General features: G+C 37.3%; 5 protein-coding genes and 2 long non-coding RNA genes across 11 annotated transcripts; 2 read left to right on the top strand and 5 right to left on the bottom strand.

The window, feature by feature from the left end:
• Positions 1–11,118: 11,118 nt before the first annotated feature.
• On the bottom strand, positions 11,119–12,154 carry LOC116181981 (farnesyl pyrophosphate synthase-like). Its single transcript, XM_031502438.1, has 3 exons — positions 12,017–12,154; positions 11,522–11,968; positions 11,119–11,473 (listed from the first exon to the last, which is right to left on the bottom strand). Exons 1-3 carry the CDS (start codon positions 12,104–12,106, stop codon positions 11,129–11,131), a joined length of 882 nt encoding a protein of 293 aa, XP_031358298.1. The 5' UTR covers positions 12,107–12,154; the 3' UTR covers positions 11,119–11,128.
• A 2,039-nt stretch (positions 12,155–14,193) lies between these two features.
• On the bottom strand, positions 14,194–15,964 carry LOC116181974 (farnesyl pyrophosphate synthase-like). Its single transcript, XM_031502432.1, has 4 exons — positions 15,502–15,964; positions 15,212–15,453; positions 14,713–15,159; positions 14,194–14,664 (listed from the first exon to the last, which is right to left on the bottom strand). Exons 1-4 carry the CDS (start codon positions 15,617–15,619, stop codon positions 14,320–14,322), a joined length of 1,152 nt encoding a protein of 383 aa, XP_031358292.1. The 5' UTR covers positions 15,620–15,964; the 3' UTR covers positions 14,194–14,319.
• Positions 15,965–23,029: 7,065 nt separating this feature from the next.
• On the top strand, positions 23,030–24,915 carry LOC116181971 (farnesyl pyrophosphate synthase-like). Its single transcript, XM_031502423.1, has 4 exons — positions 23,030–23,171; positions 23,221–23,462; positions 23,507–23,953; positions 24,002–24,915. The coding sequence occupies exons 1-4, from the start codon at positions 23,045–23,047 to the stop codon at positions 24,347–24,349; spliced, it is 1,164 nt and encodes a 387-aa protein (XP_031358283.1). The 5' UTR covers positions 23,030–23,044; the 3' UTR covers positions 24,350–24,915.
• A 6,479-nt stretch (positions 24,916–31,394) lies between these two features.
• LOC116181964 lies at positions 31,395–33,342 on the bottom strand. 2 transcript variants are annotated; one of them, XR_004147389.1, is made up of 4 exons: positions 32,486–33,342; positions 32,284–32,433; positions 31,534–32,230; positions 31,395–31,484 (listed from the first exon to the last, which is right to left on the bottom strand). It is a non-coding gene; the product is annotated as an uncharacterized LOC116181964 (long non-coding RNA). The 2 variants fall into 2 exon arrangements; XR_004147387.1 differs by having other exon boundaries at positions 31,446–32,230.
• LOC116181965 lies at positions 33,136–33,480 on the top strand. Its single transcript, XR_004147390.1, has 2 exons — positions 33,136–33,242; positions 33,292–33,480. It is a non-coding gene; the product is annotated as an uncharacterized LOC116181965 (long non-coding RNA).
• A 4,979-nt stretch (positions 33,481–38,459) lies between these two features.
• LOC116181983 (farnesyl pyrophosphate synthase-like) lies at positions 38,460–41,509 on the bottom strand. The gene is made up of 4 exons (XM_031502440.1): positions 40,165–41,509; positions 39,875–40,116; positions 39,377–39,823; positions 38,460–39,330 (listed from the first exon to the last, which is right to left on the bottom strand). The coding sequence occupies exons 1-4, from the start codon at positions 40,289–40,291 to the stop codon at positions 38,983–38,985; spliced, it is 1,164 nt and encodes a 387-aa protein (XP_031358300.1). The 5' UTR covers positions 40,292–41,509; the 3' UTR covers positions 38,460–38,982.
• Positions 41,510–49,802: 8,293 nt separating this feature from the next.
• On the bottom strand, positions 49,803–58,293 carry LOC116181984 (farnesyl pyrophosphate synthase-like). 4 transcript variants are annotated; one of them, XM_031502445.1, is made up of 5 exons: positions 57,973–58,293; positions 57,683–57,924; positions 57,190–57,631; positions 56,867–57,143; positions 49,803–50,579 (listed from the first exon to the last, which is right to left on the bottom strand). In XM_031502445.1, exons 1-3 carry the CDS (start codon positions 58,097–58,099, stop codon positions 57,200–57,202), a joined length of 801 nt encoding a protein of 266 aa, XP_031358305.1. In that variant the 5' UTR covers positions 58,100–58,293; the 3' UTR covers positions 49,803–50,579; positions 56,867–57,143; positions 57,190–57,199. The 4 variants fall into 4 exon arrangements, with proteins under 4 accessions (XP_031358305.1, XP_031358303.1, XP_031358304.1 ...); XM_031502443.1 differs by having other exon boundaries at positions 56,837–57,143; XM_031502444.1 differs by lacking the exon at positions 49,803–50,579 and adding an exon at positions 54,166–54,519.
• Positions 58,294–71,519: the final 13,226 nt, after the last annotated feature.

Genomic DNA, 71,519 nt, shown 5'->3' on the forward strand with positions numbered 1-71,519 from the left:
TGAAGAATATGTCGCAGGTGAAAATTATGTTGACCAACTAAAGGCGAAGATGAATGACATTCACGACTTGGTTAGAAGTCATATTCAGATTGCCAGCGATCGCATGAAAAATCAATACAACCTCCGCTCGGCCAATGAAACTTTTGAAGCTGGAGATCTGGTATGGCTGCACAATCCACAGAGACGAAGAGGTCTTTCTCCCAAGCTACAAAGACAATGGGAAGGTCCGTATGAGGTGATCAAGAAAATAAATGACGTGATATATCTTATCAGAATGAACCACCGGAAACCGAAAGTTGTCCACATTAATCGACTCGCACGATATGCCGGATCCAACAACAACGAAGAAGTTAGAGGTAAGTATTCGAGAAGAGGAACGCAGCTTTGGGATCGAGCCAAACTTTAACGATTTTATGTCAAATTACGCCCAGCGGAAGAAAGCTCGATTTGGCGTTACTCAGGAAATTTGTCAAAATATTTTTGAGCTTCCGGTTAACGTTTCCATCGCCCATTGTATCGCCGAAGACCTTCGCATGGGTAGAGGTATAGCTTCCGTATTCCGGAAAAGATTTGGAAGAATAGACGAGTTGATAAAGCAAAGACCACGAGGGGGTAAAGTACTGCGCTTGGAAGATAGTCAACGCTCTTTGTTCTACTTGGTTTCAAAGAAAACGTCAGAAGGCAAACCCACCTATGAAAACCTCTGGTCTGCTTTAAAAAACTTGAAGAAACTCATGGCATACTATGACATAAATAGCTTGGCGATCCCGAAGATTGGATGTGGTTTAGATGGGTTGGACTGGAAGATAGTGCGAACCATGATCGAAGTGATTTTTAGAAACACTAGCGTTCGAATTACAGTATGCTGCTTCAACCCACAGGGGACGACCCTTCGCAAAACTGTGGACTGTCACTTTTTCAAGAAAGGTGTTTGTCGAGCAGGCTCTAACTGCAGATTCCGACACGAGGCATTAAAAAGTAATACTAACGCAGTTTCTGAACGAGACGTCCAGAATTAAGAAGGGGGCAGTGTAACGGAAATGCTCCAGAATTCTCTGGAATTTTCTACGCGTATTCGAGAATGTACTGGACTTACATTGCTTGCGTGTATAAATGGTTGCGGGCCGAACATCGCGGCAGTCTACTACGGAACGAGTACGTATGAAACATCGAGCGCGAAAATATGAAATAAATTGCGAAGTGTGTGTGATATAATAATCGATATAAATTGTACGGTTTTTATAGTGTTTTAGTTTTGTTTAATAAATATTGATATAAATCGAACCCGAATTTATAAATAACGTTACAGTATAATAGTGTCTTTATACGGTATAATTCTTAAGCTTTTTTACGTTATAAGATATAACAAGTTTAGTAACGTAAAATGTACATCCGAAAACTCGCTATTAAAGAGGTACTAACGTTAACAAATTACTAGAATGTGATAGATTATGATTATGATTATGATCCCAGATAGGGCAAAATAGTTATTAACTCAAACGCAAAAGGGTTACGTAAGTTGTCTATTTGTTGAGGATCGAATCACGGTATTAAATCTCGTTCCATAAAATAATGGCTGCTTGTTATCAGCAGGTGGAAGATGTCAAAGGTGTTAGCACTGGCAGGCAACAGTGAATTTAACAGATTGGTAGGTAAAGCGTCTCCGAATCTCAAAGTGGTCCTTCCAGTTGAATTAAATTTGGGTTTGAACTACAGTAATTAAAACTAAAAAGTCGAGCCGGAAGTTCAACTCTAAAAGAAATTAAAGGTAACCCTACTCGTTTATATCGTAAAATGTACACACCTCTTAAATAAGAAAACTAATATGTGTCGATGGGAAATTGTCGTATAACAGATGACGGCTGAACCTAGAGAAAACGTCCTCTTCAAGTAAATGAAATGCAAATGACGATACATACGATAAGACAGAAAACACCAAATTATATCCTCTCCACGGCGTTAAAGGTGAATACGTTCACTAACTATTCCAGAATCCCCAATTTAATGAATCCAATTGCCAGAGATTATTAAAATATGGATGAGGGCAATTAAAATTCCATGCGTTGTCAACTGACGCCTCAGCTGATTGTAATGAAGTGCAACCTGATATGGTTCTCGACAGGAAGGAAGTAAAGAATCGACGAGCACTGCGCGGTAAGATTGTGTTGTTTAATTCGAAGAACAGATGGAGCCATCTACTCAAAAGTTACGAGGATCTTGCAATAAGTAAATACACCGTGAACAATAAGAGACATTGGAAATTTCTTCCGATGAATGTTCGGTGATGTTTCCTCTAATCGAGCCGTGTCTGCCAGAAGGTTTGTTTCGTTGGCAAGGATCGTCTCAATTTAGATGCGGGCATGGTTCGACAAAGACCACGAATGACACTGGCGGATATAGATAACCGATTGAAAGGGCTGATGCATTTTTTAATCAAGGAAGCGAAGAATGAGCAACGCAGTAGTTTGATTTAGTTCCTATAAATTTGAATGTGAGATACCTTGACATAATCACGACCGTGATGGCTAAATAAACAGAAGGGTCCTGTATATGAATCAAATCATGCACAGAGTACATGAAGAGGAGAGAGACCTACAACTGAAAAAGAAGGTAAGAACGGTCCTAAGGGATGCGGAGGTAAAGATAGAAATGGGAGAAAGAACCCAATCCTTGTGGACCTAAAGAAATGAGCAACGAAAATGGAAGCGGTAAAAAAACTAAAAAGCACAACAATATACATAGAAGGAGATGATTCAAAGGAAACCCAAGAAACTAGAAAAGAGCTGATAAAACATAAGAATAGATTCAGAATAGAGAGATCAATTAAACGAAATGGAAAGGAACTGCAAGAATGGGGTAGACAACATGAGAAAACGCTTGCAGGAAAAAATGGAGGAAGAACAATCAGTGAAAGGCCTCCAGAAGAACCATAAGCACAACTAAGCAAAATAACCATGACCACAAAAAACTTCAATATGACGTAACCTCACAAAACGAGGAACGTAAAACGCTACAAACAAATAAAAGAACACGAAAAAAAGGCAAAGATATAGGAAATGAAATGATATGGATAGGAATTTGGAACATAAACGCACTAACAGGGAAGGAGATAGAAATAACGGAAGAAATTGACAGCAAAAACATAAACCAAGAGGAAAAGCGAAGGAAGCAGTGGGAATAATAGTCACAGAGGAAATGAACAAAAAAATAACTCGATAAGTATAAAAACGGAAGAAACAATTAACATCATACAAATATACGGGCCATAACAAGGCACAGCAGAGAAAGAAATGTTTTCACACAAATCTAAAACAAATGCTAGATGAATTAAGAGAAGAAAATGAGAGGACAATAATAATGGGAGACTGGAACAGTAGAGTAGGAAAGGACTACATCAGGGGAATGCGATGCATCGGAATACATATTATGGAAGATACACAAAAATGGAATAAAAATGATAGACTCCTGCAAAGGGAACGACATAATAATGGGAAACAATGTGGGAACATCCAATAGAAGATAAATACACGTTTACGGCAGAAGAACGAAACGCTAAAAGCCTGATAGACTACATAACATACACACAAGAATTAATAGGGACAATACAAAGAATTAAAACGATAAAAAATGCGGAATTAGGAACACAACACAGATTAGTAAGAGCAAGTTACGGAGTAAGACTAAAACTAATGAAGAAAGAAAACAGTAGTTTAGCTGAAAAATAAACAAAACAATAAATACCATAAGGAGACAGATTTAGAGTTCGTGATACTGGAGAAAGGAAAAAAATAGACTGGACCTTACAAAGATGGATAACATTCAGAGACACTGCTGAAGATAAGAGGAAATCTGTGGAAGGAGAAAATACAGTAAACACGTCAAAAGGACTGGATGGTAGGATAGCGACACACATAGGCTGACAAAGGATAAGAAAAGAGCAAGGAAGCAATATATACAAACAAAAACACATGAAGACGAGAAGGAATATATTCGAAGGAGAAACACAGTGAAAAATATAATCCAAAGAATCTTGGAAGAAGTTTGGAGAAGAGGTAGCAGAAGAACACAGAGCGGACTAGAAAATTCTGGACGAAAATAAAAAGATTACAAGGAAAGAAATAAAAGCTATTAAAAATAAGCATGGACAAAAACTAACAGACACAAAAGAAATAATCTGAAAAAGAATAGAATGGATGTGAAAGATTTGTAAAAAAGCGTGAACAAAACAGAAAATCCCGTGTGACCGGGAAAGTAACAATTTAATTCCGATATACAAGAAACCCAAACCAGCTACAAGCTATATATAAAAATATCAGAAAACAGATTAAGAGAGAAAGATAGAAGAAGGAGAGGTAGTATATTAATAGATCTAAAATCACCGTTCGAAACGGTAGATAGGAGACAAGTATGGAAAACTCTGGGAGAACTGAAAATACCCAAGATGTTGATAAACGCAGAAGGACAAAACATGAAAATGGAAATAAATACAAACAAAACCAAAATAATGATCATAAATGAAATCAAAAAATCAAATGTAAGAATAAATTATTAGAAAGGATAACAACATACGAATTTTTGGGAAGTATACTAACGGATGGTGAGGTAACGAAAAGAGCTAACAAATCAACAATAATAAATTACTCCATACACAAAATATAGTACTAGGACATAACAACATATACATAGGAGGACAAGAAAAATACATGATTAACAACAATACCATCCATTACAAACGCCTGTGAAAACTGGACACTAATGAAAAAAGACGAAATTAAAGTAAATGCTATGAAAATTAAACATCTCAAAAAAATTACTGGAAAAACCAAATGGGACAGGGTAAGAAATGACATGATCATAAAAACAGCACAACAAGATCCAATAGAGGAAAAAATAAAAAAAGAAACAACTGAACTGGTTCGCGCATATAGCAAGGATTGAACCAAGGAAGAAACAAAGAAGACCAAGAAGAAAATGTATGGACCAAGTGCTGGACATAGGGATGGAAAGAGGAAAGACTGTCCTATCGAGAGACAGGGAAGAATGAAAGAAACCCACACCCGACACCTGAAGGGGCATAAGGATCAGAGAAGAGTCTCAAGGTGCGGGAGTGGCTATTTGCGAGTGATAGTGGACCCCGAAGAGACCCGGTGTTGATTTCTTTATATTTTTAGTCTTGATACGTCTGTTATGTCTTCACTGACTATTAATATGTGAGTGACAAACGTTCCTCTGGTGGAAGGATGTTATGTAATTAAGAGGCTTTCAATTTGAATTTTTTTGGGGTGTCAAATCAGATTGTTTTTTGGGATTATGTGTCAATAGTGCAATAATAAGAGTTGTTGAAGTTCAAGCTTGATCTCGCGACAGGGTTCAAGACGGGTAGTCTTTTACGTGGTCACAATGCTATCCACATAACTTCGGTGCAAGGCTCAGACGCCGTATCTTTTACTGAAACAGAACATGTGCTCAATCAAATCGTTATTAATAACGTAAAAGGCGAAGTTGAATGGAAAACGCCCCCGGCTTTGAGTTGCAGACCTTATTTCGCATAAACCGGAACTCGTACTCGCAATTAGATTTTCCGGGGGCTATTCCCCGACTTACGAATTAATTAAAATCATAAGGCGACTTGTAACATATTAATTTTATATATTCAATTATATCTCCGTAATTACCTGGACTCTGGATCGATACTGACGGGCGCTTTAATCATTTACTAATCGCAACGAAGAATGACTCGTAAAGCGTCGCCTTATAAAACTTATCACGATCGAGCGAAGTCGGAAACGAACCGGAAATAAATTGAAGTGAACAAGAAAATTTTATAAAATATGAGGAATTAGGTATGTGCCATAAATACAAATTATTCTGGAAATTAATATTGTAAACACGTCTCTGCCTGATTTACGAAAATTCGCTTTGGCGTGAATGGATTTTTCAGTCGAATATAGCGCAAAAAAAAGTAGGAACTGTACTCCATTAGAAACACGTACGCCACTGAATCCCACATTACAACGAACCGACAGAAACGTAATTAAATTGATAAATGTCGGGGTGCGAATTAGTTTTTGGCGACCCTTTACACTTTTAACGTTCCAAATTTGCGTATAATTTCCAGTTGGTCATATCATATTAATTTGATTTTAGTTGAAAATTAGCGAAACGCACGAATTTCCCGTAATTTAATTCCGAAATTTGCATAATTTTTAATTGCGTTATATTGTTCGTGCTACAAAAGTACTTGTCCTGTTCATTGAATTATAGCGAGACACCCAGCTAGAACTAAAAACGTTTGATACTGAAATCACGGATAAAACCAGATTGATCCTTCTAAAACGACTTGAAATAGTCCGACAGCATTCGTATGGTCAAACAATTTTTGAATTGCATTAACCTCCAATAAGTAGCTCAAAGTTTATGAAATCCCATGGGTTTTCTGAATTTATCGCATTCACGGACGGAAGTTTCCGCTTCATGGACCGATCTTGCAATCTTTGTGATCATGTGACCTGGAAATTGATCATTTCTAAGACCTTCTGATCTTGAGAACTACATCAACTTCACTACACACAAAATTAAATATCTTTTTGTTTTATAAATAAACAATCGGCTTGCCTAGAATGTAAAAAACTCAAAATTTACTGGTTTCATAATTTTTTTTCAAACAATTACAAACGACTTCAGTCTAAAGTGAAACCCTAACTTTCTCCAACGCTACTTGCATTAAATCTACACAATACAAGTGTAATGCTCAGCAGTTACTCTCTTATCAAAACCCATTAACCTTTACACAAAAATAATGCCCAATAAATAATTTCTATAGTTACGCAAACAAGTTCTTCACAAAATCTCTTACAAGGTAAATCTAATAATGACATGGCCTACATTCAATCTAATTACACAGAGGACCCATCGGTAAGCATACCTCATAGAAATAAAATGAAGTAAGGAAGGCTTAAGTTTGCGAAAAAAACCTCAGAAGTATTTTAAGTTCATAAAAGGTTTATATCCCAAGTCCAGTCAAGCAGCGACTACGCAACTCGTAACCAAAAATGAAATCTCCCACCAAAACTAACAAAGCCCATGGGGCATGATCGTCAAGTAACAAACCGCAAAACCTACGTTGTGTAAAAAACGAGTTGTGTGAGATTGTGTGTATGTGTAACCCCAAGGATCGATTAAATAGACAAATAAAAAAAAGAATCGTAATATGAAATTTAATTAAAACTTCACATTCAAAACAAAATTCAACGAAAAGTTGAGAGTAGCTCTAGGGTCTTCATTTGTTACAAAGGAGGAAACAGAGCTACTAGAAATCTTCCGTGCTCACCTACTTCCTACTGCTTTTCCAATTTGCATTTGATAGTTTTCAGTCTGTACGACAACACCTGGGACTTAAAATATTATGGTAATCATCTGTCAACACTTTTCGCGGACATAGATGTATTTGTTATGGACGTTATGTAACGGAGCTGGACGTTGACACCAGGGTCTCAGTGGTAATTAAGGATACACACAACATATGTATTGGTGTGTGTCGTCTAAGCTCAGGCGCCTGCCTTTGGCGAGGACGTCACCAAACCAATAATAATATAGAGACACCATGTACATGAGAATAATTTATTAAGTGTAAATATGAGGGATTATTTACGTATACGCACAAGGTTGGTTAATTTGACTTGAATTTGTTATCGCAGTGTCTATATTTTCTTTTAACTGTTTGTAATTGGGTATTATTGTCTTGCATAATGCTATAGCCCTTGTTCAATTCAGATAAGACGCCGTAAATTAGACACACCTGGTCCAGTTTGTTTACTTTAGAAAAGATTTTATCGGGTTGTTTTCAGATAAGTAGTTTGTATCAGGTGAAAATTAATTAACGCACGTGTTTTATCGCCGTTATGAGAAAGTGTGTTTTTTATTGCTATTACGAAATAATGTCTCGAAAGAATTGCGCGTTCCGTTTTGGAGAAGTGGGGACGCGGAAAACGCCCTGTTGAAACTGGCGTTATTGAAATCTATTTTGAGTTGTCTGAGACGGAAGTACAGCGACACATTTTGTTAAGGTTCTATTCTGATTAAAAGCTAAAAGTGTCTACCGTCCGAACAAGTGTCGTTCAGAAGCCTTCAGCGTTCGTATGCTAGTTAAGTGTCCCTGAATAGCGCAAACCGACCAGATATTTGTCGACCGCCTGCGTGCGGGATTATACGTCCAAACAAGTTTTGCGGTGATAATAAATCCAAGTCAAAAAAGAGTAATATTAATCAAGCTAAACGAAAATTTCGGAAACAAACTCATACCTCACAAAGGCACCTTATTTCTGCCGCAGTAGACTAAAAGACCCCCGCATCCTACTCCCTCTTGCTCCACTGAAAACCCATCAGAGGCCTATACTGGCGAGACTTTGTCCTCAAGTAATTTGAATTATTAAGCTAAGACATTCCCAGTGGCGTAACTTGCATCTTTCACCCTCAATGGAGCGCACAAAATTTCTAGTGGGGGCTGTTCAATTCAGAACTGCCTGATAAGTAACACTTTTCTAAATGTTTGTGCAAATCTAGCATAAGCTTTTTAAAATTCCACTCATTGAACTTAACCTCAGTATCTGAAACCCTGTTACTTGAAATAAATAAATAAATAAATAAATAAATAATAAATAAATAAATAAATAAATAAATAAATAAATAAATAAATAAATAAATAAATAAATAAATAAATAAATAAATAAATAAATAAATAAATAAATAAATAGTTTTCGTTCTCTGTTTACAGTCTTGATTAAGTTGCACATTCGTCCCATTCAAAAGTGTAAAGTTTCTATTTCTGTACAGAAGTCGGTCGATTCCGATATGGGCTCACGCAAACAGCCTTTTAGATATCACCCTACGCTTAACGTCAAACGTGTGTTTTAATGCCAGAAGGGTAATAAAAGCAACACACCCTAACGACAGTAAGTCACACAAGGTAATGTTATCATTACGCAATCGGCAAATTCGTAAAACCCCCGAAGTGACATTTTACGTCGTAATTAGTCCACGAAATTATTAGGGGTTGGTGTTGTTACAATCATTAGCCCTTACTCACAATCGATTCACCAGTGCCGGTTGCCTCCAGAATGGAAAATCATGGTCAATCAACCTTGCGAGTAGGGAGGAGAGGAAGGGTGTAACGAGTGCTGAACTTCTGAGTACACAGATTTACAGCGACCAGTCATAAGTAAAAACGTGTTCATTATATTATCAGTAAATTGGATCGTAATGCTCTCTTCTGTTACGGTTTGCTGCCATGAGAAGCATAAATCCCTAAACCTGACCTAAAAAAGTGTCAGAGCACCTTGGTGTGACCCGACTTTTTACATGAAGTAGTTTGAACCGAATCGGTCTAAGTAGTTATCGTGTTCACGGACAGACAGACCGACAGACGGACACTATCGACCCTCCTATAAAGCTTGCATCGCTTTGCTCATCCGCAGCATGCGAAGGTGACCCTTTCTTATGGTCTTCCTCTTATTGCTGTTGTTTCCCACACTGCCAGTTTACTCCTACAACTTCTCCTCCTAATATTAATTCTTAGCCATTCACTGTTTTACTCCTTCTTCACTTTTTTCTATCATTTTTCTTCTACTTCCCTTTACGTGTTAATCCTATTTTTTATCATTCCTTTCTCAGTCCTTGTCCATTCACTTCTTTTACATTGTCCCTTCCTATCCTTTTATTCTTACCACTTTCCATGCCGCTTATCCCTTCCCATTCGTTCCCACACAGCTTTAAAGTGGTCGTATAAAATGCACCTACACTAGGAAGTCCTCCTTTATGGCGTACCCCCTTCTACTATATGTTTGCATGATCATGCATTTGTAATCCTTTCCCTCATTTTTTTTCACTCACTAACCTTCGTCTGTAATTCTGTACACTATCTTCTGTTAGTATTTCTTCTTCCGTATATTTATAATTAATTCTCTGATGTACACCGTTGTTACCTTAATTCTTCCCCATCCATCATCAGTCCCTCTGTCTTAGATGCTCTCGTTCTCGTCTATTTCTTACCCTATCCTTTAGCTTTACTCTGTTATTTTGATTTTTTTATTTTGTTCTTCCATTTTATATCCCTGCTCGCGAATTGTCTCTTCCATATGAACCCATAACGTTTTACAAATTTTCTTTTTCTCGCACTTCCACTGATCTCACTACTTTCCTCACAAAATTCCAAAAACGTTCATACTTAATTGGTATCGCTGCAACGCCCCAGAACATAATAATCTTTATGTAGTGTACTTAACCCCCAGGTTGTACATACGCTAACTTCACACAACAAGAACAGGGGAATAAATCAACCCGGAAACGTTTAAAAATGTCACCCGAATGACTATTCCCAAAAACTAAACAAGATACTGCTTAAATTTGAAAAGTGGCACGTGATCAAACAGGAAGAATGGTCTCGCCCCTTTCTTTCCTTTCCTCCTCATTCACCGCATTCGTACTCCTTTTCTTAAGCAGACCTTCCACGTGCATTCATTTCATCTAACTTTGAATTAACGCCATGTCTTCGAATTTGGAACAGAATGTTGAAACACCACTTCCACGTACGCACATGGTTCGTACAAACTTGGCGAACAAATACAGGTACGATTGTGCACGCAAAAACAACGAACATGCGTTTTCGGTTCCTCATATACTACAATGCGTAACTCTATCTCACTTAATGTCTGAACTCTAGGAGCGACAACCACATCCACGCGCGCGGCCAGCATCGCTCCGCGCCAAGAATTTAGGATTGGCAAAACTCTTCGCTCCGCAGCAAGATCGATGCAAACTTTGCGCGATGAACCCTTCCACGTTCGAACTTGGTCTGTTTGCAGGGGTGTACACTCCAAGTTCTATGAAATGAATGCACGTGGAAGGCCTGCTTTAGAATAAGATTGTAGTTTAAAACCCTATTTGTACAAATTTTTATTTTAATTTAATTGACCACCCTTTATCAAACTAGCACGCCTCTCCTAAGTGGTGAGGGATAAACGACAATTAAAGAAACTCTTAACTTAATAGATTCCTTTCGGGAAAGATACCCTTTCAATAGGTCCTTGTTCCCCAAAAGGAAAGCATGAATGTAGTTCATATAAAAATGCACCTACAAAAGGAAGTCTTCCTGTACGACATAGTGCTCCAGTAGAGTGTTAATCATCCTGGCGAATCCGGGATGTGAGACCTCACTGATACGTTCAGCACAGGACCTAACTAAATCTTCTTTCAACTCCACGTATTTACCCAAAACGTCCAGTTCCTCAAAAATTCGGTAGCAAACGTTTCGGCAACTAATCTCCGCTCTTCCGTAGTTTTCCTGGAGAAGCTCCTTTTGCTTCTCGCTACCGTGGATCAAAACCATTGACGTAATCCAGGTACACTGGCCATTTGCAATATCGGAGCTAACCTTTCCATAATTGGCGTAGTGACCGAAGGCGTCCCACATGTCGTTCTAAGGTGAATAATGTGTGAGTGGGCGCGTTTGAATATCGATACCAACCTGAGCTTGGCGGTATATCGAAAAACTCCGAAAGAGGCGAACTGAGTCAAAATACAGATTCGGATCCAGCTCTGCAAGATAGATTGCTGATAGTATAGGTGCGGTATATATAATGAAGTCTGCCTTGTACTTAGTTATGGCATAGAATCCATCGAATGAGAGTAAACTAATGTCTCTAGTTTTTCTGAAAAGGCCCGAGGTGGCAACATCTAGTGCCTGCCCAAGGCTGGTTTGATGTATAATTTCAGCTAACAGGTTATGGAAGTGTTTGTAATTTGGATGGTTGTTCAAATATCTTCTAAGAATTGCAAAAGCGCCCATCCTGATCAGATTTACGTCCAAAGCGACTCGCATACCAACCTGAGGAAGCGTGTGCCAAGTTGGTTTCTTCCATCGCTCAACACTTTCATCCATGACGTCATCCACAATAATAGTGGACGTTCCTGCCTAAATAGATGAAAAATTACATCACAACTGATTGTTTTGGTAAATTACATGTTCAAAGGCCCACGATAACATGGTCGCCATCTTCAGGCTGTCGCATGTCTGCTTTTCGGGTGATTCCAGAGCCGTGTAGCAGTCCATCAAAACTGGACCTGGGTAAAGATCACGCTCCGGTCCGGTGTAGTAGCACAATTCTTCGTAACGTTCGACCACCCCACGCATTTCGGGGTCTGTTCTGAGTATCGAATCTCTCACCACGAAGGGAAATTGGTGCATCATCTTCTTTACGTTGGCTATGGTGTCAAAATGAGAGCAGCTCTCACCTTAAAAAGGGGAACTTACTCAATTCATGAAAATCATCGGGTTTGTCCGTAAGGTGTGTCTGATCGCACATCTTATCAGCGTGTGCTATACTTAACGCGGATTTGTAGCAAAATCTACGGCAGATTCTTGAAACCATGTTCTAGGTCAGGCAGTCTTGTAATTATACCAAGCACTATGATCAGTAGTAATCCTCATTTTGCTTAAAAACAGCAGATAAAGGTAATTAGCAGAATTGGATTTAGTGACCTCCAAAATTATAGAATCCTATCGCTTAGATTACATAAGTATAACTTAATCGAGTCAAAGCCTTTGAATCATCAAAGTTGTAATCAGGTTTGTCGGAAAATAATTCCCACGTATATTCAAAGTACTAATGAAATCTCTCATAAAGGTAGGATTCACAGGATATTTTAAAGATAGGAAAAATTTAATGCGATTTACTACGTTTGTGGAGATATTTTAACCACTAAAAAGATCCTAGAAGATTTACAACACGTCAGAGGAAATCAAGCGCAATCGAAGGCCCAACAAAAAACGAAAAAAAATTGAGGAGGGAACATAAGGATAAATGGAGTGAGAGAGAGTAAGGATTGAGAAAAAGTAAGGGGGAATGGGGAATTAAAATATGCGAAGAAGAATGAAACTATGAGGAGCAAAGGATAGTTAAAGAACGAATAATAGGTATGTACAGATAGCCAGCACGAATTTCGGGGAAAGGTCGGTACAGAGAGGTGTAAGTGGGAGGAAGTAACAGAAAAACACACAAAAGGAAAAGAGTCGGAAATAGCGAAAAGAGGAAAAGCGAAAGAGTACATAAAGATTATTATGTTCTTAGGCGTGGCAGCGATACCAATTAAGGATGAACGATTTTGGAATGTTGTAAGGAAAGTGGTGAGATCAGTGCGATTAAAAGAGGAAAATTTGTAAAATGTTATGCCAATAAGGTTCATATGGAAGAAACAATTCGCGAGGAGGGATATAAAATGGAAGAACAAAATAAAAAAATCAAAAGGACAGAGTAAAGGGTAGGGTAATAAATAGACCAGAACGAGAGCATCTAAGTTAGAGGGGCTGATGATGGATGGGGAAGAATTAAGGTAACAACGGTGTACATCAGAGAATTAATTATAAATATACGGAAGAAGAAATACTAACAGAAGATAGTGTACAAAATTACAGAGAAAGGTTAGTGAGTGAAAAAAATGAAGGAGGTTTGCTGCATTCTTGAAACAGAAATTACGAAGCAAGTTTCGTGAGTTCACTAACATCCAAAAGTGAATTATTTCAAACGTTGGACCTTAAACAGAATCGATAGCCTTTGTGGGTATATGTATATTTTTTTTTTTTTTTCTACTTCAAACCTAGTTTCAACTCTCTTAATGCTCGATCCCTCACTAAGTCTTCTTCGATTTTTGTCTTATAGCTTGTCATCTCTTGATATCACTTTTCATTCGCTCTTCCATTTTCTTTGTTCGTCGAACCCTGCCAACGATCTTTTGTTACTTTTCAATTCTTATATCTTACGAGTATTTAAAGCGGGTTCCGGAGAGAATTTCTTTGCTTTCCTCCTCATTCACCGCATTCATTCCTCTTCTTAGTATTCTTTCTGTAATTTGATACTTTTCTATTGTTTCTTCTTTCCCTCCCTTCCATAAACACTTTTCCTCTCCTTCCTTTGCGTGTTAACCACCATTTCTTACTATTCGTTCCTAGCCAGTTGTCCGTTCACTTCGTGTACTTTGGCCCTTTCTTGTCCTTTTATACTTACAACTTTTTTGACGCTTATCCCTTCCCATTGGTCTATTGTGTTCGGATACCAATAAATTATTCCGTTTCACATTTTTTTTTGTTTTTTGTTAAATAGTAAGAGTGAGTGATAAAAACCTCTATGGCCAAATTTTCATTTTTATTTACTGCCCTTCTCTCACATAATGGATTCCTTTAAGGTTATTTATTTAAATAGGGTTGTAACAGATGTAACATTTCAATAGGTTCTCGTCCCCCACAAGGAAAGCATTAAAGTGGTGCAACTACAAAAGGAAGTCTTCCTGTACGACATAGTGCTCCAGTAGAGTGTTAATCATCCTGGCGAATCCAGGATGTGAGACCTCACTGATACGTTCAGCACAGGACCTAACCAAATCTTCTTTTAACTCCACGTATTTACCCAAAACTTCCAGTTCCTCAAAAATACGGTAGCAAACGTTTCGGCAACTAATCTCCGCTCTTCCGTAGTTTTCCTGGAGAAGCTCCTTTTGCTTCTCGCTGCCGTGGATCAAAACCATTGACGTAATCCAGGTACACTGGCCATTTGCGATATCGCAACTAACCTTTCCAACATTTACGTGGTGACCGAAGACGTCCCACATGTCGTTCTAAGGTGAATAATGTGTGAGTGGGCGCGGTTGAATAGCGATACGAACCTGAGCTTGGCGGTACACCGAAAAGCTCCTAAAGAGGCGAACTGAGTCGAAATACAGATCCGGATCCAGCTCTGCAAGATAGATTGCTGACAGTACAGGTGCGACATACATAACGAAGTGTGTCTTGTATACAGTTATAGCCTGGAATTCATCAAATGAGAGCAAACTAATGTCTCTAGTTTTTCTGAAAAGGCCCGACGTGGCAACGTCTAATGCTTGCCCAAGGTGGCTTTGCTGTATAATTTCAGCTAACAGGTTATGGAAGTGTTTGTAATTTGGATGGTGGTTCAAATATCTTCTAAGAATTGCAAAAGCACCCATCCTGATCAGATTCACGTCCAAAGCGACTCGCATACCAACCTCAGGGAGCGTGTGCCAAGTTGGTTTCTTCCATCGCTCAACACTTTCATCCATGACGTCGTCAACAATTAAAATGCACGTTGCTGCCTAAATTGATTAAAAGTGACATCTCACCTGATCCTTTTGGTAAATTACATACATGTTCAAAGGCCCAGGATAACATGGTCGCCATCTTCAGGCGGTCGCATGTCAGTTTTTCGGGTGATTCCAGAGCCGTGTAGCAGTCCATCAAAACTGGACCTGGGTAAAGATCACGCTCCGGTCCGGTGTAGTAGCACAATTCGTCGTAACGTTCGACCACCCCACGCATTTCGGGGTCGGTTCTGAGTATCGAATCTCTCACCACGAACGGAAATTGGTGCATCATCTTCTTTACGTTGGCTATGGTGTCAAAATGAGGGCTGTGTACGCTTAAAAAGGGGAACTTACTCAATTCCTGAAAATCATCGGGTTTGTCCGTAAGGTGTGTCTGATCGCACATCTTATCGGCGTGTGCTATACTTAACGCGGATTTGTAGCAAAATCTACGGCAGATTCTTGAAACCATGTTCTAGGTCAGGCAGTCTTGAAATTATACCAAGCACTATGATCTGCAGTAATCCTCATTTTGCTTAAAAACAGCAGATAAAGCTAATGATCAATTGCATTTAGTGACCTCCAAAATTATAGAATCCTATCGCTTAGATTACATAAGTATAACTTAATCGTGCCTTTGAATCATCAAAGTTGTAATCAGGTTTGTCGTAAAATAATTCCCACATATTCAAAGTACTAATGAAATCTCTCATAAAAGTAGGATTCACAGGATATTTTAAAGATAGGAAAAATTTAATGCGATTTACTATGTTTGTCGAGACATTTTAACCACTAAAAAGATCCCAGACGATTTACACGTCAGAGGAAATCAAGCGCAATAGAAGACACAACAAAAACGAGAAAAGATTGAGGACAGGGAACATAAGGATAAATAGAGTGAGAAAGAGTAAGGATTGAGAAAAAGTAAGGGGGAATGGAACAATAACTGGGGAATCAAAGTATGTGAAGAAGAAAGAAACTATGAGGAGATAAGGATAGTTTTTGTTTTTTCTTTGATTTGAAATATTATATTTATGAATTTAACAAAAGGTTACAACATTAACATATTGCAAATAAAATTGTTTAAAGAAACATTTAAAAAAAATTTACTGTATACTTAAAATATAAAAAATTTCATTAAATAAATTAAATAAAAAAAGGATAGTTGAAGAACGAAAAATATATACAGATAGCCAGTACGACTTTCGAAGGAGGTTTGGTATAGAGATATGTTAGAAGTGTGGCGCAAAACAAAAAACACATAAGAAAGAGGGCGGGTGTAAGAGGGAGGTTGTAGCAGAAAAACACACAAAAGGAAAGGAGTCGGAAATAGCGAAAAGAGGAAAGGAGAAAGAGTGCGTAAAGATTATGTTCTGGGGCGCGGCAGTGATACCAATAAGGATGAACGTTTTTGAAATTTTGTAAGGAAAGTAGCGAGATCAGTGCGATTAAACGAGGGAAATTTTTAAAATGTTATGCCAATAGAAGAGACAATTGGCGAGGAGAGATATAAAATGGAAGAACAAAATAAAAATTCAAAAGAACAGAGTAAAGGATATGGTAAGAAATAGACAAGAACGAGATGGATGGGGAAGAATTAAGGTAATAACGATGTACTACATCAGAGAATATATGATAAATCTACGGAAGAAGAAATACTAACAGAAGATAGTGTACAGAGTTACAGAGAAGGTTAGTGAATGAAAAAAATGAAGAAAAGGATGACAAATGCATGTTAATGAAAACATGTAGGGGAAGGGGACGGGTGAGTGAAATGGATAAAAATGTTGCCGTACAGTCTACACAGCTTGACCACAGGACATCATAAATTCAGTACCTGCCTAACTGGCTGCGGGTCTCTCTTGTTATCGCTTACCTATCCCAAATACGCAAATTTAATGTTCCTTATCTTTCATATATGATTCTATTCAGAAATGTCAAAAGCTGACAAGTTAGTCAAAAAGCGCGAGACCATCAAAAATAAATTCATGGCTTTTAAAAACTTTCTTGATACCATTAAAGCGAAGGATTCAAATGTATAAAAAAAAAATTCGTGTTAGTAAATTTCAAAGTTTAATAAATGAGTTTGAATGCATCCAGGACGATATCTATTTGTAGATAGAAACCAATTTCGAAAAAAAATTCAAAGGTCTGTAACTTTTGAACTAGTAGCCCAATCTTGGGACTGTTTGAAATTATGGATTCTACAGGCCACATTCTATAGGAAAAATTTTTTTCCCGGTCGATCTGAGACAATTTTTTTTCGGGGCTCAAAAAAAGGCAGTGTATAACCTTTCTTTTTTACCAAAAATCGACTACACCATTTCTCGGGAAAACACTTTTTCTTATTATTTTGGGTGCGTAGAATCCAAATCAATTCGTACTTTTTCGATCAGACTTCTCAATCAAAAGTTATAGACCAATTTCGAAAAAAAATTTAAAGGGCTGTAATTTTTGAACTAGTAGCCCAATCCTGGAACTGTTTGAAATTATGGATTCTACAGGCCACATTATATAAGAAAAATTTTTTTCCGGGGCGATCTGAGACAAATTTTTTTCGGGGCTCAAAAAAGGCAGTGTATACTTAACCTTTCTTTTTTACCAAAAATCGACTACACCAAAATTTCTCGAGAAAGCACTTTTTCTTATTAATTTGGGTGCGTAGAATCCAAATCAATTCGTACTTTTTCGATCAGAATTCTCAATCAAAAGTTATAGACTAGAAACAAATTTCGAAAAAAAATTCAACGGGCTGTAACTTTTGAATTAGTAGGCCAATCTTGGAACTGTTTGAAACTATGGATTCTACTGGCCACATTCTATAAGAAAAATTTTTTTCCGGGTCGATCTGAGACAATTTTTCTTTCGGGGCTCAAAAAAAGGTAGTGTATAACCTTCCTTTTTTACCAAAAATCGACTACACCAAAATTTCTCGGGAAAACACTTTTTCTTATTAATTTGGGTGCGTAGAATCTAAAACAATTCGTACTTTTTCGATTAGACTTCTCAATCAAAAGTTATAAACTAGAAACCAATTTCGAAAGAAAATTCAAAGGGCTGTAACTTTTGAATTAGTGGCCCAATCTTGGAACTGTTTGAAATTATGGATTCTACAGGCCACATTCTATAAAAAAAAATTTTTCCGGGTCGATCTGAGACAATTTCTTTTTCGGGGCTCAAAAAAAGGCAGTGTATAACCTTCCTTCTTTACCAAAAATCGACTACACCAAAATTTCTCGGGAAAACACTTTTTCTTATTAATTTTGGTGCGTAGAATCCAAACAATTCGTACTTTTTCGATCAGACTTCTCAATCAAAAGTTATAGACTAGAAACCAATTTCGAAAAAAAATTCAAAGGGCTGTAACTTTTGAACTAGTAGCCCAATCCTGGAACTGTTTGAAATTATGGATTCTACAGGCCACATTCTATAAGAAAAATTTTTTTCCGGGGCGATCAGAGACAATTTTTTTTCGAGGCTCAAAAAAGGCAGTGTATAACCTTTCTTTTTTACCAAAAATCGACTACACCAAAATTTCTCGAGAAAGCATTTTTTCTTATTAATTTGGGTGCGTAGAATCAAAATCAATTCGTACTTTTTCGATCAGAATTCTCAATCAAAAGTTATAGACAAGAAACGAATTTCGAAAAAAAATTCAAAGGGCTGTAACTTTTGAATTAGTAGGTCAATCTTGGAACTGTTTGAAACTATGGATTCTGCTGGCCACATTCTATAAGAAAAATTTTTTTCCGGGTCGATCTGAGACAATTTTTCTTTCGGGGCTCAAAAAAAGGTAGTGTATAACCTTTCTTTTTTACAAAAAATCGACTACATCAACATTTCTCGGGAAAACACTTTTTCTTATTAATTTTGGGGCGTAGAATCTAAAAGAATTCGTACTCTTTCGATTAGAATTCTCAATCAAAGGTTATAAACTAGAAACCAATTTCGAAAGAAAATTCAAAGGGCTGTAACTTTGGAATTAGTGGCCCAATCTTGGAACTGTTTGAAATTATTGATTCTACAGGCCCCATTCTATAAGAAAATTTTTTTCCGGGGCGATCTGAGACAATTTTTTTTTCGGGGCTCAAAAAAAGGCAGTGTATAACCTTTTTTTTTACCAAAAATCGACTACACCAAAATTTCTCGGGAAAGCACTTTATCTTATTAATTTGGGTGGGCAGAATCCAAATTAATTCGTACTTTTTCGATCAGATTTCTCAATCAAAAGTTATAGACTAGAAACCAATTTCGAAAAAAAATTCAAAGGGCTGTAACTTTTGAACTAGTAGGCCAATCTTGGAACTGTTTGAAATTATGGATTCTACAGGCCACATTCTATAAGAAAATTTTTTTCCGGGTCGATCTGAGACAATTTTTTTTTCGGGGCTCAAAAAAAGGCAGTGTATAATCTTCCTTTTTTAGCAAAAATCGACTGCACCAAAATTTCTCGGGAAAACACTTTTTCTTATTAATTTTGGTGCGTAGAATCCAAAACAATTCGTACTTTTTCGATCAGACTTCCCAATCAAAAGTTATAGACTAGAAACCAATTTCGAAAGAAAATTCAAAGGGCTGTAACTTTTGAACTAGTAGCCCAATCTTGAAACTGTTTGAAATTATGGATTCTACAGGCCACATTCTATAAGAAAATTTTTTTTCCGGGTCGATCTGAGACAATTTTTTTTTCGGGGGCCCAAAAAAAGGCAGTGTATAACCTTCCTTTTTTACCAAAAATCGACTACACCAAAATTTCTCGGGAAAACACTTTTTCTTATTAATTTGGGTGCGTAGAATCCAAATCAATTTGTACTTTTTCGATCAGACTTCTCAATCAAAAGTTATAGACTAGAAACCAATTTCGAAATTTCTCCTTGTCCTTCTGTTGCCATAGCCTTTTCAACGGTTGCTATCTTAATTTTTGTGTCACCACAACTCCTTGACTATGATCTTTAAATTTGTGCCTGTTTTTCCATCTTCCATCATTTCCCATACTATTTCCCTTTCTACTCCGAACGCTGTCCTTAGATCCATGAAAAACGCTATCATCCTTTCCAATTCTGGGAGAGGGTCTAATACCGGCGGTATGGTGGTGGAGGTGTATGTAATACCTCCCAACCACAAAGGAACGCATTCCATGAAAAAAGGACTTTCGAAAGTCCGTGTATCGGCCTCGGAAGGGAGATTCACGAAATATTCTTTCCTGGGATGCATTCACCTAGGGATTTTCCACACCACCCAAACCCCCAAATTGTTTGAGTCATTTATCGAGGAGAGTTATCCACGTTTTAGGGGACAACCAACACACCAACAGGGAGTTTTGGAATCATGGAGTTCTTTTTAGGCAGAAAAAGTTGAACAGCTCACCCTGAAAGAAAAGCTTTCGCTTTTTCTGGATATTATTTACCTGGAGGAGGGCGGGGGGTATATTCCATACCACCCAAACCTTCCAATGCTGTACTTCTTCCCAAATTGTTTAAGGAACAGCCAGGGTTGTTTGTGTGGTCTTGGGAGTATATGGATATTCCAAGGAAGAAGAGACTTTGAAAGTCTTCATAGCAATTCGGGAGGGAGATTCGCGGAATATTTCTTTACTTATGTATATTTACCTGAGGGGTATTCGCTTGCCCCCTGACCCCTCGATTCGATGTTCACCCCCCCCCCCCCCCAGGTCCATGGTGCTATACTTTCACCCGAATGGTTAAGCTCAAGGAATTATTTTTCTATACGTTCTAGGGGACAACACAAGAACAGATAATTTGGGAGACAGGGAAAACCTTTTAGGCAGAGATACTTCGACAGCCCTCGCTAAAAAATGATCACAAGTGTTCCAGGAAATAAGAGTTATCGGAACTTTTTATATCAAATCGGGAGGGAAATTCGCGGAATATTTATTTCCTGGGATGTGTTTACCTGGAGGCATTCTATACCCCCCAGACACCCCGGTGCTATACTATTGCCCAACCCTCTCTGAAAAATCTCCTGGGACAGCAAGGCTGCCCTAAAAGCACTTGGTGAAATTACCTCTGGGTGGTTTTCCGAATGTCACCAACGGAAGGTAGTGAGAAAGCCCGACTGGCTACTAAAGAAATGTTACATACTTTGTGAACGTCCCGCTCCCCGCTCCAGTCTGAGTCTGAGACCATCCATGTTGGGGGTAACCTGGCCGGACATCGGGCTACGATTAGATTCGCTTCCCCTTCCAAAATCCCTAGATTCATCTCACGTGTGGGATGCCTTGGATGACGAGGTCCGACGGCTTCAGTCAGGGATGTAGTACAAAACGCCCCAACCAAGGTCTAACTGCATGTGTACTTAGTTCACCCCCCTATAGTAGGTAATCCATAGAAGTAATGAGAGCATGGTACTATTAGCAAATTCCTTTGTCAGCAACATTGTTTTGAAACTGACCTTAATAAATTTCGTTACGAATAAGCAAAGGCACTTTGACCAACATTAGTTTGCTATACTCGTAATTTTGAAAAATATCAATAAACTCCTAAGAGAATTAAACTTATTTCCCAAAATGTCGGTGGTTTACTGAAATAAAGCCCAAAAGGATTACTTTAAAGGATTAATACATATTCTTATACCCTTTTTTTGGAACATCACCACGAAGGGCTAGCTCTAGGCACTTTGCCAGTATAGGACAACCCGGTTACACGGTGTGAAGAAAGGTCTAGGCCAGTAACTTAGGTACGGTTTCTGCAGAACTGCAAATGCTAAAATAGCATTCCCAAACAAAGAAGAATTCATTTATTTATTTATTTATTTATTTATTTCTTTGTTTAGCCAGATACCATACAGAATACAAGTATTCCAATTACATGGCACTGGGATGCTGTACTTAAAACTAAAACTACATAGTAATTACGATCTTATATGACTAATTAATTCATTCAAAGAGCCGTGAAATACATCAATGTCTCTCTCACGGCACTTCTTATTTAAAGCCAACAGGCTCCTCGATAGTGGCGATGACGGAGTGGTCACTAAAAAGATGATATCGTTTTTCCTTAATTTAACATGTGGCACTTTGAGTTTAATTTCCTGAAGCAATTCTGGAGGCATTTAGGTGATTATTCAGTATCTTGTACACAAAGGTAGCACAGATCACTCGCGTCGGATTTGTAAACTTGAGATTTTAATACCGTGCACACTATTTAAAAATTTTAGTTGGTTGGAGTAAGAGATTAAATGTGGAAAATTTTGAGTCGACCTAAAGTACACTATTCGCACTAATTTTTTTTTTAACTTTCTCTATCATGTCTGCGTGCTTATAAGTTTGGGGTGTCCAAATACATGCCGCATAATCGAGTTTGGATCTGATGAACGCATTGTATAATGTAATAATTGAGGAAATGCTTGTAAAATTGTAGGTATTCCTAATTACAAAGCCTAGTACTTTGTAGCACGCATTTATAAGGGATTCAATGTGCCGATGAAAATTTAAGTTGCCATTGAATAAAACGCCCAAATCTCTAACCGAGGTGACTCTTTGGATATCCTGCCCATTTATTTCGTACTTAAAAATCGTGGGATTGTTGGATCTTGTGTACGATACAACTTTGCACTTTTCTATGTTTAGCTTCAGTTTGTTTTTATTGCACCAATTTATCACTGCATTTATGTCTGCTTGAATATTTAAACAATCGTTTGGAGATTTCACTTTATTAAAAAGTGTCAGGTCGTCTGCAAATAGAAGTGCTTTGGAGTTTTGAATCACCCGCGGTATGCGTGACTTTGCTGTGTTTTTTCGTAAATATTTGTCGTGTTTCGATGTGGTTACAAAATAACTGTGCGAAAATGCCAATCACATACAAAATGGTTGTGTAATTTGTTAAATAAAACGGCTGTACAAGTAGCATAGAGCACAGTTTATCATTAAAGTGCGAGAATGAATAACGTCCTGAGCGTTCTGAGGCGTTGCTACAGCCTGAAGACGGCCATTACGATGGAGCACGCTGGCAGATTATCCAAAGCAGTTAATTTGGCGCAACCCATTGAAGCTTTTCCAATGGATGGTAAGGATCATAATATTGTTTTTGGGCTTATTTTAACTGCAGCGTGCAGATACCTTAATGATGATGATGGACCAGTACTCTTTTGCCGTAAGAGATTCCACGTTAAGGGGGGAAGTAGAGCTGGATCCCGCAATCAAGCGCTTTGACGAATTTTGTTATTACGCTGGACCAGAGAGGGAGCTATACACAGGGACAATAATGATAAACTGCTACCACAAGATTGAATCACCGGAAAGGTTGACACCTGAGAATCTGAAGCTGGCGAGCATTTTAGCGTGGGTTTATGAAAATGTATGTAAGTGCCCGGTGTCTCCCAAATGCAGGGTTTATTTCAGATAACCACGGGATTTGTACTGACCGACGATATCTTGGACGGTCACAAGGTGCGTTGGAAGAAACCAGCGTGGCACGCGCTGCCCCACGTGAAGCAGTCCTCTCTGTTGGATATAAAACAAATCTCAATCGGATCCATGCTCCTCCTTCAAAAATATTTTAGAAATCACCCTCGCTATCCCCAACTCCAGAACCTTCTCACGGAATTTATGCACCTCACCTTCCTCGGCCAATGTCTCGACTACATCACATCGGAGAACTACCAGCAGACCAGGGACTGTAATTTACTCGGCATGAAGCACTACAAATCCATCGTTATGTACAAAACGGGCTTCCCTCTGTACATAGCGTCACCGTTAGGTGCGCTCCACCTTGCCAACGTGGACACCGAGCCGTTCGCCCGCTCCAAGCACATCTTCGAGAAGCTCGCGGTCTACCGACAAGCGCAGGTAAGCTACTCCCCGGTCTGCTGTCGTCATCTCCGACATTTCTTGCAGAACGACATGTGGGACTCGTTCAGCGACTTCAAGAACATCGGCAAGCACTCCTCGGATATCGCCAAGGGGAAGGCGACGTGGATTACGGCAACCGTCCTGGTCGAAGCGACCGAGACACAGAGACAGCTCTTCTTGGAAAACTACGGACGAGAGGAGCCCGAATGCCAACGCGTCGTGCGCGATGTGTTCGGCGAGATGAACATCGTGGAGAGGTTCGGGAAGTTTCGGCACGAGCTGATGAGGGAGTGCGACGAGCACACCTCGATGGTGGCACACCCGACCGTTACGAAAATGATTAACGTGCTTATCGAAAAGTACGTCAATATATACGAAGACTACGAATTGTGACCTGTAAATATAATCTGTAATTTCTAATAAAGTGAGATCAGAATCTCAAGAACCCCAACTACTCCTGAAAGACTCTCGGAAAGTCTTTGTAGCTTTTGGAGGGTCTTGAAGATCGTTGCTTATAGAATTTTTAAAAGACTCATAGATTCAAAGGCGCTAAAACACCCTTTCGGAGAAGTAGATGAGCAATGTATGTTCTGGACCAGGAAGTGACGTCACACCAATCAGTATCGAGTATTTCGGTCACGTGGTCACGTGTGAGCCAATGGGAGCGCGTGAGTCGGCCTTTTTGTGACGTCACATTTTGGCTGTTTTGCATCCGGTGTTTCTGGACCAGGAAACGCGTCACACCAATCAGAATCGAGTATTTCGGTTGGCCATTTTGTCTACGTCACATTTTGGGTTGGATCAGGAAACGCGTCACACCAATCAGAATGCAGTATCGGCCATTTTGTGTACGTCATATCTAGTTTTCCCGCGTTTATTTCTGGACCAGGAAACACGTCATAGGCGGCGTCGAGGATTTCAACCATCCATCATACGCGAATTACGAATCTGCCGCTTTAGTCAATTGAGCTTATAATTAGGATGGGAAGTTGCAATCTCGCAATAGTGTTTATTTATAGCAGATATGATAACACTTTTATAGGTGTAATAACCATTTTATTTTAATGCATGTAATAAATACCTACATATACAAAATGTGTTGAAGTTACAATTATAATGGAGTACATCAATGATATATTCCTAGCGGAGTATGCTACATCGGATGCAATAGTTTGAAGAGTTTCAGGCATAAATAATAAAAAAAAATTAATATATTTATTATACAAATTGATTATATTTTTGTAACAAATTATTAAAAGCTTCATCGTCCTCTTCTATTTCACTTTTATATTTTCCAATGCGAATACAAACGTCCATCGCAGCATAATGCATGTATTGCACATAATCTCTAGTAGGGTATTCATCATCTTCTAATAGTTCCAAATATTCCGTTACTCTTCGCAGTAAAAGCAAAAGTTCTTTTAAATATCGAAATCCGCATCTCTCATTACGTTCCATACTCGCAATTATTCGCGTACGTTCCGCGTCTAAAAGGTCCTTCGCGCTTTGTAATTTTATTAATTTACTTTCACAAGAATCTGGAATATTTATGTCAACACAATCTTCTTTGTTTGAAAATTTGCTCAATCCCACATTAGTTATACAATTTTCCGTAATATGTAATAAAGTTGAACCATTTAATGGCACATTAATTAAATCATGTAACTTACTCAATTTTTCTTCAAACGAAATGGCTATTAAATTTTCCAATTCATTTACTAGGTCACTTTGCGCATTTTTTAAGGTTTGTACAAAACGCTCTCGTTCCTCCCGTCTTCGCTGCTGTATCCTCTCTTGCTGGTTTCTTGCGATATCGGCCTGTAGTACTTCAAATAACTCATCATCGAATATAACACCATTGATGTTCTCCATTATAATTGTAACTTCAGCACAGTTTCCTTAAACGGTATATGTACTTTCCTACTGATTAGCATATCCTGCTGATTAGGATATCCTGTTTACAACAGCGGATGTTGGTTTCCTGTTGACGTGAACGGATGTTAGTTTCCTGTTAACGACCGGACGCTGTTTCCTGCTGATTAGAATTTACCGGATGCTGCTTCCTGTTGACGTGACCGGATGTTAGTTTCCTGTTAACGACCGGACGCTGTTTCCTGCTGATTAGAATTTACCGGATGCTGCTTCCCGCCGATGACCGGATGCTGCTTCCTGTTCCCGCCATTTACGTTTCCTGCTGATTAGAATTTACCGGATGTAAGTTTCCTGTTGAGATGAACGGATGCAATTTTCCAGTTTGTTATTTATGCATCCTGTTCCCGCCATTTACACTTCCTGCCGATTAGGATGTTTCTAGGAGGGATGTTTAATATATAAGAGCGAGTATGCGTATGTATATGCATATACAGATTGACATCGAACATCACAACAATGAGTGCTGATTTGGTGAAAATTAACGGTAGCGGAAATGCAGTGGAAAGAACCATCATTAAACGTGGAGATCTGGAAGTGGGTAAAATTTATGAAATCGAACGAATGAAGGCGATAATCAGTTCCTATGGACGTGGAATAGTGTGCGAAATTGTCGATAATATTTCTATTTTCCTTTCTCAGCGCATGGTGCGAGAAATGGACGATGAAATGATCGATGGATTAAATAAAGTAAAGCTGGGAGTGGTGAATGGACTATCTACCAATAATGCATTGAAATTAGTAGAAATAAAATAATATAGTTTTGAAAATAAAGTTTAATGTGATATATGTTGTTATTTATTTCCCGCTAAAAACGTTAATGACGTTGACGAGTGTTTAGGTATAAAAGTAGCTTGAGAGGCGATCGGCGTTCAGTCGCATGTCTAAGTGCATACGGGTGGTGTAACGATATATATTTGAAAATGTCCTCGATTATTGAAAATATCAACGCATCGCTCCAAATGGTTGAGCATTATTAACGTTGACGAGTGTTTAGGTATAAAAGTAGCTTGAGAGGCGATCGGCGTTCAGTCGCATGTCTAAGTGCATACGGGTGGTGTAACGATATATATTTGAAAATGTCCTCGATTATTGAAAATATCAACGCATCGCTCCAAATGGTTGAGCATTATTATCAATTTAGGACGCTAGACGCATTTTTCCACGATTGTTTTCAAATATTTTCAAAGAAAATCAAGGATATACGAGGTGCGGCTATTAAATAACGAGACTGGTTACGAAAAAGGTCTTTATTATAAAAAATACAGATCCAACGAATGTTCCCCTTCAATATACTCCCCTTCCCTCTGCACACACCGAATCATTCGTTTTTTCCACTGTTGGAAGCAGTGCTGAAAGTCTTCTTCTGTGAGCGCTTTGAGTAGCTCCGTCGTTTTTTGCTTCACCTCCTCCATTGACCCAAAACGCGTTCTTTTTAGGGCAAACTTGATCTTGGGAAATAGGTAGAAGTCGCAGGGCGCTAAATCTGGCGAATACGGAGCATGTTCAAGCACTGCGATGCTTTTATTGGCTAAAAACGCGCGTTATAAGCAGGTGCGTTGTCTTGATGCAAGATCCACGACTTGTCTTTCCATAACTGCGGCCGTCTCCTACGAACTCGCTCTCGCTGTGTTGCCAGACCTTGCAAATAATAAGTTTAGTTCACAGTTTGACCCTCTGGAACCCATTGAGTCATCACGACGCCGTTAATGTCAAAGAAAACAATGAGCATTGCTTTGAATTTCGACATCCTTGCTTTTTTCATTCTCGGAGATGTTGGAGTTTTCCAATCCATTGATTGCCGCTTAGTTTCAACATCATACTGAAAAATTCAAGTTTCGTCGCATGTGATGATCTTTTCTAACAATCCAGGCTCTTCCACTAACCTTTTCAAGAACATCTGAACAGATCTGGTGACGGACAAGTTTTTCGGTACGACGCGAGAAAAAAACACGCTGGCTTCAAAACGCAATAGCATAAATACTACTCAACGCACAAAAACGTCTTTTTGCACTGGAATAGGTGATACTTCAAGGTTTCCTACGATGTTTTCGATTCCCCCTCTACACTTCTGGTACGCATTCTGCGCACGCAGTCTCGTTATATAATAGCCGGACCTCGTATTTAGTCAATATAACCATCCGCTAAAATTAAATTTTGAGTTTTGTGCCGAATTTGTTAAACCTGTCCCAAACAACGACCAAGATTTAGTATCTAGAGAATTTACTTTCTTAACCAAAAATTTTACTATTTTAAGTTGTAATTTAGAAGAACAAAACTTAAAGCAACTGTTTAATTGTAACGTCGTAGATTATTTAATGCGGCGTCTGCTTGATTTTGAAGAACAGGAAAGTGGTTGGGCCTTTTCTAAGATTATTTCGTTAAGTGTGAATGCCAATAGTGCGACTCTAATAAGAGCGTCATCCTACATCGAGTTGCCTAATGATCAAGTCCAAGCATGCGGTCATCAACGTTAAAAACAACGATGAGGCTAGTTTCGGATGGGCCCTATCTTCAGCGCTTTTCCCCGTTTCAAAACATTCCGATTGTCTTTCCTCATATCCCTATTATGCTCAAATCTTAAATTTCGAAAACATCACTTTTCCAATGACCCTTGAACAAATTCCTAAATTTGAAAAACAAAATCCCAACTTATCTCTTAACATTTATGGTCTCATCCGAAAATCTGTTTCGAATTACATCACGGCTCCTCTGTATTTAACCTCTGATAAAAAAGAACGTCATGTAAGTTTGCTAATGATACAAGACGATTACGAAATCGAAGGTAACGTTGATCGTATCGTTGATGATCATCGCAGTGATGTGGCTGTAAAATTTCACTTTTGTTGGATAAAAGATTTATCCAGACTGGCGCATTCACAATTAACGAAGAATTGCAAAAAACTATTGATATGCGATAGGTGCCTACACTATTTTAATTCTGAAACCAAATTGAGCAGACACGAAATAGATTGTAAGCAGATGAATAAATGTAGATTAAATACACCAAAGCCCGGCACGACGGTTAATTTTAAAGACTATCAATTTAAACAGACCGCTCCTTTCATCATGTATTGCGACTTGGAATGTTTAGTTCGAGAATTTCAGGAAGATGAGACGCGCAACACAGTTAAATATAAAGAGCATAATGTGTGCAGCATTGCATATTATCTTCATTGTACATTTGACAATTCTTTATCAAAACTTCAAATAAAGAGAGGTGAGGACTGTATTAATTGGTTTACAAGCGAATTAGTCAACATTGCAGGCAACTTACAACAATATTTTGATACTCCAATGCCAATGAAACCCTTAAACGATATAGAAATGCTAGCATATAATGCAGCTACTCATTGTCATATTTGTGAAAGCCCAATATTGGAGGGCGAGGTCAAGGTCAGGGATCACTCTCACTTCGGCACCGGAAATTTGAGGGGGGCGGCCCACCAGAAGTGTAATCTTCAATATAAGGCTCCCCACATGATTCCAATATTCTTTCATAATTTCAGCGGATATGATAGCCATTTTATTATAAAAAATATCGCTCAAGCTATTCCAGGCAGAGTTACGTTACTTCCTAAAAATAAATAACGTTACATATCGTTTACCAAATATATGAAAGACACGGACATACAATTCAGATTTGTAGATTCATATCGCTTTATGAACGAATCATTAGACAAGTTATCTTCATATTTGAAATTTGACGATTTTAAAATTTTACGCAGCACGTTAAACCATTTAAGCGAGGAGCAATTAAAGTTGCTTATCAGAAAAGGCGTTTATCCATATGAATATAATTATGAATGAGTGGGCGAAATTCGAAGAAACATCACTTCCAGCAAAAGAGAAATTTTATAGCAAGTTATCTCAAACGGACATTTCTGAATCAGAATACATGCATGCGCAAAACGTTTGGCGGAAATTCAACATTCAAAATTTAGGTCAATACAGCGATCTTTATTTGATAACGGATGTGCTTTTGCTAAGCGATGTATTTACGAATTTTCGCGAAAAATGCATTACAACGCATAAGCTAGAACCTGCATTCTTTTTTACTGCTCCGGGGTATACATGGCAATGCATGCTTTACTATACAAAGGTAAAATTAGACCTTTTGTCTGATATAGATATGATACTATTCATGGAAAAGGGTATAAGAGGTGGGATAACGCAGTGTTGTACGAAATATAGTAAAGCAAACAATAAATATATGGAAAATTATGATGCGGGGAAACCTTCATCTCACATCCTTTACACGGATATGGTGAATTTGTATGGTTGGGCCCAAAGCCAATGCATACCCCAAAATAGTTTTAAATGGCTTAGCGAATCAAAAATAAAATCATTAACAACCGAAACGTTAATGAAACTACCTGATGACGCAAATGAAGGTCTAATATTAGAGGTAGATTTAGCATATCCGCAGCATTTGCATAATCGACATAAGTACATACCATTTTGCGTTGAACATAGTAAACCTCCTGGTGGTAAACATGTGAAACTGCTGGCAACCTTAACATCTAAATCCAAATACGTGATTCACTATCGTAATTTGAAACAGTGTCTGCAAGCAGGACTTGTGCTTGAAAAAATTCATCGCGCGATAAGCTTCAACCAGTCTCTTTGGCTTAAACCGTATATAGATTTGAATACAAGGTTGCGAGCACGAGCTAGTAATCCGCTTGAAAAAAATTTATATAAATTGCTAAACAATGCTAATTTCGGAAAGACGATGGAGAACGTGAGAAACCATCGAAATATAAAACTCGTTACTCGTTGGAATGGCAGATATGGAGCCAATTATTGCCTTTCCCAGCCTAATTTTTGCAGTAGGGAAATTTTTGATGAAGAATTGATGGCTATCGAGCTATCTAAGGTGGAAATTATGATGAATAAACCACTCTATGTGGGAATGGCTATTCTCGATATTTCTAAAACCTTAATGTATGATTTCCACTATAATTTTATGCAGCGGCAATTTGATGATGATTGCATGAAACTCTTGTACATGGATACCGATAGCCTCGTATATGAGTTAATGTGTGATGACGTGTATGATCTGATTCGAAACAATATCGAGCGATTTGACACGTCTGATTTTGTTGAAAACAATGAATTTAACATTCCCAGATGTAATGCTAAGGTGATCGGTTTAATGAAAGATGAAATGAGCGGTAAAGTGATAACCGAGTGGGTGGCTTTGGCATCAAACATGTATAGCTTTAGGACTAGGGATTGTGATGTTAAGAAATTAAAAGGTGTAAATACTAATATTGTAAAGAATAGAATAAGTTTTAATGGTTATTTAAAGTGTTTAAAGAACCAGGACGTTAAAATCGTTTCCCAAAGCAGCATAATTTCAAAAAACCATAAAGTGTATAGCGTAGAGCAAACTAAAATTGCTTTATACAATAACGATGATAAGAGATATACACTGCCTAATCAGATCGATACGCTGCCTTGGGGACATTTTAACATTCCCATTCAAATGGAATTAGAATAAGTAGTCTATTCATAACATTGTATTTATTAATATAAGTATAAAAAAAAATGTACAGTTAGTTATATACAGTTATAGCATGGCTGTCGGTACCTCCTGAAAGTAGTAATGATTAGATTTTAAAACTCTTAAATCGTACGCTTACACGTATAATGAAGGTACTGCTCGAGTGTATCAATTTGACTTAAGAAGCGTGTCGTATCAAGGTATTATCAGTACATAAAGTTAGCTTCCTTTCTCTCGTAAAACAAGTCTTGAGACACCTCCTCCCACCCAACACCCATCTATATCCTGTTTGGGATTAAGAAGCCTGCCTTAGCACGGGTATTATCACCATATAAACTTACATCCAAGAAAAATTATCAAAATTTGTGAGAGTTTAAATAACAGCACTATTCTAACTAGAGTAATAAAAATTCATATCCTAGCCTTTGATTGCAGGAATTAATAACACATCTGTTTTAAATCGTATGCTTACACGTATTATGAAGGTGCTGCCCCAAGTGTATCAATTTGATTTAAGAAGCTTGCCTTATCACAGGTATTATCGACACATAAACTTTGATCCAAGAAAAATTGATGTAGTCGCATACGAAACCTTTCCTAATAGTTGTAATTGATATGAAGGTTATATGATAAGCCTTTTCTTAATATAGATATAGCTAAAATTGGTGTAATACATAATATTCACAATGTTGTCTTCTTTATCGCAACGGCATTATCCTCTACCTACTTCCCATCAATAAATCTAAGATATTATAGGTAATAATAAAGTTACGGCGCTTGCGACCGTTTAACCATGATGAAGATGAAGGCAAACCTCCATTGGGGTTTGATATCGGCTAAAAAAGATATCAATGTAGGCTTTTTATTACAAAATAATTTTGATACTTACGGTCCAACTCTGATGTAGACTATGTTTTCTGCTGTCGGCTTATTACTTATAAACGCCCATATAAAATAATCGGCAAAGAAGGGTTCCATATACAATAAAATGTCACGCTTTTCATAAAACTGCAAATTATGCGCGCAAGGACACGTATCCCTAAGAAAAGTAAATTATAAGCAACTAAAAGGGCGAAGACAAGATCACTTACCCGAGGTATATATAAGAAGGCGCCTGTCTGTATACCCACATGCATTTATTGAAATCAGATTGCGGATGCTCCATAATTGTACACCGTTTTAAATGTTGTGGAACGTCGAATTTATACAGAACGTACTTCCGTAAAGATATACACATTTCCAATCACCATATTTCGCGCCTTTTTAAGGGAGATTTTCGAACTTTACGCATAAAGATATATACACAATAAAAACCCCCATAGGTACCGGTATTAATATGGAAATGAAATGGTATAAAAAGTACCTTATCGCAATATTCGCTATAAATAAACACTATCGCAAGATTGCAACTTCCCATACCAAGTGAATAATGAAATCCGCGCGTGTTGCTATTTTTTTTTTCTCTTTATAAAATTAGGAGGATAACTTTAACGTCTTAAACCCACCCAACAGGATACTACATAAAACTACGGGGTAGTTCATACGTCTTGGTCCCTAACCATGGAAAATTCCCACGAACTATAAACCTGGAGCTACGCTGTAGTCGGTAGGCCTAAGGGGTAGCTCCATTCGATAGGGGAGGTAGCTATCGTTCCTATGAAATAGCTCATACGGTCCCCCTACCGCCCCTACCATCAAAAGCTGATGCTATAATTACACACTATCGCATTATAGCAAGATTGCAGCATCCAGTCCAAACGCGGTTATTTTCTTTCTATAAAAAACACCATGACTCCACATCGCACCGCACGTAGCTTCAACGGCAGCTTCAACCACCTTAAAATCCTGGTAAATATTCCGCTAAGACATATTATACATTTTAAGAGTCTATTTGTAGAACGGCCTCGACCAAATGGAGAATTTACAGTTAGGTATGAATAACAATGCTGTCATCCAAAAAAAATAGGGGCGTTGCCGTCGTCGGTCCTCTTCGACGCAAATTTTATGTAAGTAGAGTAAGCGCTTTAATTGTAATAATAAACTTCAAATCACTATTTCCGCTGTAAATAAAAACACCCTACATTTTGTTTGTTGTTTTTTCCCTGCCCACTCCTGTTCTGGTTATAGGGAACCTACCTCCGAGATGGAATTATAGGTTAGAATGAGGGTCCTCGCACCTGTCTCCTGAAATTACAATTTCCTACCCTATACCTATATGTCGCATCAATCTAATAGAGGGAGCCGGTTGAAAATATACCTCTTATGCATTACGACGCCAATAGATGGCGCCTCCGTACCATTTAATATAGTATATCTATGATTTAATAATATTTAGAGGTTCGTTATAAATACAACTATCGAAGCATTATATCATACAAGTCTAGTTAGCCTAGTGGTTATGCTATAGGACTTGTAAACCGATGGTTGGCGGTTCGAATCCGCCCCATTAAATAGTGCATTATATATCAAGGTAGAGAAGTCCACTATTATTGCCTGAGCACCAAGATTACATCTCGAGGCGCTTGCGCCGAGGGGTGTAAGGTGCGAAGGCAATAATAGATTTCTCTACCGTGGTATATATACTATTTTTTTCACTACTAGCACTTGAAGTCCTCTAAATTAACATATTATATTGATAAGAGAGTTAACGGTTGGACAGAATTGTTTGTTTCTTAATTTAACATGTCAATCAAGTACGTGGAAGTACAAGTCAAACAGGTCGTATTTTGTTCTGCCATTGAGATTTTTCAAAGAGTAATTTCGTTCGAATTTTTTCAAAATGTGATAATTTTAGGTATGTAATTTCTCTGGAAATTGCGAATGGTGGCAATTATTCGTTTTAGAGAACCTGTCTAAACGTTCATTGAGCGAAATTTCGGGTTGTGTTTTCTAAAAGTGACAGCGTGCAGTTCTCATTATTGACTACTAGTTAATAATAAAAAATTATTAACCACTTTGAACAAATGCCGAGAAAGCCTACTTTACAAGTGGAAAAAAGGTTAATAATCATGTCATCAGAGGCTAGTAGTGAAAAAAAAAATTTACCGGGAACTTGCATCTTAAGGCGTTGAGGATTCCAAGAACTTGAGGATTCTAAGAAACTTGAGGATTCCAAGATGGCGGAGCCAAGATAACAATCCAAGATGGCGGATCCAAGATTACACTGCGCAATGGGCTGGGGCGCGCATGCGCACAAGGTCAAATTGATACAAAAAAGCCCAAATGAACCTTAGAATTCCTTATGGGAAATTACATGTAATTTGGCCGGAAGTTGCGCTAGAACTCTCCTAGCCCCTTTGCTCGGAGACACTGTAAGATTCAAGGATACTAGGATATCCAGAGTTCATTTAAAGATTTTCAAGATAATTACGAATCAGTTCCAGTTATTCCAGATTTATGGGCTCATTGTTAGTGTTTGCCGAATAAAGTCACATATGCATTTTATTAACCTTATCTTTATGTTATTATAATATGCATAACAGGTGTCGAGATATTTTATTTATTTACCTTTGTTTATGAAATTCAAGGGTACTTGTCTGTAATTTAGGTTTCTGTGCATATACTTGTCAACAGAGCAGTAATTTAAAGTATCCTGTGACACTTTTCCTTTATAAGACATTTTCTCAAGGTGTTACGACAGTCTTGTTTGTTGTATTTTACGTTAAGTTATAACGCACCTTTAACGAAAATAATTATGTAAAGATCCGTCAAAAACAATTTAGCAGAAATGACACAAACGCATTGCGCCAGAATAATTTGTTGCAAGAAAAGGCAATGCTCGATTTCAAACCAAATGACACATTAATTCATTAGTACATATACAGGGATGAAAATCTTCCCAGTACTGTTCAAGTTTTGATTTTTTTTTAAATGATGTTAATTTCCTCTAACAATTATTATCCCGACGGCTAGCTTAATGTCACGAATCACCTTCGAGGTAATATTGTCCTTTTTTGTATTATACCTGAAACTCGCACATTCGCTCGAGACGACCTCGTTGCAGATAACGACCAATTCAATTAGTGAGATATTATTGAAAATAGCTAATTTAGTGATTATATGTTTATGTAGCCTAACGCTTCTCCAACCATAATTAAAATAATAATTACTGATCTATGTTTACAGACCATTTACACAGCTAGAGGTTTTTCTTTATTTACTATCGAATAAAAATGGAAATGTTTAGTTCCCTCTAGATAATTATGTCCCAAATAAGGATGTCTATCATGGGGATCTCCGACACCTCTAAAAACCGTTATGTCCATAGGTCCCACAACAAAAGCGGGACAATAAATAAAAATAAATAAATAAAATAAATAATTAAATAAATAAATAAATAAGAAATAAATAATAATATAAAAATACGTCGATGCTCAAATTAGGGAAAAGTTGCGAAATTAAACAGTTATTACCATGAGAACCAGAAAACTCCCATTACTTCTGAAGGTATGCCAGAAGAACAATAATTTGACCATTTGCCTTTCATCGTTTCCGGATGTTATAACAGATACAAAAAAACAAGTATAAATTATCCACAAGTCTAGTGCAGATAAAGCGCATTATTTTTATTGAAATAGCTTTTGTTTTCACATCACCAATAGATATATTTCTTGTAGACGTCTCAATCGTCCTTTGTGAGTACCCGACAATCCGTTCCTAAGGTATAAGGGAATATACCCGATCACGATAAGAGATCGAGGAGGAGGGCTATGGTTGGTAGAAATTAATTCCTTTCGTTAGAGTACCATGAAGGATAAAATGAGTTCTTTTCAAAGATTGATAAAGATCCCAAACCTCGTAAACGAATGCAGCTCTAATTTTAGTATTAAAACGTGATTACACAAAATTACGCAACCGGTCGATAAGTAAAAATGTCATTAAAAATTACGAATAGCGGCAGTCGGGCGACTGATTACGCTATTTTAGTCGGAGGTATTTCCATTGTTCGTATAATACCTTTCGCAATGTATTCTTTGAATTTGAGAGTCACAAAACGTTGAATTACTCGTTTAAGATTTCACTCGTACAGTTCGGAAATGAAATTTCCCCTCGCATAGAAATCTGCAAGGAATACCTTGATCACAAAGAACTTCTGACGCGTATGTTCACGTCAATGCTTGCCATAATCCGAAACCACCCCCGGAAATGTACAGGAATGATTCCCGACATTAGACATATTTTGTCGCCCCACAAGCTTATTTCTTGACAAGTGCTTCAACGATCGACTTAAAATATTTTGAGACCAGTTAGTAACCGCGACGGTATCACGTTCCATAGAAACCCTACACAACTTTCTTATGCTGTCACGCGATTGTTAATTTTGCCCACGTCTCTCTGGCGTCGCCTACTTTCACTGGCATTTTCCTGAAATTGTAACGATAGGTGCTTTGGTTATGGTTATTCGCTAATTGAAAAATTGAAAACGGTAGTTATTCTTGGAAAGAGCGAATTAAGGGCGTGCATGTAGAAAACGCATGGTCAATTTTATATTCCATTTAAATAAATTCGATCATTACTCAAATCCTTTTTCCTTTGTGAATCCGTTTATTTAAGATGTAAGTTATACCTATGGTAGATTTGTTATTACTTTAGTTGTTTATTTTCACTGCTAGAGGCCATCCGAGTGTTAAAAGCTTCATTTAAAATAGTTCTGTGTTTCGTCGCCAGAGGCCGTGCAGATGCTTTCCGTGATACGCTGACTGTATAAAACCAGTGTTATATAAGATAAGTGAGCTGATTGGCTTATTCAAATTAGTAGATTTTGATGATCTTCCCCCGTGACTATTAAGGCAGAACCAAGGATCGTACTAGGATGAAGAAAGATATTATGATCTCCAGCATACGCCGGCAGAGGTAGAACAAATGAAGGAAATTATGAGAAGAGTGGCGAGGTATTGGGAAAGTAAAGGAATGGAGTTAAACGTAGAAATATCGAAGATGAAGAGATTTGGTAACGGGGAAGGAAGGAAAGAGAAATTAAACATTTAGGCTACCAAATGCAAGGAAATAATGGGGTAAATGCGCAAATAAGAGAAGTAAAGAAAAATGGGTTGGTGGAGGTGTGGAAAACGCCTTTCAAGAACGATTTCAGAACAAGAAAGTACCACTTCGAAGGAATACAAAGAAGGTATTATAAATGGGTACTGGGGACTCAACGGAAGGATACCAAATTGTATATTAGATGAAGAAACAAAAGTGAAGAAGATAAGGATAGCATCGGGGCGCAGGGCGGTAGTGTCAGAAGAAAGGAGTGAGACGATAAGCGCACTGGTAAAAGAATGCTTGAAGGAGAGGATGAACGCAAAAGGAATGTGGGAACAACGAATAGGAGAATATTATGAACGAGCTGAGAAGAGATGGAAATTGAGCTGATCGAAATGGACCTGGATGCAAGAGATGCGATGATGGTGAGGTTAAGTGGAAGAGCAGCACCTGCGTGTGCTGAACTGCGCCTCCTTATTTTGCAGTAATTATGTATATCAAAAATAATTCAAAATAAAGACATTTATCATTATTATTAAAGAAGGCACAAAGATCTAATAAGGGAGTAGTTACCAAAACGTTTATGGGAGGGAATGTAATGGCGAGGTTCAAATGTGGAAATGATAAAGAGAAAGAGAAATGGGGCAAAAAGAAAAATATAGAGAGGAAAAAGAGAACAAGGAAGATGTTATGCAATTGCAAGGAGGTGGAAAGGATAGGCAGAAGCGGGGGTGAGGTACAGGGAAGGCGAGTATGACACAAATTACGTTATGGGAGAAGCGTCCAAGTTGATCTAAGGATCTTCATATCGCAGGAACGTGGTGTCACGATCAAAAGAGAAAGGAGTCCAATGGAACTTAGGTACACAGGGAGTTTCCCACATAAGAGAGATCCATAGTATCCTACGATCCCACATTCCACATCAGAAAGTTATAGAAGGTCTCAGTCCAACAACTAAACTGAGATTGGTTTTGACCCATCTACCAAGCCATCAAGTAGCGAAAGATTAAATGAACCAGTTCTCGTAGCGCTGAAACGGGATCTCTAAGGGTTACCAGTGGAATAAAAGAGTTACAGCAGACGTTCACATTTAGCAACGACACATACGTATTTTGTATTATCAATTATTTCTTCGACTTGTGTTAACATAAGTTTTGTGATAATGACACTTGGTCACAGCTCGTAATTTTCAACAAGGGCGTGGATAATTTTTGCTACGGTAGGATGCGCTATCGCCGACGCGTGCTCGTCGCGCCTGAACTTACGGAACAGTTCCACGATGTCCAACTCGAAAAAAAATTCGGAATACTACACTACAAGGTAAATTCTATTCAATTAAGATTAATTAATGTAATTAGACATAATATGCGATTAGCCTTTATACTCATAACATAAACGTTCCTGTGGTCTGACGTAATTTATATTACACTGAACTGGAGGGATTAGTTATCTCCCTTGGCTTGCTTCTCTTGTAATGAGCCACATTTTAATTTTATTGTTTCATGACCCATGGATAATAGGGTCACAGTTGATGAATCATTACTATTTGTTTGTATTATATGTTTTCGACTTGCGCTTACACAAGTTTTGTGAAAATGACACTCGATCACAGCTCGTAATCTTCGTAAACATTGACGTACTTCTCAACAAGGACGTGGATCATCTTTGCTACGGCAGGATGCGCTACCGACGACGCGTGTTCGTCGCATTCCCACATCAAATCGCGCCTGAACTTGCGGAACAGTCCTACGATGTCCAACTCGTCAAAAATCTCAAACACGATGCGTTGGCTTTCAATGTCTTCGCGACCGTAATTTTCGAGGAACTTCTTCAGCTGTCTTCTGTTTGCCTCCAACAGGACGGTGCCGGAAATCCAAGTCGTTTTACCGTTAACGACATCGGAGGGAGTCTTCCCGACATCCTTGTGAGCGCAGAAACAGTCCCACATGTCGTTCTAAAAGCTTTAGTTTAAGTGTAAACAGAAGCGCATTGAGGCGTACCTGAGCCTGTCTATAGATGTAGAGTTTCTCAAAAATGTGCTTTGAGGGGAAATATCGATGTGTGTCAAAATTGGCGAGGTACATCGCGCCGAGTGGGGCCGCTACGTATAACGGAAATCCTGTTTTGTACATCACTAAAGTTTTGTAATTCTCCATTTTGAGTAAGTCACCGTCGCGTGTCTTTCTAAACGCTTCCGACAGGTTGAAATCTACAGTCTGGCCGAGATGGATGCAATGCACAAACTCGCAAATAAGATTCAGAAGTTGGGGAAAATTTGGATGATTTCTGAAGTATTTGCAAAGTAGCAGCTTGGCGCCTGTTTGGATTTTTTTAATGTCTAAGAATGAGGTTTGGTTTGCAGGCAGTGTTTTGTGCCAACATGGTTTATTCCAACGTACCCCGTGACCGTCCAGGAGATCATCACCCACTATGCAGCCTGTTGTTATCTAAAGGTCGTGGTATTACTACTAAATTGAGTACTGTGGATAAGAACTTGCATTTTCAAAGACCCAAGCTAAAATACTCGCCAATCGCAAATTTTTGACCGTCAGATTGTCGGCCGACTCGATAACTTGGTAGCAATCTAGCACTATTGTCCCCACGTAGAGTTCCCTTTCAGGCCCCGCGTAGTAGCAGAATTGATCAAACCGCTTAACTACATCTGTAACTTCGCTGTCGTGTCTGGGTATTGAATCTCTGATGCTAAATGGATAGTGGTACATCATCAGTTTCAGAGAATCTACACAAGTGGTTAACATCTTTCACTGACAAGGTATCGATCACTTACCATTTTTTGGAAACTCATCTGAAGACTCAGCCAAATTCGTTTTGTTGTACAACCGTCCTGCACGTGACATCGTTAAGGCCGTTTGTTGACTGTAAAGACGTCTAAGTGCTCTTATCGCGGGATTCATTTCTCAAAAACAGCTATGCACAGAATCCAAAGAAACCAAATCTCAGAAGTATTAACACGATGTAAGTAGCTTTCTCCAGGGCATATCAATTCGTTCAAATTTTGGTAAACTACACGAGAGTTAATTGTGGAAAAGTACGGGAAAGCGGCAATGGTGAAACACATCGATCCAAGGTCAAATATCACATTAACCTGAACCATAAGACGGTTATAGAAACTATGGCAAAACAACTTAACGAGGCGAATAACAAAAGGTCGACGTGCAAGATAACGATAACCGGTTTAGAAAAACAAATAACACTAGGATAGGAAGGTGCAGAATTCGAGAATAATATCAAACAGACATCAGACAGACATAAACAATAATCGACGTCACAATCGAATCAAGAATATTACAAATAGATCACTGTAATCTGTTATGTCAATGCTTGAATTTAAATTGATTCTTAGTAAAAGGGGATCAACACGTAGTCAGAAAAAAATACTAAGATCAAAACAGGCTTCTGAAGAAAACAACGTAGCTATAATCGTTACCTGAATATCAAGCAACTGTAATAATTGCAATTCGATTTTATCGAAAACCAGTATGTAATCAAACGTTAAATCGAGGAGTCGCCGAAATAAATCTTGGAATTCTGATGGTAGCGGCCATCTGAATTCGGAAGGGCGCGTTCTGCAAGTCTGTAACGGATCACAACACAAATAACGAATCGCGCTGCACATAAAATATTGCGAAATAGCAATGCTAACGTTTGACACGGAGGAAATCGTATATTACTTCGAATACTTTACATTAGTAAAAGCCAAAAGCAAAATTTCGAGCAACCGCGGGTTATCCTTACAATTGTGTATAACAGCACCAACTTTATGTTAAATTCAAGAAAGTACTTTACGATGCACAAATAACGAAATGTCTATTAACATAATCAATTCAAAACATAAACAAGATCATATGGACCGATACTTCGCAGTAAAACTTTTAGGTATCGGCTCGGTCATTTCACAAGTGCAATATCATCCATCTACTGCGTGCGTAGTAGTAATACCCAGATAAGTAAGCGTAAAGAATAACCCAAAAGCAATAACGATAGGAACTTAACAGAAAATTATGAGCAAAGTTGAGGGTTGAGCTTTGAGTGAAGGTACAAGACCTAAAAAAACACACGTAATGAGAACAAGTTAAAAAGTAATCGTAAACGATTTACATAAAGCGCATTTCCACTTGCATTCATTTCCCATTTGTAAGATGCAACTTCTGTTAAAATCGTAAAAATCCGGCCACAAATATGAAAGATAGCGTTGCACATGGGCAATCCATTGTTGACGTGCTACTTCAATTTCAGTTTATGAGAAGAATTTCATTTCAATGCTTTTCTAAATAAGAAAGTTGGGGAACTGCGCATGCGCAAACCTAAATTTTAAAACTAATTTACTATAACTAACTAATAAACTAAGATTTTCCTTTGTTCCAAGCGCCTAAGTATCAAATTTCACTTAAATAGTTCCATAGTGTAGTATTTATTTTTAAATATAATTAATTTTATGCAAGTTTGGTTGCCTATACCAATGGTACCCTTACCACAAATAACGTTAAATCAATTTATGAAACTGTGCGCATATACTTCGATAAGAAGTGGAAATGAAAAAGGAATGCGAGCGATCCACGAGAACGAGATCGAATATTGTATTTGGCGTACCAGATTGATACCGATTTTATTGGCCGCAAGCTGCCCACATTTTGTAGTAATTTTTTTTGTGTTTGAAAAAACCCTCATCGAGGTGAGTTGCGATCCTCTTTTTCACTAACAATGCATTCAACTACAAATATACGTTATTTCAGGTTTTTTTTTTTGTACTATAAGAAATTGAATTGAGCCTATATCCTGCACAAGAATAATTAGAGAATCCAGATTTTTACTGCGACAGAAACAGCAGCGTTTCTTTTCAACACTGTCTAATTTCCAATCACCGAATCTCACGCCAACATTGCGGATGGTTCAACTCCAACTTCACAGAAGATAAGATAGCGACTCAAAAATAAGGCGAGTTCGTTCCATTTTTTTTAGACGGTATCGTTTGCTAAATTGGCCCCGTTTTTTTTTTCTGTACAATAGTAAATAGTATCACCAATCTACTAACACTCTTCTTAGTATTAAAAAATTTCACATTTTTATACTACTCTAATTGATGTAAATAAACTGGTTTTTGTGTTACGGTCTCAACCCCGTAAATTTGTTATTATCATTAAGGTTGAGTGGCGCCCAGACGCCCCAGTGTTCAAGGGAACCGATAAGCCCAAGACCGACGATAGCTGCCGGCGCACGTAACAATTCCTTTTTTTTTTGGACTAAAAATTCAACTAAAAATTAAAATGTTACAAATGGCGCGCAACGTGTAAGGCCTTGAACGCAGGTGGCGGTTTATATGTATTAAATAATTTATTTTATTGGAAATTCCTGTAAACCAAGTTTGTAGATAACCAATTTAGCAAAATACCCGCTGATATTTTTGAGATTGTTGATGCGTCGTGTAAAAATTTTTTTTGAGGTTTCGTTAATGTGTCCATTTATTGTTCAGTGTTGAAATCGCAAAAAAAAAAGAAATTGTGCAACAATAGGCATGGAGGACTTTAAGCCCTCACATTTGTTAATTGATGAAATAAAATATGAATTAAGAATTAGAGGAGTAGTTACAGATCGTCCAGTAGACGACAAGCGAAAAATTCTAAACAAATTGTTGGCTAAAGAAAGAGGTCGTCACTTAACTCATATTGATCCATTTTATGATTTTGGTCGTGAGCAGGATGCGATTAATAAAACGCTAGAATCCATTTCTAATTTAGTAACTGAATTTGAGGGGAATGAGATTGATTCCGCATTTAAGCGCGGCATATCACGTCTCAATCATGTTTCTGGTAGGATTTCGCGCATTCTAATTCCAGATGATGATGATGATCAACTGGAAAAAATCCAAAAATTTAAAAATGAATCATATGCGACTTGCCTTGCGTTAGAAGCGGATTTATCCGATAAGGCGACCGTTGGTAATGCAACCAATACCTTTCCTGAAATCGTGAACTTAAATAACACCATTATGGCCCAACCTACAGTGCCACCCGTAATACATACTAGTAATAAGGTAATTCCGGTTTATAAATGGAATTTGAAATTTAATGGTGATCCGCGGCAATTGCATCCTTTTTTAGAAAAAGTCTTGGCATTACACCAATCGCGTGGAGTATCAGAAAAAGATCTGGTTGCTTCTGCCGGTGACCTTTTTGTTGATAAAGCTTTTGTGTGGTATCGTACAATCAAATCAAAAGTTACCGAGTGGGATGATTTAGTCAAATTATTAAAGCAAAAGTTTTTACCTCCAGATTTTGAGGAAGAAATTTGGAATGACATAAAAGCTAGAAAGCAGGGCAAAGCAGAATCAACCACAATTTTTATTGCTGTTATGGAGACACTGTTTAGTCGTTTGGATAGATCTCCCGCGGAGGCAACGAAGATCAAATACATTAGACAGAATTTGCTACCTCAATATGTCACGCACTTAGCATTAACTGAAATTAATAATCTAGATCAGTTGGTTAATTGTTGCGAAAAAATTGAAAACGCCTCGTATCTTAAAAACAAGAGTCAAAACCAAGATAAAATCAATAGCTTTTCGTTTTTAGAACCCGAATTATTATACAGTAGTCAATTAAGTATCGATAAGGGTCCCAATTCTAAAGAGTTTCCGACAGCTACCAATAAAATTAACTTTAAATTTAAACCTAATCGAGTGTCAACAGTTTCGTGCAGCAATAACGCCTCTTCAGCTCAAACGAACAGAACTAAGGTCTTCCATAATTCAGAGATAGTATGTTGGAATTGCGGATTACCAAATCATACTTACACTTCTTGTAAAGCCAAACGGAGCACCTTCTGTTATCGTTGCGGAGAAAGGGACTTTTTGTCAACCAATTGTCCCAAGTGTAACAATCCAAAAAACTAGGTCGCTGGAATCGGTTGCCTGGCCGAACTGATTCCATGCGTATATCCAAAATGGCCTTTAAGTTTCCAGTTAATTCTAAAAGTATGTTTAATCCAGGTGATTGGAACAATTGGCTACAAAAGGTGAAATCTTTTTATAATACCGATAGGGGAAATAATTATGGGGAAATTGCTCCTTTTTTCGTTACGCAACATCATGACAATCGCCCTTACATCCCAATTAAAATATTTGATCAGGAAGTGGCATGTCTCCTAGATAGTGGAGCTACTACCACTGTTATAGGTAGAGATGGTTTAAGATTTATCAAAGCACTCAAACTGTTTGCACCTCCGTATAAAATGAAATTTATTGTAACTGCAGATGGGTCGAAACGTAGGGTGTCAGGCGCCGTTGACCTCCCCCTTTATTTGCATGACCAATTTCATATTATTAAAGCACTGGTCGTTCCATCACTTCATCATGAAATCATACTTGGTAGTGACTTTTGTCGAAATTTTCAGTTAAAAATTGATTTTAAAAATAACAAGTGGGAAGTTCAAGATTCAAATAAAATCTTGATGGTATATGATGATAAACCGAAGTTTTCTTTCCTCGCTAGTGACGGAAAGGAACTCAGTAATTTAAATGCAGATCAAATCAGAGTTGCAAAAAAAGTAATTAACGAATTTAATGAAATCGGGGATGAAGTAGTGTTAGGTAGGACGAACAAAATTCGTTATTCTATAGACACCGGAGATTCCAAACCCTTCAAGGAAAAGCAGTATGTACTTTCTCCATATATGATGGAAATCTTGAATAAGGAACTAGACGATATGTTAAGATTAGGTGTTATTGAACCCTCCAACAGCCCCTATTGTAGCCCTGTTTTGTTGGTAAAAAAGTCGGATGGCCAGTATCGTTTTTGCTTTGATGGTCGTCGACTCAATGAAGTCACAAAGCACGATAGCTACCCCCTTCAGAACGTCGATAGGATTCTTAGTAGTCTTCGAAATGCTAGGTACATTTCGTCTATAGATCTACGCAAAAGTTTTTGGCAAATCCCTCTCGAGGAGTCTTCGAAGGAAAAGACGGCATTCGCGATTACGGGAAGAGGACTCTTTCAATTTACAGTTTTACCATTTGGTTTGCGCAATGCTGCTCAAGTTCAACAAAGATTGGTTGATAGCATGTTCGGTCCTGAGTTTGAACCTTTTATTTTTCCATACATTGACGACATCATTGTCATATCCCAGACCTTCGATGAACACGTCAGGTTGTTAAAATTGGTTTACAGTCGGTTAAAAGATGCGCACTTAACGGTGAATTTAAATAAATGTAAGTTCTTCAGATCTTCCTTGAAATACCTTGGTTTTATTGTGGGAGAGAATTCTCTACGAGCTGATCCTGACAAAATCACCGCAATGATTAATTATCCTCGTCCTCGTACCACAACTGAAATAAAACGATTTATTGGCATGTGTGGGTGGTACAGGCGGTTCATCGAAAACTTTTCTTCGCTAGTTTCTCCGTTGAACGATCTTCTAAAGGGGCGCAAAAAGAAAGAAAAGATTTTATGGTCTGAGCAAGCAGAACGTGCATTCATTCAAATCAAAGAGGCTCTAACTTCAGCACCAATTTTATCACAGCCCGACTTTTCAGAAAAATTTACCATACAGTGTGATGCTTCAGATACCGGTTTAGGCGGTGTTTTAACCCAAATTGTTAATGGAGAAGAACGTGTTATAGCATACGCAAGTCGATCATTATCTAGTGCGGAGCGTAATTACACCACAACTGAGAAAGAATGCTTGGCAGTGTTGTTTAGTATAGATAAATTTCGGCCTTACATTGAAGGTGTCAGTTTCGATGTGATCACAGACCACTATAGTCTTCTATGGCTTAACAACATGAAAAATCCATCTGGAAAACTTGCGCGATGGGCGGTGAGATTACGTCAACATACAGTTAATTTAATTCATAGGAAGGGTAAAGACCATATAGTCCCAGATGCCTTATCTCGAGCTATTCCTGAGGAAGGCGATCCTGCAGAAATCAACTGTTTAAGCGGTAGTACTAGTACAACCGTAGATGATGACCTCAACATCGTCAATGAAACTTTAGACTGTTGGTACTTGAACCTTAGAAATAAAATATCCGCATCCCCAGAACAGTATCCTCAGTGGAAAGTGATCGAAAATCTAGTCTATAAGTTCGTTCCCTCAAAATTGCCTTTTAAATCAAACATTAGAGAGTGGAAACTTTTGGTTCCAAAAGCTCAGAGAATCGGTACAATTGATAAATGTCATAGTCCTCCAACTAGTGGTCATTTTGGTTTTTATAAGACACTTGGTCGTGTTTCGGAGTTGTATTACTGGCCACAAATGAGGTACGATATTTTGAATTATATTAGGAAATGTGACATTTGTGGGTCTCAGAAAGTTTCGTCGAAAGGGCGAATGGGAAAGATGGGTGCACCTAAAAGAGCGGAATATCCTTTTGAGATCGTAGCTGCAGACATTATCGGCCCTTTACCCAGGTCCACTAAGGGTTTCTCATATTTGCTTGTAGTTGGCGACTGGTTCACCAAATATACGTTGTTGTTCCCCCTTAGAAAAGCGACAGCTAACGAAATTGTAATGCATATGGAGGAAAATTTGTTTTTAATTTATGGAGTTCCTAAATACATTATTTGTGACAACGGGTCTCAATTTGCCGGATCAGTTTTTCGCGACATGGCAGAAAAATATAGTGTCCAAAAAATTTTGTTTACTCCAAAGTATTCTCCACAATGTGACTTTATTGAGCGAACCAATCGCACAGTGGGAACTGCAATTAGAAGTTACATTAAAGGGAACCACAAGCATTGGGATAAAGAGCTAGCAAAAATACAATTCGCTATAAATTCGGCTAAGCATGAAGTAACAAAGTACAGTCCGTCATTCCTTGTGTTTGGTCGTTACGTACCAATATCTGGTAATTATTATAACGGTACCATGCCGGTAGAAGGAAATGTGGAAGATTATGTGTCCCGCATCAAAGATTTATCAAAAATATATGTACATATTAAAGATAAATTACAAACTAGCTATGAACGCAACTTGCGTCACTATAATTTAAGGAAGCGCGAGTATGTTTTTAAAGTAGGTGAAAAGGTTTGGCGGAAAAATATGGTGCTGTCGGACGCCAGTAAAAACTTTTCGAGTAAACTTACACCAAAATTTGTTTTATGTAAGGTTAAAGAAAAAATTTCAAATTTAGTGTACAATTTAGAAAAATTAGATGGATCTGATGATGGCAATTGGCACATCAAGGACCTAAAGCAATATTTGGGATCAAATTCTGATGTATCTGTCATGTAAGTGTCTTTATTATTAAGTATAGGTTGTTAGGTTGTAACAGGGCTACTGTTGGCGGTATTGACTCTCACCTACAATGTCAACCTCACAATTGTGTCAATTCCCTACTTGGTCTCCCTTGTGGACGTGTGGTACGCGTAGTTACCGACCACTGCCAATAGTTTGCCTGTAAAATTTTTGTTTTGGTTTGTTTAGTAGTAAATTGTCCGTCCATTGGCTAGTCAATAATTAGGGTATCAGCTATTAATATTAAGTATTTAGTGTTATTAACCAGTATAGTAGGTAGGTAGGTAATTCCCAAGGCTGTTTCTGCTCATTATAATTAACTAAAAGAGAAAAAAAAAGAAAATTATGAATAATTTCCTTTTTTTTTTTCAAGAAGGGGGGTGTTGTAGTATTTATTTTTAAATATAATTAATTTTATGCAAGTTTGGTTGCCTATACCAATGGTACCCTTACCACAAATAACGTTAAATCAATTTATGAAACTGTGCGCATATACTTCGATAAGAAGTGGAAATGAAAAAGGAATGCGAGCGATCCACGAGAACGAGATCGAATATTGTATTTGGCGTACCAGATTGATACCGATTTTATTGGCCGCAAGCTGCCCACATTTTGTAGTAATTTTTTTTGTGTTTGAAAAAACCCTCATCGAGGTGAGTTGCGATCCTCTTTTTCACTAACAATGCATTCAACTACAAATATACGTTATTTCAGGGTTTTTTTTTGTGTACTATAAGAAATTGAATTGAGCCTATATCCTGCACAAGAATAATTAGAGAATCCAGATTTTTACTGCGACAGAAACAGCAGCGTTTCTTTTCAACACTGTCTAATTTCCAATCACCGAATCTCACGCCAACATTGCGGATGGTTCAACTCCAACTTCACAGAAGATAAGATAGCGACTCAAAAATAAGGCGAGTTCGTTCCATTTTTTTTAGACGGTATCGTTTGCTAAATTGGCCCCTTTTTTTTCTTTTTCTGTACAATAGTAAATAGTATCACCAATCTACTAACACTCTTCTTAGTATTAAAAAATTTCACATTTTTATACTACTCTAATTGATGTAAATAAACTGGTTTTTGTGTTACGGTCTCAACCCCGTAAATTTGTTATTATCATTAAGGTTGAGTGGCGCCCAGACGCCCCAGTGTTCAAGGGAACCGATAAGCCCAAGACCGACGATAGCTGCCGGCGCACGTAACAATTCCTTTTTTTTTTTTGGACTAAAAATTCAACTAAAAATTAAAATGTTACAATAAGATAAAAAAGTGGCACGGCCGCATGCGCAAAAATAAAATTTTGAAACTGGCGCTAAGATTCCTTTTTCCAAGTGCCTTGTATCACATTTCATTTAAATTCTTCCATAAATAAAAAAAGTTGGCACTGCGCATGCGCAAAACCAAAATTTTTGAAATTGGCGTTTGATTTTCCTTTATCCCAAGTGCCTATGGAAATTTCCGTTTAAATTCTTCCATAAATAAAAAAGTTGGCACTGCGCATGCGCAAAACCAAAATTTGAAATTGGCGTTTGATTTTCCTTTATTCCCAAGTGCCTATGTATCAAATTTCATTCAAATACTTTTATAAGTAAAAAAGTTTGCAATTCGGTTTATAAATGGTCGACATGCGAAAAGGGCACTGTGAATTTTGAATCGATTCGATCCAACTTTTGGCATTGCGTATTATATGGCTAAATCTATGCCCATATTGAATTTCATGCAATTCAGTTCATAACTAACGGAGATGTAAAAGCGATCGAACATTTCTAAAAAAAGTTATCGTTCACACGGACAGATAGATGGACAGACAGACAAAGGAACAGACGGAGAGACCAACCGGCAGGCGACAGATAGCAATGCAAAATTATAAGCGATCTCTAGGATCGTTAATAAACGGCAAAAGTGTAAAATTATGGAACATGTAAAAAACGGTTTTTTTTTTTTTACAATAACTTTTTTTGTAAGCGGTACAGAAAAAATTCCTTCCTTGGTACAAGACTCGACACCATAACGAACCAAATAGCGAAAAAAGTAGAACAATAGCTCTAAAGATAAAAAACTAGTAGCGTCGCAAAGTTAGCGGACGGACGGACGGACGGACGGACGGACGGACGGACAAAGTGGCCACAATAGCGCATTTTTTTTTTATTTTTGTGGAAATGCGCTAAAAATGTTGCGTAATAATTTAATTTAATACAGATCCGTAAAAACGATTCAATGGAGCGACCACAGCCTTCAAAAGGACGAGAAACCCCTCCAAAAATAAATATAATAATAATAAATCGTTTATTGGGATTAACTATAGATAAGGTATATGAGCATGATCATTACAATTAGTCCTTCCAATTTCCACCAAGGGGTTAAAATTCAGATTGGTCTTGGTAATTTGTGAAAAGGAGAGAATCAGTCAATGATTCCAATTTAGTAAGATGGTACAAATGCGGTGAAAGAATACTATTCGTAGACAAATAAAATCTAAGAAAAAGGGATAGAATTTAATGCAGAAAGGTGCAAAGCGTGAGTTCTGGCAATAATACAAAGAATTAAGTAAAAGAAACATCTAACACTAGGATAGCCAGTAAAGGCAAAACAAAGAACTATAATTTACTACAAGAGTTAGCTTACATCTGAACTAGTAGATTACAGAAGAAACACCTAGATGGCGAAACAATATAAATAAAAGCACAATTCAAACAGTTATTTATTCGGAATTATAATTCGGTAGTATTAATTGGCAAGAAAATAACGTTACAATCTACAACCCGAGGTAAGTGAATTAAGGCTAAAGCTTAAGCAAATGGGAGCGCATGTGTGACTTTGCTGAATGGGCCCGTGTGGTGCAGTTCAGTTGAAGCTGGACTCTGGTTCTAAGGGTCCCTGGTTCGAATCCGGGTTAGGGCATCGATATTTGTAAGTGTATAGTGGGTTGGCTTTGTAGAGCAGCCTTGGCTGAAACCACCAAATAAAGCCAAATAAATAAATAAATGTCTATAATGACTCCTGTCATCACTGACAGATTGACATTAATCAAAAGTTCTATATAAAAATTAAAATTTTATATGAAAATACGATTTCGGGTCAAATATAATACAAAACTCGTCAGTAAAATCACATTACCTGACTCGGAAATTAAACTGCTCGGCTCGAAAGGGGCCTCGAACTTCAATATTTCCTCGCCAGTAATGTGTCATTTTCCTGACTTTTATGTAAATAACCATTTCCTTCAAATGGCGACCCTTTTTGAGAAAAAAGATTTTAAAAGACCCTTACAAAGAGACTACACTTTAAATGCTCTCAAGCAATCATCAAAACTAGCGGTTTTCAATACTCCCTAAGGCTCATGCTTCTCCTTAGGGATGCAAATCTCAAAGACCCTTACTGCTTTTGAAAAACTTTTCGAAATCCCTGCGCAGGAGGTTGGAGAATGTTTTCAAATATTGAATGCTCTTCAAAGCAAGCTAGTTAACTGCTATCAAAGCTTCTCCAAATGTAAAAGTAATGATCTTAAAAGAGAAAGGGTATCCTGGCGCAAGTCATATGAAACGAGAAGCAGATAGGACAAAAAAAAACACTGAACCAGAAATCGTGATTAACGTTCCGCAGGATGGAAACGAGCAAATAGTAATTAGGTGCCAGTTATCGGGCTTTTGCTGTCATAAACAATAATGTTGGATCGTAAGTCGGTTTATGCAGAATAAGGAGTTAGGAATCCATGAATAAAAAATGACGAAATAGTAAATGATCACGGAGCAAAAAGTAAGGCACCCATTAATCAGAAATAGAGAATCACTCATTAAAAGTCAGGGTCAGATAAAGCACACCACACAACGAGCGATCGAACAAATTAAATTTAAATAAAGTTTTAATAGCCCTAAGTTAAGTAATTGTGTTTTTCAACAAACAGACGCACTAACACATAAAACAAGCACCAAGCTGATGATGCTTTCTAGACCGCACTTCTTTGACTACACTTGAATCTCGATTTAGGTGACACTAACTTTGTTGTAATTGCAATTATAATATTTACTTTAGCACGGTGACTTAATACTCATAACATTTTCTATAGCAAGAACTTTATGATTATAAAAACTGACTGTCTAGCAATTATACGTTTGAATAACTGCGTCCACCACCAAAAAAAAGACTGATTATCGTCTTCCTCTCCTATTTGAAACAAATTGTATCTACGACCGGAGATAATATGATTAAATCTAGCATAACATGATCGAAATTTCGCTTATCCCAATCTACCACTAACTTTTAACGTTAAAAATAATTGAAATGCACCTATAATACAGGCTATACTATCGTCATTGCAGGTGCCGAAGCCTGTAACGATCTCTTGTCTTACCAATTTAAAATTTTATATTTAATTCAATACTTTTAGTATATGCTAGTATAATAACGTCATCTATCTATTTTCTTTGTAATCCGTTTCGTTACTTTAAATGTAGTTAGTTGAGTATTATAAGTTTCACGTACTGTCGCTAGAACCCATTACTTCATTCTTTCGCCACTAGAGGTCGTGCAGAAGTCTCCGTTGTCTTCTTTTCGTTTCTGCGTACGCATTCGCTGTACTACACACATTCGATCATTAATTGTAAAGAAGAATACACGCCACTTTTCCTTGACCTTCCAAAGGAGTTCTTTTCATGGCTGTATAATATGATATGGTGAAGTTTTTCGTTTGTGATTTGCTTTCGATGCTTCGCTGACGCTTATTGCGGATATATTTATAAGTTCTGGAGCCGTTTACGGTATGTAGCTACAGTTGCGTATTACCCTTGTCTTTGAATAATAATTTTTAGGTTTCTTACTTCCGACTTATTTTCTTCTTCATTAGCTATGTTTTACTGCAAGTATTAATGAAACCTCTTGGAGATTATCGCTTCAATATTTCTGATCATACGTACTTTGCTTTTGTCGTTACCCAAGAATACATCTTGTAAGGTATAAGTTAAGGTAATCACACTGTATATATTGCAACCTAATTTAAGTAATATTAAGTACTATTCTATTGGGTAAGAATGCTGACAGAATGATTGCGTCCTAGGAAAGTATGTGTGTAAAGTAGGTTAGAGAATGTAGAATTAAGTTAGACGTTAGAAGATGTTCAACCTGCGACCAGGCAGCATGTACATACAATACGGTTGTTAATTAAATATATGGAGGAGGAGTCGAGGTACGAACATTACAATCTTTCGCACTTCGATTTTGTCTACGTTCCTTCTGTTACCCCGAAGTTTAACTACGGTTCATATCTTTTATATTAGTTTGTTTGCTGATTGGCACTGATCTGTACGGACAATTCATTGTCGATCAAAATTTTACTTTTGTTTAATTGAGCCTATGAAAGCCAGAGTGGTACAAGTCAATATTTTTAGTATTTGAGATTTCTATTTCCTCATATCCTTACCATTCAAAACTGCACGCCCACAACATCTCAGTAATATATCTTCAATCAAATTGCCACAGGTGGCGCTAAAATATTAACCGTGTAATACGCGTACTGCATGACTGAACGCTATAGTGGTACAAGTCTGACTTAGACCATTATAGAGTGAAACGTCATTACTCATATTAGTGTGGTGTAAATTACGTGCATTTTACTTTTTCTTAAAATGAGTGTTGTTGGTTCAGAAGAAGAGCTGTTTGTTTCCAGCGGAAGTGAATATAATCCGGATGAAGAATACAGTTCCTCATCAGGTAAATTTTAAATTTTATACGGTATAAAAACAACTTTAACCTCAAAATTAAGAAATTTTAAAATTACTTGCATTGTTTTAGTTTACAATAAAGTTCTGTTAGTCTTAGTTACTTGTCCACAGAATACACAATAATCTTTGCGTAATCTAATCGTTTCGATCAGAGAATTTTTACTTTGTTTGTTTGTTATAGAAGAAAAGGAAAATCTGCTACCACCTGCAGTACACCCTTGCACTTCGAAACGTCTTGGCAGAAAACGTTACAGGGAATCGACGAAACATCTCTCTTTTATTAGAAAAAAAAAGCGTAATTCTGGAGAAGAGTATCTCAGTGTTACCAACAAGATAGTTCCTGCAAAAGAGTTCAGCAACGTTAACTGCAATTGTACGAATAAGTGCTTTGAGAAAATCTCAGAAGAAGACCGAAAAATTGCGTTTGAGAAATTTTGGAAAATGGGAAATTTTTCAGCTCAAAATGCATTTTTATGTGGCATTGTTAAACAATGTGAACCACAAGTTCATCGCCCAAGAAATGAATCTAGGACCCCAAAAACGGTATCCAATAATTATTTTATTACCGTGAATAGGTACATCACATAAGGTATTGTAACGGAAATGCTCCAGAATTCTCTGGAATTTTCTACGCGCGCGATAGTGGAAGTTGTAGGAACATTCGAGAATGTACTGGACTTACATTGCTTGCGTGTATAAATGGTTGCGGACCGAACATCGAGTTAGTCTACTATCGAACGAGTACGGACGAAACATCGAGCACGGAAATATAAATTGCGAAGTGTGTGTGATATAATAATCGATATAAATTGTACGGTTTTTATAGTGTTGTAGTTTTGATTAATAAATATTGATATAAATCGAACCCGAATTTATATAAATAACGTTACAGTATGTAAGCAATTCTTCCTGGACACATACAAAATATCAAATGGCCGTTTATCACGGGCTATCAAGCGCGGAAGAACATGTTGAAGACGTACGCAGTCACATCTCTAGCTTTCCAGCATATCAATAATCCGAACAGGAAATATTTAGACAATTGTTTAAACATACGCTTAATGTACAATCTCTACAAGGAAAAGTGTACTGAAAAGAATAATGTTGCCGTTTCGGAAGCCATGTACCGCAAAATTTTTCATCGCGACTTCAATCTCCATTTTCACGTTCCCCTGAAAGACACTTGTGTTAAATGTGACACTTTCAAAGCCAAACTTAATGTAACAACTGATGACAATGAAAGACAACAACTTAATACTCAACACGAATTGCACTTACGAAAAGCAGAAAAAGCCAGGGAATCCCTCAAATCTGACAAAGCGGTATGCATTTTAAATAAATCTCGAACATATGCATTTACCTTTGATTTGGAAAAAGCTCTTCCATTTCCCACTTTAACGTGTTCAATTGCTTACTATAAAAGAAACATGTATGTCTATAATTTGGGCATACATGAGCTGACAGAAGACGAAAGTGGTTTTATGTACGCGTGGGACGAGACTATCTCTTCTCGAGGAGCTCAAGAAATAGGTTCGTGTATTCGAAAACATATCCTCAACTATGCAAAGAACGCGGAACATGTCATTGCCTATAGTGATGCTTGCGGGGGGCAAAACCGGAATCTAAAGCAATGCTTATTTTGGCTAAAAATGCTTGCTGGTAATGAAACTAATATTAAGAAAATAGACCATAAATTTATGGTATCAGGGCATTCATTTTTGCCTAATGATAGGGATTTTGGCCTTATAGAGCAATATGCGAAAAATCGAATCAAGTATGTTCCTGAAGATTGGTTTGCAATAATCCAAAAATGCAAACACAAAAATCCATTTAAATTACATAAAATGGTAAGAACAGATTTTTATTCCTGCGATCTGTTGGAGAAAGCAACTACACGAAGGAAAACTAATACAGATGGAGAACCAGTTGCGTGGTTGAAAATGCAATGGCTTCAATTTCGAAAGGACTGCCCGTATGAAATATTTTACAAAGAAAGCTTAAACGACTTACTACCTTTTAAAAAAATAGATTTACTTCCAAAAAAGAAAGGCCGAGTGGCTGATTGTAAGAACATAGAGTTACCTATTCTTCATGAATCTGCACTTCCCATTTCGGCCGAAAAAAAGAAGAACATGGAAGAACTGTTTCAATTCATTCCACCAATCCATCAAGAATACTTTCAAAATGTAAGATCTGTGGATGATACAGAAGATATTGGTCTATTAGAGCCGTATTTGGAGATCGAGGAGTTGTGACTAAAGGGTGTATGTTCAAACGTTTTGAATAAATAAAATTTTGAGCATAAAAACTACCCTTTTATTGCATAATTATATTAGAGTAGTAAGTTGTCATATAATTAAACTTAAAAAAGTTGAAAGGCAGAGTGGTCTATCTCACACAAAAGGCCCTACAATCACACCAATAACAAAAATCGATATTTTCTCTGGCTTTCAAAGGCTCAATTAACGTAAATTATTTATATGCCGCGCCACTCACTATCCCTCTTGTTTGTTTGTTTGTGTTGTTGACTGGTACAGATAAGGCAGAGAAGCGCCTTTCTGAGCTCAAAAGGCCGTTACGACCAGAGTTAAAGGTTGTATGGAGTGCCCATTCAGAACCCTGTGCCTATCACGAACGAGTCCGCGCTGACAACATTCTGAGGAATTGAAGAAGTCCCCAAGTCGCAATCCTATCGCAGGAAGATGACAAATGCGATAAAGGGTACCAAGAAACAACAACGCGGAATATAGACAACTCCCTATACCTTAAGCATGCCACTGAAAAGAGAAGCTAAGAAATTAGAAAGCTAAGAAATTAGAAATAGCAACCGAACGATCACTCCAAAAATGAACTGATTTCCCTCTGGCGGCTCAAGATGTTCATTTAGAACAAATTAAGGAAGGAATATTCTCAGGAATAACCAGGAAATGCAAACTTATCCGGAAATATGTAGGTTACTGGAAAGTGAATCGCAACCTAATCAAACAAGCAAGGCAAGGTTGAGGCATCAGCTTTCCTGCATAATTAACGTAAGGTTTAGGGAGTAATATCTGTGATATAAATAACATGTAAACGCTTACAATGAACTATAGGTAACGTATCGGATTTGAGTAATAAGATAATCCCCGACCGAATGTTATCTCGTTGAAGGTTTGCTTGGGTTCCCACCATCTTAATTTTTTTTAACTACGCCCATCGATCATTAGAATCTGTTCCACTAATAACATTCATTCCTTTCAACCAATTAGAAACCCATAATTAACCGATTTCCCATTGTCCCAGCGTAAACGAAACACTAGTGACGACCGGATCTGGCTCAGTAAAATTGCCACGTAATTCTAATTAATATCACACGACTGTCGGGCACACACGCTGATGAAAGAACATGGAAAAGTTCTCTTTTGCAGGTACGTTAACTATTTCTGTGTATTATTAGTTACTTTGACTTGTGTTAATAAAAGCTATTGTGACAATAACATTTGTTCTCACAGCTCGTAATCTTCGTGAACATTGACGTACTTCTCAACAAGAACGTGGATCATTTTTGCTACGGCCGGATGCGCTACCGTCGACGCGTGTTCGTCGCATTCCCTCAACAAGTCGCGCCTGAACTTGCGGAACTGTCCCACAATGTCCAACTCGTCAAAAATCTCGAACACGATGCGTTGGCTTTCGACGTTGTCGCGACCGTAATGCTCGAGGAACGTCCGGAAATCCAAGTCGTTCTACCGTTAACGACATCGGAGGGAGGCTTCCCGGCGTTCTTGGGGGCGCAGAAACAATCCCACATGTCGTTCTAAAAAATTTGGTTTAATTGTAAACAGACGCGTTTTGAAGCGTACCTGGGCCTGTCTATAGATGGAGTTTCTCAAAAATGTGCTTTGAACGGAAATATGGATGCGTGTCAAAATTGGCATGGTACATCGCGCCAAGTGGGCCAGCGACGTATAACACGAAGCCTGTTTTGTAAAACACCAACGGTTTGTAATGCCCCATTTTGAGTAAATCGGGGTCTCGCGTCTTTTTAAACACTTCCGAAATGTAATCTATAATTTGGCCCATATGAGTGTGGTACAGCACCTCACAAAGTAGGTTCAGAAGTTGGGGATAAGTTGGATGGTCACTGAAGTATTTGCGGAGCAGCAACATGGAGCCGGTTTGGATTTTTTTGATGTCTAAGAATGAGGTTTGGTTCGGGGGCAGTGTTTTGTGCCAACATGGTTTATTCCAACGTACCACGTGACCGTCCAGGAGATCATCGCCCACTATGAAACCTGTTGTTATCTAAAGGTTGTGGCATTACTATTAAGCTGAGTACTGTGTATAAGAACTTGCATTTTCAAAAACCCAAGCTAAAATACTGGCCAATCGCAAATTTTTGACCGTCAGATTCTCGGCCGACGCGATAACTTGGTAGCAATCCAGCACTATTGTACCCACGTAGAGTTCCCTTTCTGGCCCCGCGTAATAGCAGAATTCATCAAACCGCTTAATTACCTCAGTAAATTCGTTGTCGTGCCTGGGTATTGAGTCTCTGATACTAAATGGATAATGGTACATCATCATCTTCACAAAATCTAGACGAATGGTTAACAACTTTCACTGACAAGGTGTCGATCACTTACCATTTTTTGGAAACTCATCTGATGACTCAGCCAAATTCGTTTTGTTGTACAACCGTCCTGCACGTGACATCGTTAAGGCTGTTTGTTGACTGTAAAGGCGTCTAAGTGCTCGGAACGCAGGATTCATTTCTCCAAAATAGCGACCGCACAAAGTTCAGAGAAGTCCCACTGAAATTTTGGACCTATACGATCGATAAATTAGACGAGAAAGTGTGGTAGGTACGTGGCCAAGGGTGCGATTAAACTGCATTGATCTAAAGGTAAAGTAGCACAATAGTCAAATCCATTGGCAAGGTCAAAAACAACTTAACGATAAAGAAAAGGTCGTCGTATGTGATAACGATAACCGCTCAAGCAAAACAATAACACTAGCATAGAAAGATCCAGGCTGAAATCGAAATCTAGGCATTTTCTGTCAAGAGCATGCTCCCTTCGATACCATCGGCATAGTAAATGGACTGCACGTGTCAATGATAAAAGCGAATACTGCAAGTGAGAGAGAAGGGAAAACTAAGAGGACAACCTGTCTCTTAGGGTTACGCATCTGACTGGTTCTTTCAATTTAATTTGATTGCGGTCGCGATCGCTCCTGTTGAAAGAACCAATGAGATGCGTAACCGTAAGAGACAGCTTGCCCTCGTAGTTTTACCTTCTCTCTCACCTGCAGTATCCGTGTTTAGCATTGGCGCGCGCAGTCCATTTATTAATATGTCGATGTTCGATACTTGTTACTAAGCAAGACATTTTTGCACAAGTGCCAAGAATTCCCCCAAAAAAAAGGACGAAATTCACTGAAACGTACTAAAAACGATGCTGGCGACCCCCTCTCATTGAACTATTCCATTCCTGTATTTCAGGTATTTTCATATCATTTGTGAGTTCAGACGCCATAAGAAGATTGCATTACACCACCCACGAGTGTCTGGAGGCAATCAGCGAAACCATCTCCCGGGCAACCGGAATAATATCCCGAACATGGGACGCAGCCTCAAATAAGTTACTCGAGCAGTCCCTAAAAGCGCCAAACAAAACACAATTTGTTATTTTAGAATGAAAGGGTTTAACCAACCGCAACTACACCTTTATCTATCGTAACTAATTGCAAGTAATGTGGACAAGGGTGAAGCTTAATTTTTTATTGACATTTTTTCGTGTTTACAGCAAAAACCACACCCTCAATCATCAAATCTCAGTCTAGCAATTCTAAAACAAACTTTAAAAAAATGTACCCAAACTAACCTCTGATAACAACGTCGCAACAGCAACACTATTCTGATAATTTACATTCTCCCACAATTGACACCACAGGTTTCAATTCGCGTTTATTTTCTACCTCACTACCTCACACTTGTTGCTTTCTTATCGTGTTCATCTTGAAACTAATTTGCGCGTTGTGTTATCTGTTATCTGGTCATTGCGATAAGAACGTTTTTTGTTTTTGTTCTTATCGCAATGGCCAGATAAACCTTTTAATACAACACGCAAATAAGACCAAGTGTTTCTACCCTTTAATACGCAATTTCACTTTTGCTAGTAAATAAACAAATTACAAGACAATAAATTTTAAAAGGAACAAACTTCACAATTCTTATACAAAACAATGTATAAATATTCAAATTTAAATCAAAGAAACTAATTCCCTGTTCAAAGACCAGCAACCAACTTTACATATAAACAAATTGATATTCCACATACAGGGTGGCCCATTATTATTATAGGTACCGAGCCCGAACAAACCTTCTTGTTTACACAACAATAAATTCTATAGATTGTGCTTTTCACAATTCGGTAGGTTCTCTAGACTCTATTAGAAGGCGTAAAACCTATACATTTATCAGATTCTGTTAGTTTTTCCTGCCAAGATCTGTATCTTCTAGGATCTGTAGATACCTTACAGTATTTAACACTCAATCAAAGTTTTCAGAACGTATAGTCTTTAACGCATGAAGAGTTTGGATCAGTTTTCGAGAGTCCTTGAGTCGCTTACGGTCCCAAGGGAGAGCTTTTCAGGGCATTTAAAGCATTCTACGAGTAAATACTTTTTTGATAAAGTCGTTTAATTTTAAGAGTTATTATGATCTGCGCCCTCGAGGGAATTATTGAGTGTTGAAGGGTTTTAGGAAATTGTAAGATTCGCCAATATGTTCACCGAACTGAAGTTGGTAACGTAAAAAATTTATTTGTAAACACCCTGTAATAAGTGTTGTAAAATTCCTCCGTTAGATGTCGCTTGATGTAGTTCTTATTCTTTGAAATTAAATTCTGCTACTTTTTTGTACTCCCCCTTGTACGTATAAAAGCTTGAATTTGTATTTCACAAAAAAAATTTCGCACGTGAAAATATAACTGCATTAATTAAAAAATTAACATCCGATAACACGATTGATGATTCACAAACAACTTTTAGTATAAAAACGATAACAATACCAAGAGGTGCAAAAAGGAAGAAAAATTATTATTTTTTTTTTTTTTTTAGAGATTTTTGATAACATGAAAAATTATTAATTGATCTGAAAATTTAAAGACAAACAGGTGTATAACACAGATAAAAAATTGTGATAGTTTATTTTGTCCTAGAACTGTGATTGTTGCTCTAACTTATAAAACTAATATACTCTTAAAAAGGGAGTTGACAGATAATGAAATAAAAAAAATTAGACTAGCGGCCGGTTGCAAGACGGTTGGAATATACATGAATTAGGAAATCCGGAGTTACATATAAGCCGAGATTAGTCCACGATCGGGTTTCTCGTACTTAATCGAATCTTAGATTTTGAAATTCTAGAATTATTATAATCCAACGCCAGGTCGTTGTGAATTCACCCCTATTTTGACACAACACTAATTTGACGTTTGTGAGGTGATAGCGTAGTGTTAAATCTGTTGATCACGGTTACGGATCACATCAACAAAAATGAGGAAGGAGAAGTGAAAAAATTACACAGAGGTAGAGAAAGAGTTTCTATTAGAAACGATCAAAAGGTTAGTAAGTATAATTAGTATAGATATTGTAATTTTATTGTATAATTTCTTTATGTATAACTGATGATAAGAAAATAATATACCTATACACTATACAGTTCAGTTTTTCAACAATAGTAGAAAGTAAGGTAACAAATGGACCATTGTGCGAGAAAAAAAATGATACTTGGAGAAAAATTGCTAACGCCCTCTCAAGTCTGCATCGAAACCCAATACTCATTTTCAAATTCTCCCCAACAAGGTCCAACATTTTCCGTACCGGGTCTTTGAAAATCGGAAGCGCTGTTTGAAATCGAGATCATCATAATTTTCCATTGGATTTGCCCTGTCTCTAAAAAGTCTTGGCCTAGGCAAAACCAATTCATCATTGTCGCTTTCCAGACTTGATAATGATGTACCTATCTGACATTTGTACGTTCTGCCTAGGGAATGCAATACCGGGATCGCGGGATCTCGAAATACCGGGATCCCGCGGCATTTTTGCGGGATTAATCCCGTACAGAAATTAAGCGGGATCCCGTGGGATTTGCGGGATTGCAAAATTTACGACGTTGTTTAAAATTTATTAATAAAACGCGTAACGGAGAAGTGCTGATACGTACAGGTCGTCCGTAAATCAATATCTCGAAAACCGCCATTTTGAAAATTTTTTTTCTACGTTCATTTAATTTATACGATCGAATCCTGCAACTTTTATTTGAAACTTTCTTCGATAGCTCTCTTTGTTACTAAAATATTGACCTTTTTAAAAATGGCGATTTTCACTTTTTCTCCAATTATCTACGAAACGAATTATTTTTTCAAAATATCGCGTCGAAATATCAACCAGCATCAAAAACTACACAACTTTGCCAATTTAACCGAATCTGTACGTAAGTTTAACAATAACAGAGATAATCATCTTACTCAATTTAAAACACCCTGTATACTCGTCGATGGTTTACAAAAACTTTAGTAGTACAGTATGGCTGTATTAATTGTAGTGAATATTCTAGAAATCCAGATAAACGTGGAGGCCGAAAGCGGATGTGACGCATCCTTTCCGGGAAATACGATATGTTTTGTTGGAGAATATTCGGTTAATCCGCACAAAATTGCATATTTCCCAATACATTTAAAATTTTGCGGGATCCCGCGGGATTAACATAAACGATCCCGCAAATACCGGGATCAAAATTTTGCCGCGGAATTGCATTCCCTAGTTCTGTCGTTATAATTCCAGTTTAATTCTCCGATTTGACGAATTAGAATAATTTTGATTTAATCAATGACAAATGTAGGATTACAGCTTCATGCAACCCAAAACCAACGTAATCAGGGATTATAGTAGGAATAAACTTAGATTAGAATAATCAAGATTAGTTTAATCCAATACTTGATCATGCAACCAAAATTTTTGTTTAATCTCGGATTGGGCAAATAATCTTGGATTTCGATTATAATTCGCTTTCTTGCAACCGGGCGTTAGAGAGATAAATATAAATTACGGAACGAATTGGTCACTATACTATGTAACAGATTATGTGAATGTAATAAGGAAGATTTACTAAAAGTGATATAAAACATGTTGACGAAATATTAAATATTCAAATAAACGTTATCTGTGCTGAGGATTTTAACTCTGTTATTTGTAGAGGCCATAATAAAGAAATAGATAACAATATAATTGTACAAAAATAAAAATCATATAAAGTAGATGGCTTTGATAAGGAAACCAATACGATTTATCAGCATCACGGATGTTTTTGGCAGGGTTGTCAAAAATTTTACCGAGTAGAAACATTAATAGAAAACGAGAATCAATGGATGATTTGTATCAAAAAACAATAGAGAGAAGCAAGAAAATAAAAGAAAGTGTTAATCTGATAGAAATTTGAGAATGCGAGTGGTTAAAATCAGAAACACATAAGAAAATGAATCCATTAAATCCTAGAGAAGCATTTTTTGGAGGAAGAACAGATACAAAATCAAGAGCTAAAACAGATGGAAAGAACATACTAAAATATGATATATTGATGTTTGTAGTTTGTATCCTATACAGTGTAATTTTATGATTATTACACTGTTGGTCATGAATGGTTATGAAGATTAAATTAGAAACCAGTCCTTGGAAAAATGACTAGTAGTAAAGAAGATTATATAAAAAATATCAAAGAAAAATTAAATATTGACTTAGATCCTAGTAAAAAAGAAGAAAATCCTGGTAAAAAGCTATTGCGAAAATTGGTTTAAATAGTTAAATAGTTTATGGGGGAAATTGGATAAAGGCAAAATATGGGTAATGTAACAGATCTTCGAAGATTCTACCATATACTATTAGATGATAGATTAAAAACAATAGATATACATTTTTTAAATTATGAAATTGTTCAGATAACATATAAGCAATATAGAAAATAATGCTTGTACAAATGTTTTCATAGCTGCATTTACTAAATCAAATGCTAGTTGTATCAAAAACTTCATGAATTAAAAGAAGCTGTATGTTATTATGTCACGTATTCAATATTTTATTTATAGATAATGATCAAAATACTGTAAAAACAGATTGGGAGAATGGACTGACGAATTAGATAAAAATAATTATATTGTTGATTTAGTCTCACCGGGTCATAAAGGCTATTATTTCGAGAAAAAGGAGGGTAAAAATAATGAGAAATATGTAATAAAAATTAAATGTTTTACTCTGGATCACAAAAGTTAAATGGTGAAATTATGATAAAATTAATCGAAAGTAATCAAATTACTAGATGTTCAAAAACTAAAAATTTAATAAATAGAAATGTTTCGATATGATAAAAGAGTATTTCTTCCAAATTATGATACAATTCCTTGTGGTTATAAAAATTAAAGACATTTTTTTGATATAAATGAAAGAGCATAAAATTAACTTGCGCTGTATTGAAGAAGTTATAGAGTTTTAGATCATTTTGACATTGTTCCCTCTGAAAATTATTGTGATTTATCTAAAATTTCACTAGATTCAAATTGGGAAAAATAAAATCAACCGATTATTACTCGAGAACTGTTCATTATGGAGAAGATCAAAGTTCTTTGTAAAATTTATGGTGGTTTTACCATATTAAAATTTAAAAATATGTATAATTATTTAATTCATTTAAATAAACTTTGTCAAACTCTTATAGATTTATATAAAAAATTATAGATATATTTCTAGAATCAGGGTCAATTAGTCAAGATGTAGTGAAAAAAATAAAGGTATCAAAATTAATTACAAGTGATTCTCGGAAATTTAAAATTATTGACACAACTTTAGGAAAACATATAATATATACGTCAATTATTGTAAAATATGTGAAGATCTATATAGATGAAATTAATTGCGGAAGCATTGAAAATTTTATACAGCATTATTGAAAACTCTGAAGAGAAGAATTTAATGATATATTAAGACGTAAACATCATATTAGTTCCTTTTGGAATTATTTGGAAACTTAAATTAAAAAACCAAAACAATAGAATTTAAAATTAGATTTGGGTGGAGATTGTAATATCAAATCTATAACAATACAAATTCAATGGTAACAAATGATATTGATCCAGATGTTATAGAACAAATCAGAGAAAATTCCTATGGAAGGATTAGCGAACTTTTGATGAAAATTGAAAAAATCCGTTATCAAAGAAATATTTTGCAATTTATCATTATTTTAAAAAATATTGGTACTTTGCATATCTTCGATATATTACCTACTTTCCGTACATATCAGGATAGTATTAAGGGCGGTCGCATATATTTTTCGATATCATTATCTTCAAAAGATCATTTTGTTTGATATTTTCGGTAATTATGTCATATATTTTTAAAAACTGTGCGTTTTCCAAAGTTTCCAAAGTCCTAAGGTCTTTAAGACGTACTCAAAGCTTTCAAAACTTCAGAAACCTTGAACCTCCTAGAAACTTGTACAAGCCTGTTTGAAACCTTAAGGTTCGTTTCCGGGTCCGAAGAGTTTTCATGTGTGGCATTCACGAGGCTTTTCGTGTTTAGGCTTTAAGAGATTTTAGGAAACTTTACCAACAAAGGAGCTTTTAAGATGTTTAGAAGCTTTTAAACATTTTAGTATCCTTAAAAGTCCGTAATAAGGTTAAAAATTCCTTTAGGAAGGTCTCTTCCCCCGCAAATAGACCACTAGTTCATTCAAACGCTTAAACTGATCTCGAATCGTCCAGAGATAATAGACTCCAAGAGGTTCTCTCCTCTTTTTAACACTTGAAGGCCTTTGAGGGATGTTGAAGGAGGCTTTCAATATTATCGTTAAGGGCATTAAAAGTAATTAGTAGCCTTCTAGGAGAGCCTCCAAAGTTTTTCCAATTATCCCAGAAGTTTTGAAAGCCTTTTAATCTGGGAGCTCGTTTTCGTTTCTCGATATTTTGTTGCGATTTCCTTCGAGCACACCCTTGTCATGTTCATTGTGGTTGCGGTTAAAACACCTTGCTCGTATATTTATTTCAAACACATGGGTCGCCGGGACGAATTCTTGACAGATTTTCCCTAGTCCTTAGATCTTAGATCCCACTCAACCGTCCACAATTTCGAGAGGTTTACGGCGGAACCCTAATAAATAATAATGTTATAATTAAAAATACGCGGATACACCGAAATTTTTATAGCCCAATTTTCGTGTTCTGGGGAAACTCCATCGTGTAGGAGAAGAAATTTGCTTGGGGTGCAATAACGCGCAACTTTTAAAAACTTTCCGGTAACTTCCGTCGCGCACGAGATTTAATTTATTATGGCGGCATTTACTTTAAACTCACACTCGAGGGCAGTAAATTGGCCACCTTTTGAAAATATTAGGCACGACGTTTTGATGTATCGTAAAAGCGTTAATTTTCCATTCATAATCCGTGTAGAGAAAGGGGGTGCGGAATCGATAGCGCCCTTGCCTGAATACACTTTGCGATCGAATCGCAATCTCACGGCATAAAAAAACACTTACCAACTAACGAATGTATTCCACCAACGGGCGATAAGAACACTTTATGTTTGCGAGGGAGGAAAAGTCGATGGAGGATTTATAGTAGAATTTCAAAGGGGGTGCGATGCAAAAAATAAATTTGTAATGGAATGTCAATCGACTGAAATATTAATGGAATTTGTTTCGAATGCATACTATAACGTAACAAAGTTACACAACGGTCTCGGGGATCAACAACAGCAAAAAATTGTTCATTTAGTGGCGTTTTATAAAGCGTTGCAATGAGAATATCCCGACGTATAGGCAAAACAATTTTAACTGCCTCACATAATTAACTCTGAGAGTTCAATTTCCAAAACGGCATTCAAAGGGCCTTCTAATTTTAGATTCGTTTGAACATTATGAAAATTTAAAATCGGAGAATATTAATAATCGCTCGCTTTGAACGTATCCCCAGAAAAAAATCGGTGTTCTTCTCAGATAGAAACACAAAGAAGGCTCTTTATTCTATAAAACCAGCTTGATTTTTCAATTACCATTTTTAATTGGTTTTCACGAAATTTGCTCATCAGAAGCTCAAGATTAATTGGGAGTCTCGCGCGAAAGGAGATTCGCATTCACGAATCGACCCCAAAGGAATGGCCCTCGAGGGAACTTACCGTTAGAGATAGCGGATGAATTTTGGCCACCTTTGGAAAATACCCCCAGAAGGACTTGATTCCGGAAGATCATACACATTCTCAACATTACCCCCAGAAATATTCATCCCCTGAAAAACCCAGCGATCATCCGGTAACCAAGCTCCTTTTCACGAGAAAGCGCACCCAAGAAAAACTAAAATTAACATTGAACTGAAGTGACTCTTTAATTATCTACCTACACCACAAGCAAGGGTAGACTTCGAGAATGTTTACCTCTATAAATATTGCTTTCCTTCCCCCACACAAAAAAACAACCGAAATATTATCAACTAATCAATACAAATTCGCTCTTGGTATATTCGCACCAAGAGACTTGACTCCTGAATATAAAGTCTGGAGTATCTTCCCCAAAAAAAAAGAATCATATTACTTGCCTCTGATGAACATTAAACATGAACTTAAAATCCAGAAATTCTGTTGCAAGAAGAGGAAATCTTCATATGGGTCATATGGACCAAATTCTGAAGACCCTGTCAGCGAAACTGAAACTCACGAATAATATTCCCCTGCGAGAATATTCTTCTCCATTATATTCGCGTCTGGTATATTCACACCGAGAGACTCGACTTCTGAATATAAAATCCGAGAGCACTAACCTCACAAAAAAGACTCGCATCTAGTGATGTGGATTGTAAAATAACGATTTGTAAGTTACATAAAAAACGGTTATATTACGCGTAACTTACAAGAGGCCGGTTTTTTTATGTAATTTATGTCTTTTATGAAACTTACGTAACTTACGTTTTTAATTTAAAAAACCGTAATTTTTGTAAGTTACATAAACGTAATACCTATTTGATACATTTTGATCGGTACTACCACAGACCATCAACGGTACTACCAACGTAAACGATTCACCGTTGAATTTAGTTTGGTTTAATGAAGATGATACAGCCTCTAATTCGCGATCTGGAGCTTCTTCCTCCAAACGACGCGTGATGGCGAAATACCTACTGCTTGGGTATTTTATTTAATACACCAAAATATATAATTTAACAAGTGTTTTTGTTTTCAAACACTCACAAAATTCAAAAAGGTTTATACAATATTGAAAAAAAAACATAAAAAACATAAATGACAGGCAATTTTACAAAAATATTTGTAAATTACATAAAAAACATAAATTTACTGGTAATTTTACTGTAAAATTACGGTTTTTTAAAAAAATGGCAAGTTACATAAATTACATAAAATACATAAAAAACATAAACAATTGGTAATTTTACACGTAATATTACGCACTTTAAAAAAAACGTGTAATTTAAAATCACTAGTTTCTAGTCTATAACTTTTGATTGAGAAGTCTGATCGAAAAAGTACGAATTGATTTGGATTCTACGCACCCAAATTAATAAGAAAAAGTGTTTTCCCGAGAAAATTTGGTGTAGTCGATTTTTGGTAAAAAAGGAAGGTTATACACTGCCTTTTTTGAGCCCCGAAAAAAAATTGTCTCAGATCGACCGGGAAAATAAATTTTCTTATAGAATGTGGCCTGTAGAATCTATAATTTCAAACAGTTCCAAGATTGGGCTACTAGTTCAAAAGTTACAGCCCTTTGAATTTTTTTTCGAAATTGGTTTCTAGTCTATAACTTTTGATTGAGAAGCCTGATCGAAAAAGTACGAATTGATTTGGATTCTACGCACCCAAATTAATAAGAAAAAGTGTTTTCCAGAGAAATTTTGGTGTAGTCAATTTTTGGTAAAAATGGAAGGTTATACACTGCCTTTTTTTGAGCCCCGAAAAAAAATTGTCTCAGATCTACCCGGAAAAAAAAGTTTCTTATAGAATGTGGCCTGTAGAATCGATAATTTCAAACAGTTCCAAGATTGGGCTACTAGTTCACGAGTTACAGCCCTTTGATTTTTTTTCGAAATTGGTTTCTAGCGCATTGTTCGCACTCGGACAATATTGCTACTGGTTATCGATTCACTACAGCTTGCCCTAGACAATATTCGTATCCTAAGAAAGTACGTTAAAAGAGTAACGAAAAATGAAAAAACATTTGCTGCAAAGTAAGAGACTTGCTTTGGGATCCCTGTCTGCTTTTCTGTCCAGCAAAATTGAAACCCAGAAATTTTTATCACTGAGAATATTCGGCTCCCCTAAATTCCCTCTTAGTATATATTCCTGGTATATTCGTATCCCTTATAATCCAAAACTTCCATTGCGAGCTTGCTTTTGGGATAACTGTTATATAAGCAATTCTGAGTACCCTGCCAATCAAACTAAAATGCAGGAATATTCGCCTCCATTATATTCGCTCTTGGTATATTCGCACCGAGAGATTCGACTGTACAATATTGCGAAAGTACTCAGCCTTTTAAAATAACTCGAAATATACGCACCCTATCATTATCCGGCCGGATAAAACCAGGATCGGTATGTTGACGGGCAGGAGATGCTTTGAGGCGATAGGCGAGGCAATCGGGGCCGACAGATCCATTAAGAACTTAGCCGTGGCCATCGACAGAAGCATGACGTTTGTCGACCGCGTCCGACATGTTGCGGAAAAAAAGAAAAAAGTCGACTCATGCCAAATGTTGGGTGTGCTCGGGAGCCGAAGAGAAGGGCTTTTCTAATGTGGTGGCGTCAATCATGACGTATGCAAGGATTATGAGGCCGAATTTTACTGGAACTCTTTTGAAGGCCTGCTTATCCTGAACTGTCCAGAAAACCACCCCCACACCTGCTGTGTCCTGCGTGGCCAAGCGCCTACTCGGTGTTAAAGGGCGCAATTTTGGCAATAGATTCATGACGAGTAACCGTGCAATCTCCAAGCGGACTGTGGTCATATATCACAGACTTAGGGGTGAGCTTAATCAATCGAATCAAGAAAAGACAACTTCATTATAAAAAAAACCTAAGCCCATGGTAATACAGGGTTGAATGATGAAGGAACCTTCAAATGACAAAAAACGTTACGGAGGCAGGTGGAGCCCTAACACAAGGTCACACTCACGCATGACAAAATTTGAAGAGACGCTTCAGGGAGGCCATCCATTCCACATACGCTCAAATCCACAGGTTCAAATTTTTTCCGAGGTAAGGCTTCTAAAAAGTATGTTGAGTGCTTTAGGAGTGCTGGAATCAAAGGTAAATCTCCTCTGTGCATGTGACAAGTTTGATTGTAAAGATGCAGAGGCAGATTAAATAAACTGCCACCCATCACGCACCGACCGTTAATTAAGCACTTTTTCATAAATAACTAACAAGACTCGCAAGACAAAGACGCAACGGAGCAGCCTCGTAATAAAAGTTATTAATTCACACCTACACCTCGGATGTTTGATTAAAATAATCAGTGCTCCCTCTTAAGTACGCCCTCGAGTTTCCACGTCTAATTCCCAAGCGGGACTAACTAAGGACGAAGACGTAGGAAGAAGAAAAAATGCCTCGCCTCTACAAATTAGCAATATTTCAGTCAGGTGACTGTTCGCAATTTTCCCGCTCCATTTTTCTTCGAACGCGATTGTTTGGTAGCGGATGATCGTTAATGAAATGAGACTTTCGGCACCACCTACGACTAATCTTACCTTCTCTAATTTGCCCTTTCTTTATGTTACAATCGGCCAATGTTTGTCAGTAATAACATTCGTTCTAATTTTGTGCAAATCGGTGAACATTATTTATTAAACTGGCCAATTTTGTCAAATGAACAGTCGTTGGTTGTCGCAATTACCTTGATTGCGATTACACGAATTACACTGGGATATAAGTAAATGCAAGTTGGTGGAGGCATAGAATGGCCGTGTGGATTAGTGTCATCTATTTTCGTGTACCGAATTTGATTACATAATATTTAATTGTAAAAATTGTTGACTCGCTGATTAGCTCAATGACAACTGGATCGATTTCCTGAAACCATGTCATCGCATTCATGTGACAAATCATGACCATTTCCAATGGTTATATCGTGGTGCCTCCCACAAAGAATGCAAATAAAATTTTATCTAAACCTTCATTACATGTTTCTTAAAGACTTTTTTAAAATGTTTCATTTTTTTACGTAGCAAACCGCAGAGAAAAGTATTTCTATTCTTTGGAGTACAGTTTGCAAATTAAAGCTTTTCAATAAAATTGCCCCATTAGAGAATACCTTGTGTTTCGGTTTTACATTCCATTAATCAAAACTAGAAGTCAACTCGGAGCGTAAGCATCCCTTAAATTTACCTTTGTTCCTTACGCCAATAGCAGACGACATGCACTTACGAGGGAAGAAAGGACATTACAATAAAAGAACGAGTGCTGTTTTCGTATATTTCGATGACATTTATACGCATTAGTCATAATACTGGTGTCATCCCACAGTCTCCACGAAACGACTGCCCTGCCAGAAGCAGCGAAGACGTAAATAAAAGAAATCGAGTTTGACTTTGCGCTGACAGCAATAAGGATTCGCCTTTTCGAACACAAATAAAATAATAAACTTCGAAGGTATTGTCGAAGCCACGCGATCATATTTGGTTTACGATTTCATACTCAGTAGGCGGCGATGCAGAAGCACTGCGGGTCATTTCCTTCCATCGATTGCTTCTTTCTTTTTCGTCTCGACATTACCTCGATTACTCCGGAACTGTCAAGAACCGCGACGAGTTGCAAGCTGTAGCACCGCTATTTCCTTATGAAGAAGTTATTACATTCACAAAGATCTCCTTTGCTTGAATAAACCGACTTTCATATACGATATTAAAGATACAAATTTCCATTTGATAGCAAGCCGGATCAAAGTTCCGGGTTTCTCCACAAAAGGATTTTATAATGTATTCATGAAGTAATAAGGAAAGGGATGATAAAATTCCAAGAAACTCCCCCGGAATTTATAAGCAGCGTTGTTCAATCAAACACGAGAAATTGAAAACATAAACGTGGCGAGTTATCGATAACAATGTCACTTTAGGAAACTTAGCTTGAGCGGAAAATC

Source organism: Photinus pyralis, unplaced genomic scaffold (genome assembly GCF_008802855.1).
Source record: "Photinus pyralis isolate 1611_PpyrPB1 unplaced genomic scaffold, Ppyr1.3 Ppyr1.4_unclustered_Scaffold3103, whole genome shotgun sequence".
Taxonomy (NCBI): Eukaryota; Metazoa; Arthropoda; class Insecta; order Coleoptera; family Lampyridae; genus Photinus; species Photinus pyralis.

Bases quoted from the DNA above. Each gene is read 5' to 3' on its own strand.
- LOC116181984 (XM_031502445.1), bottom strand. From the start codon at position 58,099: ATGAATCCTGCGTTCCGAGCACTTAGACGCCTTTACAGTCAACAAACA. The intron at 57,925-57,972 runs GTAAGTGATCGA...CCATTCGTCTAG, and splicing joins AGATGAGTTTCCAAAAAATG to ATTTTGTGAAGATGATGATG. The intron at 57,632-57,682 runs GCAAGTTCTTAT...CACAACCTTTAG, and splicing joins TAGCTTGGGTTTTTGAAAAT to ATAACAACAGGTTTCATAGT.
- LOC116181983 (XM_031502440.1), bottom strand. From the start codon at position 40,291: ATGAATCCCGCGATAAGAGCACTTAGACGTCTTTACAGTCAACAAACG. The intron at 40,117-40,164 runs GTAAGTGATCGA...CCACTTGTGTAG, and splicing joins AGATGAGTTTCCAAAAAATG to ATTCTCTGAAACTGATGATG. The intron at 39,331-39,376 runs GTACGCCTCAAT...TAAAGCTTTTAG, and splicing joins ACATCTATAGACAGGCTCAG to AACGACATGTGGGACTGTTT.
- LOC116181971 (XM_031502423.1), top strand. From the start codon at position 23,045: ATGAATAACGTCCTGAGCGTTCTGAGGCGTTGCTACAGCCTGAAGACG. The intron at 23,463-23,506 runs GTATGTAAGTGC...GGTTTATTTCAG, and splicing joins TAGCGTGGGTTTATGAAAAT to ATAACCACGGGATTTGTACT. The intron at 23,954-24,001 runs GTAAGCTACTCC...CATTTCTTGCAG, and splicing joins CGGTCTACCGACAAGCGCAG to AACGACATGTGGGACTCGTT.
- LOC116181981 (XM_031502438.1), bottom strand. From the start codon at position 12,106: ATGGACTGCTACACGGCTCTGGAATCACCCGAAAAGCAGACATGCGAC. The intron at 11,969-12,016 runs GTAATTTACCAA...TCATCTATTTAG, and splicing joins TATCGTGGGCCTTTGAACAT to GCAGGAACGTCCACTATTAT. The intron at 11,474-11,521 runs GTTGGTATCGAT...TATTCACCTTAG, and splicing joins CGATATACCGCCAAGCTCAG to AACGACATGTGGGACGCCTT.
- LOC116181974 (XM_031502432.1), bottom strand. From the start codon at position 15,619: ATGGTTTCAAGAATCTGCCGTAGATTTTGCTACAAATCCGCGTTAAGT. The intron at 15,160-15,211 runs GTATGTAATTTA...TAATCAATTTAG, and splicing joins TATCCTGGGCCTTTGAACAT to GCAGCAACGTGCATTTTAAT. The intron at 14,665-14,712 runs GTTCGTATCGCT...TATTCACCTTAG, and splicing joins CGGTGTACCGCCAAGCTCAG to AACGACATGTGGGACGTCTT.